At 42.4% G+C, this 72,089-nt stretch overlaps 1 protein-coding gene across 1 annotated transcript; it reads right to left on the minus strand.

Moving 5' to 3' along the window:
- Window positions 1–26,348: 26,348 nt before the first annotated feature.
- Window positions 26,349–38,104, minus strand: LOC148035336 (protein trichome birefringence-like 11). Its single transcript, XM_087680336.1, has 4 exons — window positions 37,043–38,104; window positions 35,985–36,374; window positions 35,222–35,380; window positions 26,349–26,958 (listed from the first exon to the last, which is right to left on the minus strand). Exons 1-4 carry the CDS (start codon window positions 37,759–37,761, stop codon window positions 26,589–26,591), a joined length of 1,638 nt encoding a protein of 545 aa, XP_087536462.1. The 5' UTR covers window positions 37,762–38,104; the 3' UTR covers window positions 26,349–26,588.
- Window positions 38,105–72,089: the final 33,985 nt, after the last annotated feature.

The raw sequence follows: 72,089 nt of genomic DNA on the forward strand, positions 1-72,089 counted from the left end.
CAACACCTATAAATTTTTGGATTTTTTTTTTCCAATAGAATATTTTCGCTTGCAAACTTGCAATATTAAAAAATTATGATTTTTATGCAAAAGCATACACTTTTATACACTTTTCACATCAACGCATTTACATATGCATGTAAACTTTACAAAGACGTAAGTAAAATCCATAACTAAATATCATATGCAAACAACCCTTAATGGTTTAAAACTTAAGGTTTTTAAGGTAGAACTAGTTTAGTTCTTGTTTCATTATTTCATTTCACACTCTCTCTTTATCTCTTTATATCCACCACATCCCTTCTACTTGCTATGATGGATGCTCATGCACACTTTGATGAGTGGATCCATGAGACTATCTTTGCCAACCAAGGTGATGAGATATTCCAGGTTTTGTCTAAAAAATTCAACCTTGAAAGCGTGCTCTCATCGCTGGATCCCCCCCTTCAAGTTTTGGAAGACTTTGTGAGCACCATTGTTACATGCACATACTCTATTGAGGGATCTGACATGACTTAGATGTCTCTAGAACAGCTCATGGTATTTTAGGCATGGAAGAATTACCAAAAAGTGGTGAATAGGTGTCTGGCCCATGCAGATCCTTTGCACAAAGTATGCATTGTTTCCATGGGAAGTGCACCAGGTACATCACCTTTGGATCTCATGGAGTGTGATTGCGCATTGGCAATTTATCTCCTTGCATTGGATACACCCCTAGAGGAGGAGAGCGATGAAGATACAACTCCATAGGCTATTGCTATCACATACACAGGATAAGAACCAATTGAAGAGCTCATAAATGTTGAAGAGAAACATCGGGTGGTAGCAGAGCAAGGGTTGGTTCTCATGGTGCCATCTTCTTTAGAACAGCCACAAGTCGACAAACCTAGCCTTGCCTCCTTGACGCCCATTGAACTAGATGGTATACAATACTTGCTTCTATCAAATGTGTTGCAATACTTGGAAATGAAGGAAGAAGAGTTGTTTTCCATCCTAGTCAGGGATTCGATGGAAGACCTGATCGATTATGATTACATGGATGTGCATTCGAAGATACGATGGCACAAGCTTAGATACTGTGAGTGCCATCATAGCAGCACAGGATCATATTACCTCAATTGAAAAAGATTACCTTGTGCCGGATGCTGAATTTGAAGCATACATCATGACTTGTTCGGACCAAGGCCCCACCTTCCTACCAAGGAGTTTGTAGATCCCTCTGCCCAAAGAGGTGTCTCCCTGACACACGAGGAAATGAAGATACAAGATGATCTAGAGAAGGTGAGATTTCTAACTACCATATATTTTTATGCAATGAAACTTGACGATAGGGTGCTTCGGGTTCCTTGGAGTCCACCGGTGAAATCTTGGCCAAAAATGATGCATGCACCTGCCCTGTCTGAAGTTTGGTGTCTGGCATCTTCGGATAGTCTTCAGATAGGGCAGCTACATGCATCATTTTTTGCCAGACGCCAGACTTTGGACAGAGCGGCTGCAGGCATCATTTTTTGCTAAGATTTCACCGGTGGACTCCAAGGGACTCGACGCACCCTACCGTCAAGTTTCATTGATTTCTAATAACTCTAGATTAGTCCCTAAATATATTGTTTGATTTGACTTTGTCATTCAAGACGTACTATATATAGATGAGTTTGCATCAAGGCAAGGAGGATCTCGACATGCAGATTGACAAAAGGATTCAACTCTAAAGGAGTACATTGGCAACCTTGTTGCAGATTTGGTGGTCTTCCATAAGAAGTGCTCACCACGAGGGTAAGAAATAATAATGAAAATCCAAGCTTGGACCTTTTTGAGTGATACCTATGACATCTAGCTTGGAGAAGGTGGTGCTAATCAAGCAGTCAAAGCTTCTTTACTTGTTTGACCAAACGCATGGTGGAGCAATGTGTGTGCTTGCTACATTAGGTGACCTTGCTAAAGTGTCAGATTCGCTTCTCCTGGAGAAAGAGCTGAAGGGGGAGCGCATCATTTTTGAAGCAAAGAAGAAACTTATATTTTCATCGGAAGCTGGCCCCTCCTCTCCACCGATGAAAAAGCCAAGGAACAATTGAGAGTTCTTGTTGGCTATCGGCTTTTTGTATCTACCATCAGTAGCAGCCATCACATTTATTTTTCTTGATGAATATAAGATACTTTACTTTGTCCCTATAAATAAATATTTATTAATTAAATTGTGGTTCGTATAAGTGTGACGATAATGTGTGGTACGTGAATGACACATTTGTATACGTTAACATAATTCAACGTGTAGTATTGCACTTGTGATTGTGTCAGTGTGATGATAATATGTGGTACATGAATGACGCATCCGCTTACATTAACATAATTCAATGCATATTACTTGCAATTGTGTATAAGCAATAACATTACTTGTATCCGTATGTATTACTACTTTCGATGCGTTCTTACGTTAAACAAAATTAAGAGTCATGCATTTCAAGAAACAAAACAAAACAACTTTACTCAATTATTTGAATTCAGTACACATCGCATGAGATATTATGTATATATAAATAAATATTTCAATGTGACATAGTATACACAATTTTTTGGCCTTCTAAGATGCTATGGTGCTATAACACTCATTACAAACCTTGTGTCTTTATCTATGATTGTGGCACGCTTTGCATGGATGGCCGCAAGCTGTGTATCATCGAACAAGTTGATGAGAAACCCCTCTGTAGGTGTTTATAGGGTCTCCATAGCTGCAGCAATCCACCTTTCTGCTGGTGGGCCATCCCACACTAGTGCCCAAAATCTTTCCATCCCTTTCAGCTCTAAGTCTTGCATGACTTCCCAAACAACCTTATGAAAAGAACTTTTCGGGATGAGAAGCTCGTATCCGCGTTGGATTCTCCTTATCTCTCGAAGGGCGACAGTGCCCAGTTTTAATCTCCTCTTCTTCTTTGATGGTCCTTGTGCTCTATGGGGAGCACTTGTTGCTATACTGGAGGAGGCTCCAACTTGTGCTCCAGGTGGTGGGCCTTGGCGTGAGGTCTTCCCGAGGCCAAAACGACCACATGTTTGCTTGGTGCGTGCCATGCAAGCTCGAGGAGGGCAAGACGGAGAAGAGACAAAGGTTGGGGATGTAAAAATTGAGGAAGCAAAGAAAGCAAGATGTGAAAATAAGAAGAAGAATAATGAACTTTTAACCCATTTAAATCCCAAAACAAGGTTGATGCAGCTTCATATGCATTATTCATGTGATCATAAATCCATAACCTTTTATCAAAATGTGATGAAAATTCACATGCGCACTTGTTAGATGGCCAAGAGCCCTTTTTCTTTGAAAAAAAACACATGCAGACCCCTGATCCGAAGTCTGGCATCTGGAGTCACTTTGTTGTTTTTTTTTCTTGAAAAAAAATACCTATAGATCCATGGTCTGAAGTTTGGCGTCTGAAGCCACTTTCCTAAATAATTTGGGCTCTTTGCTACTATCGAGTGCGCTTGTGAATTTTCGTCGCATTCCAATACAGTTTAATATTTAAAAAATTATCCCACACCAAAATTATGGATAGATTGATAATTGAGAAATCAACATCGCAACTACTAGCCCTTAGAAACTTTGCACCACATAGACTATACAGAGGCATCAGGAGTAAAGTCTGCAACAAGAAATGACAAATTTTTGCATGTTTTTCCTATTGAAATTGATAGTGCTAACAAAAACTGTAAGTAAGAATTGAAAATACAGCGAAGATGCACAATCAAAGTTGAGAGCGAAGGACAAATGTAAAATTTTAATTCATATTTTAAGACCGCATACAATAATTTTGCACTGGGACATAGTCATATGTCCAATGCACGATGATAACACTATGCCGAAAAAGATAACATTACAAATTGTGTTCATTCCATTTGAATGAATGCATCCTTCACTGCTTGAAGATTTCTTACAAGTTGGAAGTCCTTGGGAGTTACAGTGATGTGCTTTGCATATATTGCACAACGCTGAGCGCATCAGTCATCAAGTCAACTAAAAAGACCTCTATAACACACTATAGAGCATGAAGAAATTCTTTTGTGAAGTGATCAGGTCTATCCTGATCTTGTGCCAAAAACCACCTCATGCTTTCTGTGTCGTAGAGGTCTTACACAATCTCGCGAACAAGTCTCGAGAAGCTCACCTTCGGAATGATGAGATCAAAAGAGCGTTGATAGCTCCTAATTTCTCTCAAGGCCACTGTACCTAGCTTCCACTTGCGTTTCTTGTGGGGATGCTAAGGGAGGACCCTTGTGAGGGCTGCTTGAGGAAGGTGGGTTAGGTGGAGAAGGGTGCATCTGAGCTAGTAGATGCTCCAAGGGGCTGAATACGATATGGGGCTCTGAGCAGAAGCTTATTTGCAACTACCTTAGACCTAGCCATCTTTCGTGCACAAGAGATGTGAGAACTCAATGAATAAGATAGAAAGTGAAACCCTCTTTTATATAACCCTAAATGGTAAGACTCATTTACATAGATGCACACTCTCTCTTTCTTTCTTAAACTATCAATTGCATTCGCACTGAACACATTGTTCATCTTACTATCTTAGCTCTCTTCGAACCCATTTGCTGCCTTGTCGAAGCCTTGTCTCTAGCCACTTGGCATGGTTTTCTTTGGCACTTGAGGCTTCATAACACACTCTTTTAGTATCACGACGTGATTCCATCATGTCTGCAATCAATTCATCAGCACTTTCATTTGCTCTCTTTTGCGAGAGTTTAGCTTCATCCGCTACTATAATCCTATACCACCAAGATAGCAATTGGATCATTGGTTTGCTACCATTCACCCCTCCACCATGATCAGTTTTTCTTTGGTATACACACCACGCACTATCCAATGTGAATTTTCCATCCCTTGTGTGGACCAAATTTCGATGCTTCCCTTTTCTGCAAAGTATGGCCCATGTGCCTCAAGGATATGCTACAAAGACACATATCACACATGAATAAAACTATGCTCAATATTTTATACAATTCATACAATTTTTAAATATTAACTTAGTACGCACCATGTAATGTGTGATAGAGCTTTTGCTCCATTCTTCCACAATGCTTTCGTAGAAGCTATTCACAGCATTGATAAATTCTAGCTTATCTTCATTGTTAAATACCATCTTGTGAAGTAAGGGAGCCAATTTATTAAGACTTATCCAAACCTTAGCTTTGGCCAATCTTTTTTTCCTCCAATACTTCGATCAGAACTGCAAAATGTAACTTTTTCCACCCATCATAGTCCTGCGGCCTACGAACCATGACATTCCCTTCCTCATTGATGGGTGTTGAGAGAAAATTTCTAGCCTTTGCTTCTCCAAAGAAAGGCTTTTTTGGCAAGTTATCAAATTTTCCTGATCTCTTCTCATCTTTTTCGATCGTCACTTGATGCTTGTGTAGCCCAATTTCTGATAGCACTCACTCCACATTCCTATACGTTGCAATGGCTTCTTTTTTTGGTTGCATCCTATAAGCAAAGCAAATGTATTCATATACAAGTTGCTCCATGATTCTGACAAAAGCATGCAATGAAAAAATGTGAATACGATCCAATGGAATGTTAAAGATGGACTTCCAAGTGGGATCTTCTCTATTTCGCGTCAGTGCAGCACTTGTCACCCTTTGCCAGTTCTTCTTTCCGTCCTTTCTTTCCACCCTCTTTATCAAGCAATATAGGCATGGATTCTTTGTATTTGCACCATTGGAGATTCCACACATGCATTTTAAAGTTTTCAAGTCTCCTGCAAGATGCCATTCAACCAAGTATTGACCACACCCTTCAACCGAGAGCATCTCACCATGTTCCTAACGATCAATGATACTTGGAATGCTTGTGTGCATAAAGAACAGCTGTAACACCTCAAATTTTTCCTTAGGAACTTCAAATGTAGTGAGCCACCAGACATGGTGCTCAAATTGAACACTAAAGTTCCCTGGGTTGTTCTTGTCGAACTGTAAAGCTCTATTCATCAAAGTTACACTATCTCTTTCAAGCTTTACTCCTTTGACGACCTCACTTTCATCTAATTTTATAACAATCTGCAATTTACCATTACATTCCTCAACAGACATATTGTAGTACATTATAATTGCCGACTTCACCTTGTACAAATCTAAATAGTAATTGTTGAGTTATGTGAACTTCACCTCATATGCATTTTTTATCCCAACCTTTAGTGTTTCCACACATTGAACATGCATGAGATCTCCTATCAGCTCCAAAACCTTTGTATTAAGTTGTCGTCCGGCCTCTATTAACTTTGAAGGTTGAGGAAGAGGCATGATTCCATCTCTCTTCAGTACACGACCAAACCCAGTCTTCACACCTTTAAATATCTTTGAGTAAGTCGTTGTGCTAATACTGGCCCTATCACAAATAGATTGTGCATCCACAGTTGAGAACTCATTTGACGCATCTTTTAATGTGCACTCAATCACCTTTTCCTTCACAGGCTTAAACTTAGGATTTCTCAAAGCATTTTCCAATGTACTTGCCTTCAGTAATCTACTAATACATGATCCAACCTCACCCTCACCTAGGTTCTATTTCTGAGCTACCTTACATGCTTTGATACTTCGCTTCCATTGGCCGCTATTCACAATTAACTCATCGATTGGCTTCTTCTTTCATTTGCACTCCTATGTTAGCTTGATGTTGATCTTTCTCAAGTCGTCTAATTGTGCCTTTGCCTCCTCATATGAGATACCAATGTCATGGGTAGTGTCCTGCATTGAAATAATTTGATTGTTTTGTGAAATTATAGTGTCATTCAGCTATACCACTTGCCCTATGAGTTGTTGTATATGAAGTTTATGTGCAACGATCACATCATGGAAATTTTTTATGGTTGCTTGGCAAGTTGTAAATACTTTGAATGCCTAATCATTGAGCCGGCTAGTATAATCGAGTAACCCATTTTCACCCTCGCACACATACTTCAACAAATTTGTGATTCTTGAGAAAGTTGGAGGTTTATTGTTTAAGGGGTCAATTGGGTAGATTCCCCCATCAACCCACAAATCCACGTATTTCAATCCCATTTGCCTATAACTCTGCAAAACCTGAGGGTTGACACTGGTATGCTGGGTTCTTTTGAATAATGGGGCATATTCAATCTCTACCTCAATATGCAGCTCCTTCTTTCTTGTATTCATTTTACTATTAATAGAAAAGGGGAGCCTACTTGGTTGTCACAGGAGGTAGAGTGGAGATGCATAGAGAGGCACACAAAGGTGCCAAGGGAAAGGAGGGTGTAAGTAATTCACTCTGTTAATGAAGGTTGCATAAACACAGAGAAGAGGTCACAATAGATCCATGAGAGAGTATATATATGGGGGAAAATAGCTCAGACAGTAGGGATATCCAAGACTTTTCATATTTTAGATATTTCTATTTTGCCTCCAAAAATATCTCCAAAAAACACAAAATTTGGCCTGTTTGTTTGTTTTTTGACCAAAAGATAGAATATAAAAAATCCCCAAAATATCTTTAAAAGAACTTTCAAAATTTTATTTTCCTTGTTCTCAATTAAAAAATCAATTACCTCGTATCTACTAATCATTTTACATTGAAAACAAAGCATCACACTCCCGTAACTGACTCCTTTTTTAATATAAAATTTAGTTGAAAAAGACTTCTTGAATGAGGAGAGAGAAGGAATCTAAGTATATCTTTGTAGATGATATAAAAAAGGCAAAACAAGATTGCAAAAGTGGAGAGAGAAGAGGATTATTTTACTATTCTTCTCTCCTCCTTTCCTTGTTTTAAGGAAGAGAGAGGGGGGACTAAAAGGCCCATTTGTGAGTTCATTTTTTTCCTAATGAATGTATTGGCATTACCATCCCTAAACCTCAACTTTTGTAAAAGAGCTATTGATCTATCTAGGTGTATCCACACTTCTGCCTTCGCAATCCTCGTTCATCCCCCATTGCTCCAATCCGGAACAATAAGGTGAAACTTTTTCCATGCTTTATACTTCTCTAGTTTTTTTAAAAGTATATTTCCTTTCTCATCTCAAGGTGGAGATATAAACTTCCTAGCCTTGGGTCCACCAAAGCATGGTTTACAAGGGATATTTCCACTCTTGCCCGTTCTCGTCCTTTTTTAATTACTACTTGGCCCCCATACAATCCAACTTCAGAAAGGACTTGTTCTACCTTCTCACATGTAGAATCAAATTTTGACATAGGTTGCATCTTGTATGCAAAGGATATATATTCATATACTAGATTCTTAATTATTCTAACAAAAAAATGCAATGTGCAAAATTGAGCCCTTGTTAGTGGTATTTCCAAAATAGAGTGCTAGTTTGGATCCACTAGAACTAACATTCCATTTCTCATAACTTTTTGATCACGTGTTGGAGCACCTTGTTGTCTTGCCTTGACAAGCCATTATTTCCTTCCATATTTCCCTTTCTTCCTAGTTTGCATATAGTATATGCAATGAAATTTTGCATTTGTTGCATTTGATAAACCAAACATACACTTCAATGTTTTTAAATCACTAGTAAGATGCCATTCAACTTGATAGTCCCCAAACCCCTCGATGTGTAAAATTGCTCCATTATTTTGCTATTGAATAAAACTGGGTATATTAGTTAGATTTAAAAAAACTTTAAGTACTTCATGGTTCTCCTTTAGTACTTCAAGTGTTGCAAGTCACCATATTTCATTCTCTGATTATACACTGAAGTATAAAGAATGATTTTCATCGATGTTGGGATCCAAGGCTCGATTCATAAGTATTATACTCACATGTTCAAGTTTTTGCCCTTTAATAATCTCACTCTCATCAAGTTTGAGGACAAACTTAAGTTTGCCTCTACATTCTTCCATAGACATATTATAGAACTTGACCATAGCAATATGAACCCTACGTATATCCAATACAAAGTTGTTGAATGCATTCAATACAAATGCAACTTCTTTGGAACCATACTTCAATATGTGTGTGTTTTCCAGATGTGTTGGCTCACCAATTGGTTCTAAAACTTTCTCATTTAGTTGTTTTCTAGTCTTCTTCGCACAAAATGGTTTTGGCATAGGCATTACTCACTTAATTTTGAAGACTTACTTAAAACCTCTATCACATTGTTGATAAAGCATACTGTATGACTTAGAACTCATTCTCACCTTATCACATAATCCCTGAGCAGCTGTAGCAATAAACAAGTTGCTCACATGCCTAAGTTGTTTACTTGCAACACCATCTACAATGTCCCTCAATTTACAAATTTCCAATGCATTTTTTACCATAACCTTGCTTAGAACTTTGACAATAGTACCATTCTCTGCATGTGAGGGAACATATTTCTCATTATAGCATATTGAGCATATATCCATCTATGATATTGTCCACTTTCTTTGAAATCACGAATTTTTTAATATATATTTTTATTTTTATTTTGGGTTTTTTTAATTTGGCTAGTCCTCCACTTTTTGGCTATGCCTGGGAGGTCCCCAACCAACCATCTGACCAGTCAAAGGGGTCAAGTCAGGAAAATAAGGAGTCATTTGTAGAGTGCCATTTTTATTGGCACTCTATTGGCCCTACCCTAGAGAGTGAGAAACTTTTGGATACACTCACCACATTGTCACTTTGATGATGTGGGATGCATGGGCAAACCATCATGGCTACATAGGGAGAATCAAAAGTATTTGAGAGATGCTACATAAGTAAAGATAGTAAAAAGTAACTTAAGCATGAGTGGCAATGACATTGACATCTCAGCTGGGGAGTAGCGAAAGGAGGTCATTCAAGATACATATTGTACATTATATTATCTTTTTGCAACTCTTTGATTTATTGATTACTTTGTAATTTCTTTGCTTTATTAATTGTTTCAATGTCAAGAAGGGTCAATTAGTAAGGATTGGACTACTTTAAAGAGTTATATGGGAGGAGAATCAAGTTGGCCATGCTTGTGGATAATTTGTTGAAGGGAGAAGCCCAAGTGGAAGCACGAGCAAGTAGAAGTAAGAGAGGCATGAGCTATGGTGGATGGAGCAAGAGAGCAAGAAAGGGAGACTCAAGATGTGGAAACTCCAATGGTCACAATATGTAACTAGCCTTCCCTTTATTCAAATGTCACCAAAACAATAAAGAATGAAGTAATAGTGATGGGCAACCACTGCTTGCAGTGTGCAAGTGCGGGTACATGGGTGGCTAGGCATATATGTCTTTACCCCCAAAAGACCTCCCACTTAAAGGTGAATTCGCCTCGAGTGAGGATGGAACAAGAAAAGAGTGACACCGTACAATGTGTACATAAAGTACAATAGGATAAGGAATAGAGGTCATCTCATCCAACTCCCATCAACTTCCTAAGAAAGAAAAAACGCTCTGCTAAGAGACTTTTTGTGAGCAGATCTGTAGGATTTTGGTCAGTTGAGATCTTAACAAGATCAATATAATTGTCCTCAAAACAACCTCTCTGATAAAGTGGTATCGCACCTCAATGTGCTTCATCTTCCCATGGAAGATCAGATTCTTGGCTAACTGGATAGCACTTTTAGAATCTAAATGCCGTGTAGGAACCACGTTAGTCATACCAAGGTCTACCACTAGACGAGGCCTAACCAAGGTCTTCTACCAGGATGGCCTAACCAAAGAGCCTCCTTGCAAGCCTCAGTAGGCTGCAATATACTTGACCTATATAGTAGAGAGATTTGTACATTTTTTCACCCTAGGCATCCAAGAAATAGCACTCCCAACAAAGATAAACACATAGCCAAAGGTAGATTTCCTACTGTCTACATATCCTGCATAATCAGAGTCAGTGTATCCCATGACTCCTATATCCTGGCCACCATAACATATACGCATATCTGTTGTGTCCTTCAGGTACCTCATGATACCCTTGACGACACCCCAATGCCGCCTACCATAGGTGTAGCCATACAGCATGCCACAACTCCCACTGCAAAAGATGTGTTATGATGAGTGACTATCATGGCATATATCAAACTCCCCACTATAGATGCATAAGGGATCTTGGCCATCTTGAACTTTTTCTCATTAAATTGTGGACAATCCACTTGGATCACCTTCACATGAGAAAACAAAGGACAACCAATATGCTTAACATACTACATATGAAACAACTGAAGGACCTTCTGGATATACTCCTTTTGTGACAAGTAAAGGGGCCCTTGAGAGCAATCACACATAATGCACATCCCAAGAATATGTGAGACCTATCCCATGTCTTTAATATCAAAACTCTTCTTAAGCTGACTTTTAAAAGCATTCAACTCATCAGGAGCTCTCCAAGCAATCAACATGTCATCCACATAGAGTGCCAAAATCAAAAGGTTGCCATCATTAGCCTTCTTTGTGTATAAACATAGATCCATATCACTGCATATATAGCTTGTAAATGTATAAAAGCATCAAAGTTGTGGTACCATTTCCTAGATGCCAACTTAAGGCCATAAAGGCTCTTTCTCAATCTGCATAGTAAGGCCTACTTTTTTCCTCAAAGCCATTAGGCTACTACATATAAATCTCCTCATGCAAGTCCCCATGTAAGAAAGCCATCTTAACATCCATTTGATAAAGGTCCAAATCTAACTGAACAACCAATATTAGTACCAGACATAGGGTAGTCATCTTGACTACATGAGAAAAGGCTTCCTCAAAGTCAACACCATTCTCCTGTTTAAAACCCTTAGCAACCAATCTGGCCTTATAGGCAAGCTTGGCACATCCATGGGGTACTCTTCAACTTATACACCCACTTACATGGCAATGCGCACTTTCCACTAGGGAACCAACTCCCATGTATGATTTTTTTGTAAAGAGTCAAACTCTCACTGCATGGCCCTCTTGCAAGAGTGACTATCACCATAGTGAATGGCCTCATCATAAGTGAGAGCACCACTCTCTGTGAGGGGTCACATGAAAGGAAGCCCCTAAATCATTCAACCAACACTGAGTAAAACCAAACGAGGCATTAGTCAGTTGTGACTCATCTAAAGAAAAAGCTACAAGTATGTAATCATCATTAGAGTCAGGTTGTTACACTACATTGACCACTTAGATCGTAACACTGGAGGGACAATACTGCGATCATTAGACTTGTCTTGAACTTTTCCTTTTTCCTTTTCCTTATGCTTATCATTGTGTATTTTATGGCACTATGACTTGATATGTCCTACTTTTTCACAATAATGGCATGTCAAATCATACTTACATCCATGGACTTACTACGAGATTGTCCATGGGACTTAGAATGAGACTTTTGCCATTCTCTACCATGATGATCATTCTCACACTTACCATCATGGCGACCCCAAAGAGTCAACACATGAGAAGTATGAGAAGCATCCACATTCTTCCTACATATCTCCTTTGTCAGAGTGCATCCTCTACATTAGACAATTTCAACCCATTCTCGGGCATGTTTACACACATAGTAATACGGAATGTATCCCAAGAATCAAGCAGTGTGACCAACAAGAATAAAGGTGGAAGACTGTCTTTAAAGTCAATACCTTGCAATGACAGCTCACCAATGATAGCATGAAACTCACTCAAATGCTGAGAAACGTTGGCACCCTCCTCCATACAAAGGTCCATAAGTTGCTTTAGCCAATACATTTGAGAAGTAGGGATCTACTTATCATAGAGATTATGGATTTTCTCCCAAAGATCCCATGTAGATTGCCCATTTGTGACAACATTATAATAAGCCTGCTTGTTGAGGGACTGGATAACTGTGGGCCTGCAAAGCTCATCTAAGTCATCCCATACATCCCGATCTTTGTTAGAAGTTGCGCATAGAAACCCACTGTAAGCAAGGGAGTATAAGGGGAGATGAGTGTGAATAGCCCTAGGGGCAGGGGAAACCCTAACCCTAGCTAGCAAAGGGCTATATAAATAGCCTATGGGTCACTATCATTTGTGAGAGAGTGTACCCAAGTTGTACTCTAAGCAACTTAGTAAGCAAGATTTCATTCTTGTACTTTGAGCTCTCTTCTCCCTCTTGTGCACACATTCTACTGCTGCAAACTCTGATTCTTAACACGGTATTAGAGCCATCTCTGATCTCCTCAGCTTCCCTCAGCATCAGTTATCACTAAGTGCACATGAGCTATCATTTTCTTCATCTTATCCTTCTTTCCTCCATAGCTGCTTGCAACCTACCTCCATTGGAGGACTTGGGGAGGACAAAGGAGGCCATATCAGCTCTTGGTTTCTTCTGAGGAACTCTTCCACATCTCAAGGCGTAGCTGTCTATTACCATGGACCGTGAAATAAGGCGCGCAGAAGGACGACATTACGTTCTGAGTCAAAACAGCGCAGTTTTGGGCAGGCCACTACATCATGCTGAAACGCGGGCTGTAGAAGGTGCATTAATGGTGGCTACCATAGGGCTTTTGTATCCCCCCTAGTGGGCCATCTACCCCTAAGAGGGATCTGAGAAATTCAACCTCTGCTAGCTACTACAAGCCAAACCCTAACTGTGTTTTTTTGGGCAGCCATAGCCAACAAGCTCCAAGCTTGACATTTTGTCATTTTTACACTCTGAGCTTCATTAAAAGTGATTCTAATCACTGAAGCAGAGTCTTTGAACCCTGTTCCAGATTCTAAAGCTCTTGGGCATGCTCAACGGACATCACCAAGCATCGGGAAGCCGACTTCCAACCGGGTTCCATTCAAGCACTTCACTAAGCTTGACAATAGTGTTTTTTTTAAACACTAATCATAAATCATCATGTTAATTGCTTGATGGGCATCCATTAAAACCCAGTGAGTTTTTTATTCCTCTTCATATATTGTTGTAAGGTTATGTGTAAAATTAACACATAGACCATTATGCACAAGAAGTGTAGTGCATACAGTGAGTGACTTTGTCTCAAGTACATTGGTCAGTGAAATAAATAGCATGAGTGTCATCGTACTCTCCTCAGAATCATCAGCACAACAAGCATTGAGATCATAGACAAACCATGTCCAACACAAGCTTCATCCACTAAGCCGTACCACAAGGAGGAGCCTGAAGTCCAGTCTAGGTTTACTTCATTAAAACCTAAAAGACTATTAAACCTTGAAAGAAGCTACCACCAAAGTCATACTTTGAAATATTACACTTATATGATTTTCAACATTTCTCTTCATTGCAACTTTGACTTCACTTTGTCTAATTTGCTTCTGCGTTCAGTGAAAATTTTGTAAGGGACTAGACACTGCCCTTGTCCTAACAAGTGGTAAGACCTTCCCAATGACCACAACATATGCTGATGTCTGTCCTCAAATTCGAAAGTTTGATGGTAAGGATTTCCACCCATGGCAAGTACTTATAAAATACAAAATGATGGAGAGAGGGTATTGGCCTCTTATTCAAGGCAGTAGAGCTGTAAACTCTGCAAATATGATTGATATAGAGGATGACCAACATGCTCAAGAAATCATAATGCTACACTTAGATGAATCCCTGATTCATCATGTTGATCAACTAAACACTGTTAAAGAAAAATGGGATGAGCTTGAAAAGCTCTATGGAGCCACTCTCAAAAATACTAAAATCTTCCTTAAAATTGAATTCTTTAGCTTGGAATATCGTTCAGGAGAAGATTTGGGAAAATTCATTTCTCATATGAAGGGTCTTATGGCACAGCTTGCTTCTGTACAAGCTCCAATACATGAAGAAGATGCTATTGCTATTCTCCTAAAAGCTGTAAAATATGTGTTTCCTACTCTTGTAACCACTCTCACCAACATTCCAGATCCTACTTTGGCAAGTACCATTCAATCCTATTTGGATGAAGAAAAGAGGAACCACAAAGAAAGCAACAATAGTCAGGCAACTTCAAATTCTCGTGAACAAGTATTGGTTCATACAGTTCTCACTAAATGTTCTTTCTGTAAGAAAAAATGACATCTTGTAAACAACTGGTGGAAGAAGTATCCCGAGAAGATGAAATGTAACAAATGCAAGAAGACAGGGCATATCACTAGTAAATGCCCCAACACTCCTGAAATACCCAAAGAATTGGTGGCCAACTATGTCTCCAATTCATCTGAAGATCGACTGTTTTGACTATTTAAATCATCTACCTAAAACAACCTTGTAAGCCTGATTTATAAAGGCATCCCAAAAAGGGAGGGAATCTCTTACATGCCTTGTAATCCAATGCCACCTTGGCATTGAGGGGGGGTGTTAGAAGACAGGTATAGAAACCCATTGTAAGCAAGGGAGTATAAGGGGAGATGAGTGTGAATAGCCCTAGGGGCAGGGGAAACCCTAACCCTAGCTAGCAAAGGGCTATATAAATAGCCTATGGGTCACTATCATTTGTGAGAGAGTGTACCCAAGTTGTACTCTAAGCAACTTAGTAAGCAAGATTTCATTCTTGTACTTTGAGCTCTCTTCTCCCTCTTGTGCACACATTCTACTGCTGCAAACTCTAATTCTCAACAATCTTGGCCTTCAGGCTTAATATTCTTGCATTTGATTGGCCTAATCTGATATTTATCTTATATTTCTACACCAAAACCTGTCAAATTTGGGTCTTCCAATAGCCATAATTACTATCATCCAACTTTTCAATGTTGAAGATGGCATTGTCATTTGAATGATCAATCGTACTGTAGGAAAAAGAGGCATAGTATATACCAAACTGGATGTTGAAATACCCACAAACAACCCCAAAACCACTGCCAAAACAAGCTTAAAACAAGAGATACATACCAAATAATGAGCATCCAGAAACTATGACCAAAATAGCATCAAATGGAGGGGACTGCTCTCATAAATAACACAATAGTATGCAATTACAACATGTTGAAAATGAGCTACAACAATAAGAAAGTAACGCCAAACAGGGGCAACCACTAATACAAAACAACCTACAATATGCGAGCAGAAGTTGAAGTAGCTCAAGCTTAACTGCAAATAAACTCCAAAGTTCAATGTAACATCCAAGTGTCAAGTAAGTGGTTTCCATTAGAATAAAAGTCAAATGCTAGATGAGCAAACAAAGCTTAAATCCTCGTGTGAGTGGCAACCAAGCATCCAAGATACATCAAGTACAAAGTCGAGAGTATAAGACCCAATGAAAGATTCAAGCTCGTAAGATCATGGACCTCTAAAGTATCCAATGAAGTAATTGACAACCAATGTCAAATGTCCTAAGCTCAAATCAAAGCTCAAATGCATTCAATAGTATATGAAGCACAGAGCTCCAATTTCATGTACCAATACATCCGATAGAATGCCCAAATAACATGAAAGAGCATTAAGCATAGACTGTCCCTATTAAAAGCTTGATATGCATTGTATGCATAACAATAAAATGATAGTCAAGACTGAGCAAAAGTGAGCTCAATCGAAGCCCAAAAGGATGCTGGGAGCATAGCCAAGCATGTGGCATCAACCATAGACATCAAAGTATCATCCCATGTAGTCGGAACAAGAAATAGGCATATGCTTTAGCTAATAAAATAGCCTTCAGCCCTGCTTATTACAACAATAAGAATGACAATAAAAATGAGTCAAATATGGGCTCAAATTAGTCCAAAAGCATTTCAATACATTGGCTAAACATTCCTCAAGTGTCCAACATCAAATGAGCATCTCAGGAGCATCACATAAGCCAAGAGCATGGCGTTTCGCAAATAAATAGCATTTAGCCTTGCTATGACAACTATGAGAAAATTGAGCTAAAAGAGTGCTCAAATCAGTCCAATAGCATCTCAAACCAATGGCATGTAATCCCCCAAGCATTCAGCAACAAAATATAGGTACATAGACGTTTCAAAAAGCATATATGAGCTCCAAACATTAAAAATATGGTTATTTCTATTTTATGACTGCATGCTGCCCTATTTGCATAGTTAATAGCTAAAGCTCAATTACTCAAAACCAATGCTCAATGTTAACAATCAATGCCGCAAGGAGTGGTAAAAAATGCTAAAGCCTTTGTCCAATGCCGAGGAGTGGTTGAGCAAGCACAAGTGCTTGAAAATGGCCACAGTTGAAAAACCATTTTGGTATTTTCTAGCCTTGAATACTAAGTTGAATACTCCCTAAAATAAGCTTAATATAGTCTCATTAAGGATAGCTTGAGATGGCCCCAACAGGTCTAAGAATTCCTAGAGCAATGAGAGCTCAATATGAATCTCAAGAGGTGAAGCTATGGCTGCCAATGGTGAAACCATGTTGTAGGTAGCTCGAATGAGAGCTGAAGCAATGCTAGATTGAGCTCGAGCTCATGGAGAAGAAGGCTCTCATATTAGTTGAAGGGAGAAGCCCAAGTGGAAGCATGAGCAAGCAGAAGCAAGAGAGGTATGAGCTATGGCGGATGGATCAAGAGACTAAGTGAGAGAGACTCAAGATGTAGGAACTCCAACAGTCACAATGTGTGGCTAACCTTCCCTTTATTCAAATGTCACTGAAATAATAAAGAATGAAGTGACAGTGATGGGCGCCTGCTGCTGCCTGTAATGTGCATATGTGGGTATTGTCACTGTAGTAACACACGGGTAGCTAGGCACAAATGCCTTTACCCCCAACATTTGTGGGATCATGCAGGTGAGACACGTTATCATCTTAATGAATTGGCATTACTTATTTAGTATATTGAAGTCCAAAAAATAACTTGTTTTGTATTTTCTTTTGTGGTGCAAGATAAAGGTAGGAAACTACTATGGGAGGAGACCTCAAATTAGAGATTCCCATTGTTTTCTTGGCATTTTAGTACTTATTGCATTTCTCTGTCTATCAAATTTCTCATGAGATTTGTAAATATATTTCATGCAATATAAGTTTTTCAAGAAACATGCATACCTTGCTTACTACAATGTGTATTCCATTTTTTACAATATATATGTCATTTGCTGCAATGTGTATTTCTTATTGAGGCTATGGATTAATTAATGGTAGTATCTATGTTGTTAATTAATTCAATCTAACTTGACGCCAGATTCATGTCAAATGGGCAGCAATATGGGCTATTCCAAACTTTTATGATGTTAATATTGATGGATTCATTTGTGAACATGTGTAAAAGTGATGTCATTCTTTTCACTAACAAGGACCAAAAATTTTGGATCACAACAATGTGTATTAGAGTTATGATAAATGTGTGTGCGTGTGTGCATGTGTGTGTATGTGTGTGCACACGCATGTACACATGTGTGTGCACCACGCACACAATAGAGTGATGCACACACTAGATCAATGATCATCAAAAAAGTGTATGGAGATCAATGACTAGTCATCAAAAGATGCAGAGTGGGAGAAGAGCATGGGGAGATTGAGGAATAATTGTTAGAACATGTGGAGAGGAGTGAGGCTAAGGATGGGGTTGTGCTACTTGAATAGAATATAGTAACTCTTATAGTCTTAATAGTTCATGCTACTTGAAGAGAATTTCGCTAAGCCTAAGGATACTTTAGGATCATTAACTTATATAGTAACTCTTATAGTCTTAATAGTTCATGCTACTTGAAGAGAATTTCGCTAAGCCTAAGGATACTTTAGGATCATTAACTTATATAGTAACTCTTATAGTCTTAATAGTTCATGCTCATTTGTGCCAATGGCACCTTGAAGTGGATTGTATATGAACCTTGAGTTTATCATTCTATCTTATGCACCTTTGAGGTATCTCAGAGGGTCTCTCTCTCTCTCTCTCTCTCTCTCTCTCTCTCTCTCTCTCTCTCTCTCTCTCTCTCTCTCTCTCTCTCTCTCTCTCTCTCTCTCTCTCTCTCTCTCTCTCTCTCTCTCTCTCTCTCTCTCTCTCTCTCTCTCTCTCTCTCTCTCTCTCAAAACTTAAGCAACCCTCTATCACTATGGCTATTAGTGAGCGTGCACTCCTCCACATTGTCCTAGAACTACCACCATTGTGCTTATAGGAAGAACCACTCCTATTGTAGTATAATCATTTTTATCATCATTGCAAAACAAGAAGGGTATTCATATAAGCTAAGTATAAATATGTCAATGACATAATTATGCAATTCTTTGATTTATTTATTCTTGGGATGGACGATTCATCAAGAAAGCTTTGTCTAAATGTGCATAGATGAAAGCTCCATCTAAATCTACAAAATCTCTTGAACCTCACTTGTGCAAGGTAAAGATAGTTGTCATTTATATTATATATAGCTCTATTTACGTTATGTATACCCCTAAAGAAAAATGAGCTTCTTCAAGTAAAAGATAAAGCTACATTGGCTAGAAATATTAATCGTGATGCCTTGTGTGCTAGTTTTCTTACTAATTAGTACTAATAATCACATTGATTATTGTTGAAAGCTACAGGTGGAAGCCTTGCAATATATGTTGCAAGTTTAAGCCTTCAATTTTCATATTGCTTTACTAGACTTTGAGTTTCATGTGAGATATGCTAGGAGCTTCAATCCCTTCTAATATTAGAAAGATAGAAATTTTTGTTTATGAGTGAACTTGTCCATGACCCCTAGCTTACATTCCTTTGTCATGTATAGTCATAATCTCAGTGTGATCAAAGATTTATGCCATCTAACTCCATCAAGTACAACTTTACAACACCTTCGATATGTATCATTAACATAGCGCACTTCATCACCAAAGTTTGAACTATTGTTGTTTAAAACTTGCTTCATGGTACTAAAGTGTTTGCTTACCTCCACAGAAAAGCCTTCATGAATAAGTGTACAAGTATAGAGAAACTTGCAAATCAATTCTACCAAGTTGATCTCAATTCTTGACGTGAAGTAGTTCAAGGCTTTCTTGCCAGGCCCATGAAGTCAAATAAGGTTTTTTTTGCTATGTGTATAAGAGACCTCCTATTTTATAATATAGCATCTCAAGGAGGTTCAATTTTTGGAGCTTGAAGTAGCAACTAACAATTTTTAATTAAAAAATGTTCTAGTTGAGGGTGGATTGAGTTTCATTTATAGGGGGGTCTAAAGATACTGAGCCATTGCCATCGATTAACAAAACCTTCCAAGCTCTCGAGAAAACAAATAGTTTCATTCAAAAGTCTATGATCTTTTAGGTTGTGCTCAACATCACAATTTGGTTATGCTACTAGATTATTGTGAGATAAAAAAGGTTATTCAATGTTTCTCTATAAACATAATCCTTTAGATTGGCATATTTAATGGAATATCTTGCTTTTTTCTATCTACACTTTGTAGCTATGTAGTGAACCATTATACAAAAATAGAATTTGTGTTTCAATCAATTGCAATAAAAAAGCCTAGTATGTTTGACAAGGTTTTTTCAGCTAAAAATTGATATTCAACCTTCAAAAGCATTGTGATATATGTATGAAGAATATATGTAGGATGGATAGATATTGAGATCTGCACAATATCACAAAACACGGATGTAGAGCCTAATAGGAACTTACGATTTTCACTGGCAAGTTTTTTAGCACCTCGAATGGTTTCACTCTCATACCATTTGCTAGTGTGACATTAAACTTAGCAGTCTCAACAAGTGGGTTTGCCCAAGTCTGAAGCACTACGTGGCTAAGAACACTAACCCCAACTCCCATGTCTACAATCCCCTTTCTCATTGTGTCGCCTAGGGCTAGGACCAGTAAGACTGCATGCATCTCAGTGCCCTCCTATAAGGCATTAACATGCAAGGACTTTAGCACAGAGTGCAGCGTCAGAGTCGGTGTTTGTGTCTCTGCATCATGGTCACGTAGATCAGCATCTTGCTCTCGTGATCCTTCAACCCAATATCTCAGGTCTTACCATAAGATGGGATGATGCTTAAGCAAGTCTCCCAGACTTAGCGTCACAGGTGTGGTCACTAGCATGGTAAGGAGGTCGTTGGTTGCTCGTCTCTCTCTTGATCCAGATTGTCCTGGCCAATGGCCGTGATGACTGATTTGCGAGCCTGCAGTATCAAGACTTGGCCTAAGCGGTACTTCTTGTGGTGTGATCACATCCCTCGACTTTGGTCCGAGGGGGTGAGACTGGCATACTTATGCTGAAGAGATCATTGATCTCGTCCTCTAGGATGGGCTCAACATCCCTTAGGTGCTCTTGGGTCTCTTTCACCCATTCCTTCACTTTCTCTATGGCCTCTAGTTGGCACTTCGAATGTGGGTATTCCCCTATCTTAGCACTTCCCTTTTTGACCGTGTTAGGGGCTAAAGCTTGTGCCTTTGCATCAGTGACCTTCTTTCCAGCAGGGAGAGTAGTAGCACTCTTAGTTTTCAGTGTAACCTTAGCTTCAAGCCTCTTCTTTCTCTGCCTACAGCTCTTCTTCCCTATCGATGCTGCATCGAGGTTGCTAGGCCCTGGCAATGATATGCCTGCCTGCTTTGTCTGGGCACGAGTCATGACCCGCAATGGGATAGATGTGGCCTCCCCATCGAGGTTCTCGACACTAAACAACCCCAATGGGACATATGGCACGTTGGCTAAACTCGAAGATGGTTTTCGCTCAACGAAGAGATGTGTGATCCTGCACTCAATGCACTTAGGTCAACTTTGTCTTTGTTCTATTGCTCCCTCTCAGGGTAGTGTGATGAGACATGCCCTGGGTGACCACAAGTCCAACAAGTGATTGGATCCTACGTATGCCCTCCTAGGCCTCTACCTCGTCCTCTTCCTAATTCCATCACTCGTATTGGCTAATAGTCCATAAGGACTGTGTTGCCCTCGTCATCGTGCCAGACATAAGGGTATACGTAAGTCTCTTCCTCGTTTGGCTCTTCCACATAGTGGACTGGAGCGTCACTCAGTGGATGGGTCACATAGGGACCAGGCAGTTTAGATATGCTTGTAGGATTTATGTCCATCCTAGGAACAGATGGCTTAATGTCGTTAGGCATAGGAAGGGCCAATGGGGCTTCTCTTCCGAAGAATGGCTACAGCCTATTCGCTAGGTAGGGCTAACCGTATGGTTGCGAGTACGGAAGCCTTCTTGGTAATCTACAATGCGCGACATCGTGACCGAATCTACTGCAGTTAGTGCAAAGCTCTTAACCTAGGGTCTTCACACTCAGCTGCTGGCAAGTGGTTTCCGTCACAGTACACGCATTGGACGTGTGGGCGTGTTGGTCATTTCAGCATGTCTTGCAGCTTGGCTATCTCCATCTTAACATCACCCAAGTCCTGGTTTGTCTCAATGGCTTTCCCCTTATCTTAGATAGTTAGGCCTGATTGTTCGCTAGAGGTTGAAACTCTCTCTGAGCTTCGCGAGTTGGTTTCTTCTGAGTTTAAGCTCCTAGAGCTTCTCTCTTTTAGCTGGTGGCCAACTCTGATGGCTTCCTCAAAAACCCTAGCTAGCGCGTCTCGCTGCAAACTTGAGTTGCCTGCCAAAGCCTTATACAGTTCTCCATTTCAAATTCTGCTGATGAATATAGTTGACACTGCCTTTCAGTTGGTTGTTCGCCCGTAGGGATTCTCTTAAAGAGACTCCTCATGTGGGTTATGTAATCGTGAATGTCCTCCTTCTCCTTCTGCTTGACATTTATCAATCGCACTAGCAAATTGTCGGAGTATCCAGGCTCGACAAATCTCTTGATGAAGAGATTCTTGAGGCCGTTAAAGTTGGTTCGCTTTGCAGCATCTAAACTCGTATACCAAGTCCTACCCTTGTCACCTAAGCAGAGCCCGAACGCTTGGGAGCGCTAAGTCAGGTCGGTGAGGCCGTTGGCTTCACAGACTTGCTCGAATTGCTCTATGCAACAGTATGGATCATCATCATGGGACTGGTACTTGTCGAGCTGCTTTGCAACGATTGGGATTTTGGACTAGCTCTTGGAGCCTTGGTTTGCTCCTAATCCTGCTAGTAGTGATGTCGCTAGTGTTGCGACACTTTGCTCTACTGTTGTGTTGTCTAGCAAGCACTTCATGAGAAGCTCTCTCAGCGTTAAGTCTCCTTCCACGGCTCTCTCATGATCAGTTCGGTTTCTACCGGCTAGGTTCAGCACCCGTTGGACCTCGCGCAACTCTGTGCTTTGCCTTTGGCTCCTAGCCTGCTAGTCTTTGTTGTACTCTACTATGCTTTGTAGTGCCTTGTGGGCTAGCTTCCTCTCCTCTTCTAAGTCTGCGATGATAGCATCTATTATCCTGCCGCGGTGCTCATATTGGGAGTGCGTATCGTAGCTACTAACTAGCTGCTGAATCGCCTCTGGGAAGACTCCTAAGTCAAGTTCCTCATTCGGCCTGCAGTCTAGGTTTTCTTTTGCCATCGTCGTATTCTTGTGCTCCACCAAGCTATTGATCAGGTTGAGTAAGTTTGTCAAATCCACCTCTTTGGCGCCGCTTGCTTGGTCCTACTCCGTGCGTCGATAGTTTGTTTGTCTTTGGGTCTTCTCCTATTTGTGGGTTCCTTGACTTGTTTGTCTGAGTGAGTTTCTTGACTTATTAAATACAATCCTCAATTTATCTCCTCTTAGTGTGTGTGTTCCTTCCCGTACATTTGTGCTCAATCAGGCTTTCAGTTTTCCTTAAGTATACTTCAAGTGCAAAAATTCAAGGTGAGTGTGGCAAACAATATCTAAGCGACTTATGCACCCTTGCTTCGTTTTGGGCCTGGTAGGCTTGTCGATCAATTCTCTAGCCGTCTTGACAAGGTTTTGGGTTTTCCTGCCATGTTGCCTTGCTCGGTCTTGGTCCAATTAGGGTTTATGGCTCAGCGGGTTGTCTCTAAGACTCTAGATCTCGTGACAGCCTACCCAAGTTGCTAAGCAGCTGCGCCTTACGATTTTGCCTATTCCTTGTGCTAGAATCAACTTCTGAGCGTTAGGAGGACTCACGACAGGTTGTGCAGCTAAGCTCTAGCTAGGTCTGGTCAAATTTCTGGAAATTTTGAAAAAGTTCATACTCGACTCAACTTGTCCGAATTGCAAGGGCCAAGCAGGTGACTCGGACGGGCCGAGGCGCACAGGCCAAGGGCCGAATGGACGACTCGAAAAGGTCCATTCGGACGGGGTCACTCGGACGAACCGAGGAAGTCTACTCGGACGATCGAGGCACATGGACTGAGGGCCGAATCAGGCTTGTCCAAGGGCCAAATTTTTCCCGGCGAATTTTTCCCAGGCCGAGGGCCGAGCGGGATGGTTGGCCGAGGGCCGAGTTTGTAAGTGGAATCGAGTGATGCTAGTTGGACGAGCCGAGTAGGGTTTTAGACCGGGTCGGCCGAAAGACAAGGGCTAAGGGCCGAATCTGGGACTCAGTCTAGAAACCGGCCACTCGGATGGACCGAATTGCACGCGATGAGGCAGCGTCAAGGCTATTTTAATTGAAACTAACGATTTAGCTAATCATTTCACACACAACGTTCCAGATCACAACTAAGGCGCAAGGGAAAGTAATTGATATATCTAAAGCGATCAGTAGGCTCTCCGGCAACAAGATCGAATCGATTCTCCGCAGGCTCTCTCTTTCTCTCTCTCTCTCACTCCATTGCAAGGATTGCAAATGAGCTCTCTCTTGGCCTCTTGGCTCTTAAACCCCTTCCCGAGTAAGGTTTGGATACTCGCAACCACTCACTTGCCGACATTAAGCATCTCAAGCAATCTTTTTGCCATTTTTTGTATGATTTGTGCTCTGTTTTGCCCTGTTTTGCAATAGTAAACCTACCCTTTTCCGATTTGATTTCCTAATCCTAACCTACGCTAAATGCAATAAGAATCGAAAGCAAAAAACTAAAATGATTTCTCCATGTTTTCCAATCATCAAACTAACAAAATAACCCAAAATACTTACTTGCTTCGAAGATTAAAAACCCAACTTCCTACCTATCTCAAGCTCCGGTTCAGGGATGAATCCCTTACTTCGATGCTCGATATGAGGCGCACAAGTGCTCAAGCTTGAATCCGTTGGTCCCGGCACGGAATCAAAATGTGAGAGCTTTCACTCAAACGCCAAGACCCACTGAATGCTTATTGTTTCAAGCGTTTCAAGCGAGCTCTAATGGCTATCTCTTACCTGGCCGACGCGCTGTCGATCCTACAAGTGTAGTGAGCTTACCTCGATGCCGAAATGAGTTGCCTCCTCTCTCGCACACGTTGGTAGCTCCACGATCCTAGATGCTAGCTCAAGCATCCTCAAGCCTCCACCTCCAAGCTCCATCCACCATAACTGCACGCGCGAGAAAAGAGAAGAGAAGACAAGACAAGAAGAGAAGAGGAGATGGTGAAGAGCTTCACCCTCTTGATCCCTCACTCCCACACACACTCACTCCCTCACACTCTCACACACTCTCTCTCAAGAGCACACACAAGCAAAGAGAAGAGAAGAAGAGAAGAGGAAGAGAACTCTTGTTAGCCACACCCCAAAAGAATGAGCTCTCATTCACTTTTTGAACTTTATATACAAACCCTAAATTCCCATGGACACCCATCATTTTCTTACATGACCGACCATTGTGGCAAGGTCCTTTCTCTATTTCCCTCTTCTAGCCTTATGCCTCTAACCTACACCCATCTAATATTTTACAATTGGCACAAGATGAAGCTTTGCACTTTTTTACAAGAGTTTTTAGAGCTTTTTGAGGCGCCTTTCAATTAAAATTGCGGTTTTTACCCCACTTTAGCTTTAGAGGCCGCCTGCATGTCTTTGCTCTTTTTTCATCTTTTTCTGCCTTTTCCTTCATTTCTCCGCCATCTCGACTTGGGGTTAACAAGCATTAACAAATTGGTGATATTATGGGTAGCAAGGAAGTTGTCAAAGGACCATGCAAATATACGGAAAGAGGTGGGATTTGAGGTTTTGTATGGGTGCTACAAGACAAGGTGACAAAAAATAAGAGCTCTCTCTCTCTCTCAAGTGCAACACGAATTGTGTGAGACCACAATAACAAAATATGATGCATTCCATGTTCTGATACAAACCTTTAACCCTCCACTTGGTGGGTGTATAGCCTTGTTTGGTACACATGTTTAGTCCACTTCCATTGTACTCAAGTGACATATATCTTGGTGCTTGTAATAGTAACCCTTGAATAATTGGGTGACAAATAGGCTACTATGACTAACATAGATGTTTCGTATGCTTGGCTTGCAATACCTTTTGAGCTTCAATATCTTTGTTTTCCCTCCCTTGATTGGAAGTGTGGCTTTGAGCAACTTTACATTTGAGGGGGGGGGGGGGGGTTCACTTTTTGTTATTTTGCAAACATGTTGATAAAATTTGGACTTTAGTTGATGCCAAAGTTCGGGCAGGGATAAATCAAAAGCAAGCTTGGCAAGAGTGAGCTAAGGGAGATGGAGAGCTGCTAACCTCCGAAACACAAAGAACCCCAAAGGAGGACCGTCGATTAGCACGATGGAAACTGGAATGACGTCGACATTTTCTCTATCTGTACTAGTGTTCAAAATAAATGTGTGAGAAGAATTTATGATCAGCGACACCGTACACGTTACAACTCGCAGTTAACTCATTATGAGACAGACTTTCCGGTCGTTCTTTCAAGCCGTTGCTATACAAGTGGGTCAAAGTCTGGTAATAAATGAGGGGGAAAAATGGATATGGGGAGTGTTACAAGGGTAACTGTAAAGGTTGTAAAGAAAAAATTATAATGGTGGGTAAGGATCTGCGGGTCCCAGGGCCAAACGTAGATTTGAAGGCTGCATGCGGGGCCCACTGTCTATGATGTTGAGAGAGAGAGAGAGAGAGATTATTCCAGTCTGGCAGGTGATGTGGCCAGCTGAGACTGGCCCTGCAGCAGGCTGGCAAAGAGCAGCTCGTTCCACGTGTCCGGGAGGCCCGGCAGGCACCAGTGGCTGCAGTCCTGGCGGTGCATGGGTCGCGGCTCGTCGCTGCCGACGTGGTAGATGGAGGAGTGGGCGTCGCGGCGGTAGTTCGACAGGTGCGTGATGTCCAGCAGCCGCACGCGCCCCTTCCGACCCACTCGCCCCACCTCCCTCGCCACCACGGGGTTGGTCCAGGGCTTCTCCAGCTCCTCTTCTTCTTCAAAGGGAGGTCCGCCCGTGGAAAACGGCTCCGTCACCTGGTGGCACGTCCCGCCCGTCTTCCAAGTCCCTCCGCTGTCAAAACAAAGTTTTACCTTGTTAGGGCTCATCCTCATCTACTCTTTGTTTACTTTCTCCTTTCTGTTATAAATTCCAAGTGCCTGGTTGGAACAAGGACTAAATGTGACAACTTGTCGCGATGTCCAATATTTCATGTGACAGCTGAGTCAAACTATGTACAAATTTTAGGTGTGTTATGTATAATGTCACAATTGATAGACAATATTTTTAACCACGCACTTTGTTTGACAAACACACCCCCAAAAGGAAAAAAAAAACTTCGTTTGATGGGAATTATAGCCTAAAGCAAGGTTTTGGAAAAAAAAATTTGAGAAAGAGGAAGTAAATCCTTTGCATCCTCATCTGATTAGGAAGTATCCCCTATTGAGACAGCATCAAAGTAGGTATGAGAGCCATCAAATTTGGTCCTTGGTTGTAACATCGCTCTCTCTATCTATTTGCTTAAGTCCTTGACAATTGACCCTCTTTAAGCCTTGGACTATTGCCTAATTCTACTTATGTGACAAAAGTTGGATTTACAAAACCCAAAGCAAAATAGATCAAATGTCATATAATTGCTAATGGAACATATGACATCACTATAAGAACTTGATCTTATAAGACTTGGGTCTCTTAAGAGCACCTTTGGAAGTACTCAAGACTGGCATTTAATGTGATAATACTACTAGAACACTTTGACCTATCTCGTGATCGTTTTTCTTTATTTTTTTTGTAATGTGGTGCCTTTTTCGTATATTTTATTAAGGTGTGGGGATGCTGCCGACCTTCTAGGACGCAGGCAACGCAAGCCAACCATGTGAGTTGCCGCTTGTTGATTGATCTTGTGATCCTGGCTGGATATGCAATCTTCTCTTAAACAAGACATAATAAGATTTTGTAATCTTACTAAGGTCGTGGTGACTTCTATAGCACATGCAAAAATAATGATCCGTTCATAGTGCTGCTGAACTAACCAATCCCCCCTCCCAAAATAAAAAGAAGGGATGTACATTTGAGTGATATAACTCCGTACTCATCTAGTGATGCTTGTGGCGGAGAAGCTTTACCTTTTGTGTTACTTTTATTCGGTAGGGGGGAGGCTGGAGGGATAGATCATTGGGGGGGGGGGGCGGGGGGCGCAAAGCAGGTAGTGCGAGACTACAGACTGGAGTAATCACTGCAAGCACTAAAGTTAAAAGTTGGAAGTGGAATGGAAAAGGCTGGTTGCTTGCTTCTTGAGGAACAAATGGCATATGGTAGAGCCCCTAGCAAGCAACAATGCTAACAGCGGAGGGATGTAACCTCTGCTTTCAATCACGTGAACGCTGGAGAGAAACGGATTCCAAGAGCGATGCTTTCTCCGCTAGCCTCCTTCCGATGGAGGGTTGGGTCTTCCTTCGCCTCATAAATCTCCCACTTATCCCCAAAGATACGAGAAGGCTGTAAATTAGTGGAAGGAGGAATCATGGGAGATTCTCCTGTCTTTTCCATCGAGAGCTTCGAAGGGAGACGTGCTTGCATTCTGAAGCAAAGCCTTGGCGTGCGAGAAAAGGAAAGGCGGGTGTGAACTTTGAAGAGGTGTTGGTTACCACGATCATCACCCAACACAACACCCAAAACAGAACGAAGAAAAAGGCATCGTCCCAAGGTTCTACTAGAAAATTTAAACGTGACGTGGACATGGGTGATGTCATGTCCAAGAGGAGGATGAGGACAATGTATGTACACATGCACAAATATTTAATAGAGGTGTAGTACCACTCATGTCATGACAAAAATGACCTCATGGAAGTTAAATACCAAAATATTTTAGATTGCACCAAAATTGGCAAGCTTAGGCAAACAAGGCTGAGGGTACTTTTTAAAAAAAACTAAATGTGAATATGGTTAATAAACATAACAAAAAGCCCTTGAGCAATACCTTTCGAGACTCCACACTAGACATAGGGTACTACATGTGTCATTATGGACATACTTGTAAAGATCAACTTTTGTAGTGCTATGGGAATATAATCATATTTGTAGAGATCAACTTTTTTATTTGGATGTTACTACGATTTGGGCTTGTAAACCAAAAGTGCGCAGGAGCATGCATTTAGATAAACTTTTGGCCCATGCCTTGTCTACTTCCTAGAAGGTCACTAACATCAATAGAGTTTCCTTTTAATAGGCTTTTGTTAGTAGATTAAACTACATGCAAGGTGAATGTTAAGGGAAACCATCAAGCTACAAGAAACCCTCTTAACACAATGAAAACATCTCGATAACAAGTCAATTTACACACACTAGCCTATCTCCTTCATTAGCCCTCCTTCTCCATTTGATCAACTTGCTAACACAACGAAAATATCCTACTAACAAGTCAATTTACACACACTAGCTTGTCTCCTTAGTTAGGCCTCTTTCTACTAGTAGCAAATGTTAGATATGATCAATGCCCCACCCTCATTAGGTGCTACCAATGATCCATGGTGCTCAAAGTTGTAAGGCCCCCATTATGAGGAGAAGCCAAATGTGAGCCCGGACATTGGTGGAGTCCTGACTTGTATATCAGATGAGGTCTATGTGACCGGATGGCAAAAAGGTGACTGTTGTGGGTCTAATCTTTGGGTTAGACGGAGTGGTTAAGCTGGTAGCAACTCGAGGCACATTGCATTGAGTTGCGTGGTAAGGGAGTTAAAAGGGGCCCCTATTGTGGGGTCCGGGGGCCGCGGAAGCGGCCCCTGGCTGGGGGGTCCCAGGGGGGCCAGCGGCCCCCCTGGCGGGGGTCCGGGGGCAGCGCCCCCGGCCCGATGGTAAAGGGAATATTCCCTGGAATATTCCCTGGCCGACTAGTGGAGGTTCATATGGTAGGTCGGTCAGCAGGCCGACCTAACGACCTACGCGGGCTATAAAAGCTAAACCCCTTCGCAGCCATCTCACACTCATCTTTCACCCAGTCAAAGTTGTTGTTCCAGCTAGCCTTAAGCTCTTCGCCTATCTTCTGTCTAGATCGCCATCTAAGCTTCACTCAGTGGAAGCGCACGGGTGGACAGAGCCATCTTTGTATCAGTTGTTTGGAGTTAAAGAATTTTACTGATTCTCCTCTTATCTGTTGTGTACTCTCTATCTCTTTCTCAGATTCTGTTCGCTGCGCTGTGTAATATTTTACATGGTATCAGAGCCCAGGGGGCTCTAGAGATCGGAGAGAGTGCAAGAGGCAAAGGCTTCAACAGCAAAGAGAAACGATGTCGACTCCGGGAAGCAGTTCTGGCGCATCAGGAAGCGGTGCAGGAGGTGGTGCTGCTGTACCGGCTATTCAAACACTGAGGATTCGTCCACCAACCTTCAGCGAAGGCAAGTTAGATGGTACAAACTACACCTTGTGGAAGTTCAAAATTACTACTATCCTTGATTCTTATGAGCTTCTGGAGACTGTGCTGGGGACTGACGCAGAACCACAGCCTACCCCCGACCCATCAAATCCTAGTGTGATGATTCCTCCGAATGCAGATCTTCTACGAGCTTGGAAACGAAGGAATGCAGATGCATTGTGTGCCTTAGTTACAAGCTGTTCTGACAGTGTTTTGACTCTGATTCAGCATACAACCAAAGCGTCAGAGGCTTGGAATGTACTAAGGAGTCAGTATGAAACACGAAACCAAACAAGGATTCAAAACTTGGAGAATCAACTAGCAGCGGAGAAGTTTGCTGAAGGAGAGACGGTTGAAGCATTCATCACTCGGATTAAGAATCTGCGCGACCAGATGGCTGGCGCTGGGATACAAAAGACTAGCGAAGAGCTAGCTCGGAGGTGTCTTCGGATTTGTCCACAAAAGTTTGATGGACTAGTAACTGCCCTTAATACTCAGGTGAGACCTCAAGCTTTGACTTTTGAGGAGTTTTGTGCATTATTAATGGAGGAGGAGTTGAGGCTGAAAGCCCGAGAAGGAAGCAACAATGGAGATGCTGCATTCTCTGCCAATGCAAAAGGCAAAGGTGTTTCCTCCACCAAAAATGATGGTGACAAAAAGAAGAAGGGCGGCAAGAAGAAGTTTCAAGGAGAGTGCTTCTACTGTAAGAAGAAAGGACATGCAATTGCAGATTGTCGTGTCAAGAAGGCAGATGAAAAGAATGGTACCCTTAAAAGTAAAGGGAAAGAGACAGCCAATACGGCTGAAGCAGAGTTGGAATTATTCATGGCGACCATTGAGGAAGTGTGCTCCTCGGCGCAAGAAGAATCTACCACTGACTCTTGGGTGTTGGATAGTGGGGCCTCCCGTCACATGACCAACAAGAAAGGTCTATACAGTTCTATGCAGCCTCTACAAGAATCCATCACTGTGACGGTTGGAAATGATGCTAAATGCCCTGCTGCGGGCACAGGTACTATTTCTTTTGTTGCTGCAAATGGTGAAGTAAAAAAGCTTTCAAATGTGTTGTATGTTCCCGAAATCAGGAGAAATCTCTTATCAGTTGCTGCCATAACTGATCTTGGTCATGAAGTGAGGTTCAAGAAGACAGGTGCAGAAATTATTGATAGTGCTGGCACAATTGTTGGCAAAGGAGAAAGGAGGAACAACCTGTATGAGCTAAGTGCTCTTACAGCCACCGCTGGAGTGGGCACAAGTAAGCTTTGGCATGAAAGGTTTGGACACATCGGATTTGCAGTATTGAAGGAGATGCAAAAGCAAGGTATGGTTGCTCACCTACCTACAATAACTGAATTGAAGGAACCATGTGAAGCTTGTATGATGGGCAAGCAACAGAGAAAGGCATTTCCACAAGAAAGCAAGAATAGAGCACATGCTCCTCTAGAGTTGGTGCATGCTGACTTGTGTGGTAAGATGCCTACACAGGCCTTGGGGGGATCTTCTTATTTTATGTTGATTGTCGACGACTACAGTAGGAAGATGTGGGTGTACTTCCTTCGTGATAAGGCTCAAGCTTTTGGTAAGTTTAAAGAATGGCTAATACTTGTTGAGAATGAAACAGGGAAAAGTGTGAAGAAATTTAGAACAGATGGTGGTGGTGAGTTCAACTCAAAGGAGTTTGAAGGCTTTTGCAAGAGCAAAGGGATCAAGCGTCAATTGACGACGCCTCACACACCTCAGCAGAATGGTGTTGTGGAACGCAGGAATCGTACCATTGTGGAGATGGCAAGATGCATGCTAAAGGGCAAGGGATTGCCTAACCATTTTTGGGCTGAAGCTGTTAATACTGCAGTCTACATTCTAAATCGGAGCTACACAAAGGCTCTCAAGGGAAAAACACCTCATGAGGCTTACACTGGTAAGAAACCATCTGTTTCACATTTCAGAATTTTTGGATGTGAATGTTATGCACATGTTCCAGATGAGAAGAGAAACAAGTTACAACCAAAAAGCAGAAAATGTATCTTCTTGGGTTATAGTGATGAGCAGAAGGCTTACAAGTTATATGACCAAGAGGCAAAGAAGATCATCGCGAGCCGTGATGTGGTGTTCAAGGAGGAGCCGCATACAGTGGAGGAGGAGAAGGCAAGGTCTTCCACTTTATCATCAAGCGAAGAAGTAGTCCACTATGAACCTGTCCCGAGAGCTATCCCTATCCTTAAGGAGGAGGAAGCATCATCTTCAGATGATGAGGAAAAAGTTCACCAACCTGACATCACCCCACCGGAAAAGCCATTGCCGCGCTGGGTGAAGCAGCTCTATGACCACAATAATCCTATGCCTGCATCTGTTGAGGAGAAGGCAGACGGACCAAGGAGGTCTCAGAGAATAGAGGAGCAAAGGAGGGCTTCTGCTCACATAGTCAACATGGCCTTGATGGTTGAGATTATGAGAGAAGTAAAGGAGCCAACTGACTTAGAAGAAGCACTTGCAGATCCATCATGGAAGGCTGCTATGCAGGCGGAGTATGACAGCATAATGAAGAATGACACTTGGGAGCTAGTGGATCGGCCAGCAAAGCGGAAGATTATTGGCACCAAGTGGATCTGGAAGGTAAAGTACAAGGCTGATGGTACCTTAGAAAAGTACAAAGCTAGACTGGTTGCCCAAGGATTTTCACAAGTTGAAGGGTTTGATTTTCAAGAGTCATTTGCCCCAACTGCCAGAATGACCACTATTCGCACGGTACTTGCAGTGGCTGCCCACAAGAAGTGGCCAGTGTACCAAATGGATGTTAAGTCAGCGTTCTTAAATGGTGACCTCAAGGAGGAGGTGTACGTGGCTCAGCCACCAGGGTTTGAGGCCCCCCATTCTGAGAACAAAGTGTGTAAACTGAAGAAGGCATTGTATGGGCTGAAACAAGCCCCTAGAGCATGGTACCAGCGGATAGATAGGTTCTTTTTAAACCTAAACTTCAAAAGATGTGCCTCAGATGCTAACTTGTATGTTTACAGGGATGGTAAAAAGTCTGTAGTGATTGTCCTATATGTGGACGACCTTCTTATTACAGGTGACTATGAAGATATGATCAACCAAACTCGAAAGGCTTTGAGTTTTGAGTTTGAAATGACAGACTTGGGCTTGCTGCACTATTGTTTGGGGATTGAAGTCTGGCAAGAGCCAGGAAAGATCTTCATCTCTCAGAAGAAGTATGCATGGGAGATCTTGAAGGCATTTGGCATGACCGAGTGCAAGGAGATAGCTACACCTATGGAGGTGAATGCAAAGTTATCCGTCGAGGATACATCAGCATTAGCAGACATTGGGAGGTATAGGAGGTTGGTCGGCAGTCTGATCTACTTGTGTAACACCAGACCAGATATCAGTTTTGCTGTTGGTGTTTTGAGCAGGTTCTCAAACAAACCTCATGAGAGTCATTGGAAGGCTGGGATGCGGGTGCTCAGATACTTGAAGAAAACTCTTGACTATGGTATCACATACAGTTTCGGAACTTCTCTTGTGGGGAACTGTGACTCAGATTGGGCAGGAGACATTGATTCCAGGAAGTCAGTTTCTGGTTATTGTTTCTCTTTGGGTTCAGGAATTTTCTCTTGGATTAGTAAGAAGCAACCAACAGTGGCATTGTCTTCTACCGAAGCAGAGTACAAGGCAGCTTGTTTTGCTGCATGTGAGGCCGTATGGTTGAGAAGGATTCTATGGCATATGGGAGTGCAGGATGAAGAACCAACTGTGCTGAGATGTGACAATCAGAGTTGCATCGCCATTGCCAAAAATCCAGTGTTTCATGCACGCACCAAACATATAGAGATCCAGTATCACTATGTGCGTGATTTGATGGAGGATGGGATAGTGGAATTGGTCTACTGTCCAACAGAGGAGAATGGAGCAGATATCTTCACCAAAGCACTTACGAAGGATCTGCTTCAAGTTCATCTTCAGAGACTCGGCATTGGGCCGAGGAGATAGTTCACCTATGGGTGGACATTGAGGGGGGGTGTTAGATATGATCAATGCCCCACCCTCATTAGGTGCTACCAATGATCCATGGTGCTCAAAGTTGTAAGGCCCCCATTATGAGGAGAAGCCAAATGTGAGCCCGGACATTGGTGGAGTCCTGACTTGTATATCAGATGAGGTCTATGTGACCGGATGGCAAAAAGGTGACTGTTGTGGGTCTAATCTTTGGGTTAGACGGAGTGGTTAAGCTGGTAGCAACTCGAGGCACATTGCATTGAGTTGCGTGGTAAGGGAGTTAAAAGGGGCCCCTATTGTGGGGTCCGGGGGCCGCGGAAGCGGCCCCTGGCTGGGGGGTCCCAGGGGGGCCAGCGGCCCCCCTGGCGGGGGTCCGGGGGCAGCGCCCCCGGCCCGATGGTAAAGGGAATATTCCCTGGAATATTCCCTGGCCGACTAGTGGAGGTTCATATGGTAGGTCGGTCAGCAGGCCGACCTAACGACCTACGCGGGCTATAAAAGCTAAACCCCTTCGCAGCCATCTCACACTCATCTTTCACCCAGTCAAAGTTGTTGTTCCAGCTAGCCTTAAGCTCTTCGCCTATCTTCTGTCTAGATCGCCATCTAAGCTTCACTCAGTGGAAGCGCACGGGTGGACAGAGCCATCTTTGTATCAGTTGTTTGGAGTTAAAGAATTTTACTGATTCTCCTCTTATCTGTTGTGTACTCTCTATCTCTTTCTCAGATTCTGTTCGCTGCGCTGTGTAATATTTTACAGCAAATACTAGAGCAAATACCACAACTAACTACCCATAGAACCTCATAACCCTAAATGCAAAGCTAAGAAGAGAAACTTAAGGAGGATTTCCTAGGCCCATCATAGTTGCTTAAATGCATTGCTTCTTACACTTCCACTATATTCATGTTTAAGAAATCATAGTGCTCATCCGTACCTGAAGTGAGCAGGTGCGTAAGTCCTAAAGAAAACCATTGTTTTCGCTAGGTTAACTTTGTGGGCCACCCATTCCCTCCAAGTTCTTATGGCACGCTTGAAACCTGCTTTAACACCCATACTCATGTTCACACCGCTTCCCACTTGAAAGTAGCAACCCCTGAAATGGTTGAAGTGTTAGAGTCAAAAATAGACTATTAACTACTCATTTAATTAAGAATGATCCCACAACTTTTGACGGCAATCCAATTAGATGGCCAAAACTATAATGTCACATACATGCAAAAAGGTACGGAGGTTGAGGACACTCAAACCACCACACTGTTAGAAATAGTGCTATTTTTCACTCGCATGAAATGTTTTGCTATTACACAAGGCAACGCCGCCCAGGCCAACTAGTATGTCAACTGACCATGCCCGAAAAGGATGGTGTAATTGATTCGTGAGGGTTGACTCTCTAAACTAAGGGAGAAATGGAAGCTGATGGTGTAAGAAGGCGCGGCGCTCCCTTTCTCTCTCTCTCTCTCTCTCTCTCAGCTCTCCCTCTCCTCCCCCCGAAGAAAAAGAAACGGCGGCGACTCCATTGAAAATTGACAATTGAGATCAAATTGACAATTGAGATCATATTTAATTTGGCACGCAAGGTCTTGATTCTGAACCGTTCAGAGGCTACTGTATCTCTAAACACCGGATGCGAGAGACTTTTTCATAGGCGTCCCAATTCCGTTGTGAGCAACCAGTTGAACAAGCAAAAGCAATAATACCCTCGCATGATCTTCTCGTAGCTCCACCAATGGCCCGTGTTGAAGATGAGGACGTCGGCGTCAGCCCAGTGCGGGGAGGCCCAGTCCATGGAGTCCACCCGGAGGACGCAAGAGACGTTGCGTGGAGAGTGGGACGGCGGGCGGGTCTGCGGGACCAGAAACGGGGACCTGTAGTACTCCACGGTGAGGTTGTGGTCCTCGAAGAGGAAAGACAGGAAGCCCGTGTGCTTCGTGATGGGCTGCCCATTCACTTCCCGAATGCGGTCTTTGTTGGGCGCCCCGCCCGCCAGCATGCACAGCATCGACTCCCATTGGTTGCGCCCGATAGAGTCCCCCACGAACACCACCCGAGAGCCTCTCAGCCGCTCCAGCATTGCCTTGGCATCCAACCTGTCCACACAAATTTCTTTCAAAACAAAATAAGCCAGCCAAAAAAAAAACCCAAATTTAAAACAGAAAAGCAGCGGAAATTTGCTCTTCTTGCGTCCATGAATGTGCACAGTGCGAGTGAGGATCCTCATTCATTTATATCCACTGTACGGAAAACAACCCCTTATCTTCTCTGGTCTTATTCCCAACAGAATCTGACACAGGTGTCAATCGAGATCTCGTAAGCTCGAGAGACGAGAGGCAACCGAAGTTGTAGAGAGCTATATCGATAACATAACCACACGCAATAGGCATCGGAACGTAGCAGGTAAGGCCAGGGGCATGGCAGGAGGCTGGAGCTCAGGATCTTGATTGGCACTACTACTACAGGCTAGGTATTTGATAGGTCTCTTGCAGAGGGCTCATCATGATCTTGGATTGACCCAACTGCCGTTAATTGCCCAGGAATGATCGACATGGCAATTCCCGGACATAACTTCGTGTCAGCATTTCCCCGGATCAGGATGTAGCTAATAATAATAAGGAAGCTGTTAATAATGGGACAGTTAGTTTTCTCGGGGGTTGGAGGAGAGGAGAGGGCCCGGAGAGGAATGGGTCAGTTAGTTTCCTCGGGGTTAGAGAAGAGGGGAGGGGGGTAAGTTGTAATTTGTAAGGGCCGCAGTGCGCACCTGGGCAGGTCGCATCCTGTCGGCTGCCATCTCCACTTCATGTACCCGACGTCAGGCCGACCGTTTTCTTGGCACCGAAACCCTGGATCGAGGAAGGGACAATCCTGGGATTCATAGAGGGGATACGAATCGTCGCGCATCCAGCGGCCGGCAAACAAATCGCATTGCTGGATCTCTTGAGCTGGACTGGTAACCCTCTCGGCCAAATTGCTATCGGTCGTGGGGGGCTGCTGCTTCTTGGACAATGGCCCGGATGCATTTGGAAGAGAGCTACTCGTGGGATTGATGATGATGTGGGAGGAGTAATTCACATCCGGATGGGATCGGATGATGGGAGACGGAGCTGTACTGTTGAATGGAATGCGAGCGGGCGAGGTGGAGCTGTCAGTGTTAGTAGTGGGGGATGGTGGTGGAATTGGTTCTTGTGGGGGGATGACATTGTTATTGAGGGGGAGGTGATCGGCGTTGAGGTGAGGGAGGGGCCGGCGGGCGGCCGGGTTGAGGACGAGGAGGGCGCCGCCGGAGCTCCAGAGATACTCTCGGATGAGGTCAAAGTAGGCCACGCACACCACCAGCGCCAGCGCCGACGACAGCAGCACGCCGCAAGGGCAGCAGCCCAGTACCAGGCGCAGCCTCACGGCCTGCTGCTGATACGGCTTCATCACCGCCACCGCTCTCTGCCGGAACAAGGCCCTCCTTTGGTTGAGCTTATGCTCCATCTCCCCCCCAAATCCAATTCCCCCTCTCTCTTCATCTCTCTCGCTCTGGCATCTCTCTCTCTCTCTCTCTCTCTCTCTCCCCCCACTAGGCTACCGATCCCTTTCGTAGGTACTGGCTTCTATATTTTCATGGTGGACCTGTTTCTTGGTCCCTTTTTTTTCCTTGCCCCGCTTAGCATGTGGTCACACCTTACTATCGACCTCTCCTCGATCACCTTGCTTTGTGTGCTCGTATGTCTTTCTTGCTTTGCCCTCGCCCCCCGCCACCCACGTCCACAGCCTTAGTATCCAGGCCATCATACACCGAGCAACATCTCATCTTCATGGCATAGAGAACCTTACTCATCTCAATAACTTCCCACTCGTAACACAACTATGAATAATATAGCAAATGCTCATGTAATCGAGTTACTCCTTTCATAATGATATTGCAACACCATCTTATGCATTGCATATGAGGGCAAAGTCACACTAAGGAAAAAAAATAGGGTTGCGCATGGGCTATGGATATACCTTGCGTATACACTTTTCAATAAATGCACAAATGCTTAAGCAAACTTTTGAGTACCCCACCAAAAAGTCATTGATGTCTTGACACCGGCCTAACTATAGGCTTTGTAAATTGTATATACCCCCCATTTTTTTTCAAGATTGATAATATCATTCTACCAATACATTATTTTTTTTAAAAAGTCACTGATGTGCAATAGTCTTACACCTAATATTCTTATATTCTTATATTTCTAAGCTCAAAACTAGTAATTTGGAAGCTCAATGACCAAACTCTCAACAAATAACACATGGCATACACACATATAATCGATACATATCACCTTGCCATTGCAACACATTTTTTAAACACTATTAACAAGAGTTCAAGGCCCTAGGTCAAGCACACAAAACTATATAAACATTGAAGCACATGTCTCTAATGCTGTGAATGAAAATTCATTGCCCTATGTCAAGCACACAAACATGTTTTGTGTCCACAATATAGCTTCTATTGGACAACTCTGAGAGAATTGTTAGTTTGGCAAGAACCTCCATAGCCATTTGCTCTCTCTCCCTTCATGTACATGCATGCATGTAAGGGAAAAGGGTTGGAGATGGTCCCTAGGGCTCGACGACGTTAGGAGCCAAATCACTTTGAATGGATGATGGGATAGAAATGAAGATAGAGAGACCTATGTTCTACAATCTCAAGATAAGGTTATTGATGTTGAAACCATTTGAGGGCCCTGTATGCAAACATGCTGAAGATTAATGGTGCCAAAAAGGAAGCCATTGAGGCTTAGGGCAAAGAAGTACACAAGACAAACATACCCTTATCTATGGAGGTGATTTGCACTATGTATTAGGATTATTCAACTATTCATGTTTTCTTTTGCTTCATGGGTAAGGCGCCCGTCGAAAAAGAATTCAGTAGGTGGTTTATTTCAACTTACTAAACTCACAGCTCACACTATGCTATTACAAGTTTATTGAAAAATGGTTTTACCAACCCTTGCTTGGAACTCGAAGGAGCAAGGCCGAATACTCACTTGTGCACTTAGATATAGGGGTAAATTGGTGCATACACTCTTATGGTTGACAACCTTTTCCCTTGAAGAAATTCTATTGTCAAAATGCACAATGTGGATCCATTTCCCCAACTTGCACCCAACCTTTGAAATGAAGGTCAAAAGCCTCACTTCAGCATTCGAAAAGATATTGTATATCCCACTCCTCTCCATTCATTTTGTGGGATTGGAGAATGAAGCCCCCAAAGTTTCTAGAAGTTTGTGATAAGCAAAGGATTTGAAATCATATGTGAGGTTAGATTTTTGCAGTTTCTAGATGCGTGATACCATGGCCAAGAATCTAGCCATTTTGCACACAACTATCCTAAAAAGACAAGGAAAGAAGAGAAGAAGGATGGTACTATCCAAATTGTATTGCCTCTAGGGGTGGTTGTCTTAATGAAATAGAGGTTTGAACGGATCTTAGCTAAGTTTAGGTCTAAACTTCAGCAAAGAAGCAATCTATACCTAGGTTTAGCAAGAAGATTAACTATGCTCAAATCAATTTAAACCCTCATGTCCTATATTTAATGCATCAATTTTTCAATTTAGTAAGTTTAGCTAGAGAGTTATGGAGGTTATAATTAGGAAATTTTGTTGGTCCTATGATAGAGGCGCAAGGGCATGCGTGCAATATTATGGAACCAAATGATTTGCCCAAAGAGTTAGGGAGACCTTGGGTTGAAATATATGAATTTTAAGTCTCTTGGGCTCACTTGGCCTTAGGGTGGGATGACGAAGCATTCCATCTGCAAATCACGCTCCTTGGGGAATTTTGGGTTGACTCAATGCTTAGAATTTATTCTTTGCAATGGTGTCAATATAGAAATCAAAGTTTCACAAGTAGCTTAGAAATTGGTTGATGCATGGTAGATGATTTTGAAATCACTACATTGGGCAAGTGACCTAGTCCATAAGTTTGATCCTTGATGAAACCAAGTGATCTCATTTTAGCCTACGACATTTCATAATTAAATTTCTCCTATTAAAGAAGAGCCAAATCCAAATGGCTCTTTGGTAAAGGCATCAAGTGATGTAGTGATATGTGGAATCCCCATAGGCTTGATTGGTATAGCATAGATGTAGTTGGACATAGAGACAATTTGAATGAAGACGAGTGAGGCTAGTTAATTGAGCTATTGCAATGGGTGAAAGATGATCGGCCTAGAGTGACACATCTAAATAGGGCCCCCCCTCCTCTTAGGTACCTCCAAAATGCAAAAGAGAAGACATCTAACACACTAAAGATACATAAGGAATTTAATAAGGTCTCTAGCTACTAGATAGGCACAACTAAAGAGAGTCTGAAGAAGTATGAGTCAAGAGAAGTACTCAAGACTTGGTAGAGAGTGTGGTCAACAACACCTTCATTCATGCTAAATCTTATGTTATGGAGAGTTATTGCAACAAAGATCCCCACAAAAAACAAAGTCAATTTTTTGAATGTTGCCCTTTGTCTATCTACTTTGTGAAAGGAAAGATGAAACTATAAAGCACTTGTTTTGGGACTATAGAGAAACTAAAAAAAAGCTAGATATATGCCATGAGCCTTATGGATAAGGCTCGTCTTTATAGTTTAGTTAGCTAGAAGCAAGCTTTCCTTGGAGACAAAGGGTGGCTTAGTGATGCTAACTACCAACTTTGGGTTGTATTTAGAGCCATAGTCATTAGATCCATTTGGCTTTGCAAAACTGCTACTCTCTTTGGAAGAACCAACAATGTTGGTGTTTTGGATTTTCTTAAAGAGAAGCTATATCGCTAACATAGTACTTGTTTTTGGTCAATTAGATAGGAAAACTACCACTTTTAGAGTGGCTAGAGCATTGCTCAAGAAGTTGACCTTACTCACATAACACATTACTACTCATGCAGTTCTTAAAAGGTGTCCACATCCATGATCCATGGGATAGACTCTTATACATGTTTCGTGAGTGCTTGAATCCTAGGCGTTTTCAAGAGTGCTTGAATCCTAGGCACTTGCAAAAGCGACATGAATTCGGCACATCTACTTTCTTTTGCGATGCATTCTATTATAGCTTGGGGATTAATAGCACCAACCTTGTTGCTAATAGTTTCACAATTCTCGAAGTGAGAGTGTGATGACACATGCATTGGTTTGTTACATTCAATTACGAGGGTTATCCTTATAGATGTTGCAAATAGACATTTTTGAGCCACAGCAGGATACATCATGGTCCCACTTCAAAGGAAAGGGTGTAATGTGAATTTCGATGTTGGTAATTTCCGTGCGATATATAAACTTGCAAGGGACGTGGGGTTGGGTTTTGGTTACCCGAGTGGGGAGGGACGCATAGCCCGTGCCGTGCGTTGGAGGCCCCGATCAACATTTGACATGCTGGCGGAACGCCTAAAAGAAGCGGTGCTGAGTGCACAACAATACACGCACGTGAATGGAGGGCGGAAATGGTCAAATAGCACCACAGATCAAATGGCGGAGAGTCGAGACAGAGCAGTGCTCCCCACGTCTCACGTCTCTCTCACATTCCGTAACAATCTCCTCCTCCGACGCCTTACACGTCACTCTTCACGCTGCCGAGAATCTTCCGGGCTGTTGTTTCTCTAATCTTTTGAGCAGATTATCTGCTTTAAAGCTATTTTCTCTGAATCCTGGTGTTAATCTTTACATGTATTATATAATGTACTTTATTTTCATATGATTAACTACTTTCGCTCGTTTTGGCATCTCTTCCTGATGGGGACGTTAGTCGTCTTATATGAATGGCATCCCACCCTCCACACTAGAGACACTCCAAGGAGAACATCACAAACCATTTTCAAAACCTCACCTTGGAGAGCTAAGGGATATTTTATTGGAAAATTATAACGAGAGAATTATTGAATTCTTAAATTTTGTGGACCCCCCTTCGATCATGATAAGATTCATCTCGTTTACAATCTTTTCCACTAAGATGTAAGCAAGTCTCGAGGATTCACACACATGCTATCTATCAAGTCTAGTTAAATTGTGTTCTTCGATGACATTGTTGTGTTGTACTCTCGAATAGCTGAGGTACATTGTAGTTCATGGTTGTTCTCATGCATCGTGCGCATGATACTTAACACTAGCAGACTTGGCTAACACCATACTTCACGTGGTGGTTGGTATCATTGCAAAGCTCGCAGGTCTATGCCTTGCTTGCTTTGCCTTTACAGTTGCTTCCCTTTTCTCATAAAACAAAAAACACAATTTGCACGTAGCAAACAATACTTGTTTTTGAAGCTGTGGTGCAAAGTCTTAGATATTGAATGTAGCTTGTATGTGAGTCAAACAAATCATACCTTTAATATCTATTTTTGGAAAACCTTCAAACAATGCATCCTTTAGTGTCACTCAATTGTTAATTAAGATTTATAGTAATTGCATCATTGTGAAGCTCACAAAGTTGTGCATTAATAACTTCATGTTTTTTGCATGGCAGTAAACTTCCCTTTCCTCGCAAATTATGAAAGGGTGTGCATCATGTCGCATTTTGCATGGGCTAGATATTTAAATATCTAGCGACTTAAGATTTAGTTTCTTTATTGATAAGACATATGTGTGCATAGCCATGTACATGCATCCATAAAAGATTGCCCATTATGTACAACATGGATGAGAAATGAAAAGAGGGCATTTCCTACTAGATTTGGGAGGCGGGTGTGTTTCCTACCACATGGAAGAGAGAGAGAGAGAGAGAGAGAGAGAGAGAGAGAGAGAGAGAGAGAGAGAGAGCATTCCCTACTAGTACTATCGTATCACAAAGCCTTAATGTTTCCATGCTTTGACATATTTGCCATACAAATATCAATTTCATCACAATATTTATATAGTTTGCATGCCTCAAAACTATGACTTATATTTTTCAAATGTAAAAGCTCTTTATTGGTGATTTAATTGTTTACATATCAAACATATTATATAAATTTTTGTTTGTAACATGGATATTCTCCTGCTTGGACCTTGTAGTATCTAGATTACATTAAGAAAAATTTGAGGTCAAAATATAGCATTGTAAGGGATTTTGACCAAAATGTTCCCTAAAAAAAGGGAGTACAGTAAAATTTTCGCAAATGAACTCCAAACTTGTTGGAGATTGCATTTTTAGAACCTACTCTTTAAGAGCTTTCCATTGATATATGGGCTTTTAGGATTTGGAAGTGGCATAACGAAGCTATACCAAAGATTTCTTTTTGCCTATGACAATTTTTCCTAATGAATAATACATATACGTCTGTATGTGTATGTATGTGTGTGTGTGTGTGTAGATGTGCTCTTGTGTATTTATAATATTATGGTTTAGAAAAGATTACTCTACACATGTAAGGATTGTGGGGTTTGGTAGTATGGGTATTTTGGCGTGTGGATGTATAGGTGTGGATATTCAAGTATGCCTCAAAGCATGCACAAAATGTACATATGTAGATCATGACTGAATACAAATCGATATATATGTAGAGTTGACTCATGATTTTTTTGCGAGTGCGTGTGAAATAAAAGCTGATAAAAGATATTATAAAATACGACATGAAGATAAGCCTATCCTTTTTGAAAGTTGGGAGGTATTTAAATATTCTCTTTGGTGCCCATTCTAGTTTCATTAGTTTCATTGACTTTTTCTTTGAGCTCATCGACCTTTTCTCTCTGAGTTTCTTTCTTTGCACATTATATGCACTCCCATTTTCACATGGTATCCACAAGGCATTCTTCTCATTTGATAAACTCTTGCACCATCTTTAACAAAAGTATAGATGGAAAGTGAGAGCCTAAAACAATCACTATACAAGATCGGGTTACTATGGTGCCATCTTACAAGGGATCTCACAAGATAAAGAAAATGAAACGAGAGGATATCAAATATCACTAGAAGGGATGTATAATTGATTTCAAAACCTTTGTGGCATCCCAATGTTTCTTGCCAGGTGTCACCATATAATGAGCCAAGACTCCGAGTGCAAATGCTATGTCAGATCTAGTGACTATCATGGCATACATCAAGTTGCCCACTTACAGATGCATACAGAACCTTGGCCATCTTGGCCTTCTCATCATCTGATTGAGGACAATCTGCCTAATTGACCTTCACATGAGAAGGTAATGAGCAACCAATCGGCTTAATGCCCTACATATGGAATTGCTCAAGGACATTATCTATGTGATCCTTTTATGATAGGTAGAGGAGTCCTTTAGAGAGTTTGCATGTAGAATGCATACCAAGTATGTGAGAGGTATACCCCATGTCGTTCATCTCAAAGCTCTTCTTGAGGCTAGTCTTCAAAGCATCTAGCCCATCATGAACACTCCCAAGAATCATCATGTAAACATATAGTACCAAAATAATAAGGCTACCATCACAAGCCTTCTTCAGTAAAGACGCAGATTCATATCACCTCATATAGAAATAATCCTATGAATGCATAAAGATATCAAAATTATGATACCATTCCATAGGTGCGTGTTTAAGTCAATAAAGACTCTTTCTCAACTTGGAGACTAGGTATTCCTTGCCCTTTTCCTCAAAGCGCTTAAGCTGTTGCATATAAGTGTCCTCATTCAAGTCCCTATGAAGGAAACATATTTTCATATCCATCTAGTATAAGTCTAGATCTATCTACACAACCAAGGCCAATACCAAGCATAGGATAGTCATCTTGACTACAAGAGAGAATATCCTATGAAAATCAACTCATTTCTCATGCTTAAAGTCCTTAGCAACCAATTTGGCCTTGTATGGTAGCTTAGGGCAATCAGGGGTTCTCTTCAACTTGTATGCCCACTTGCATGGCAATGCACATTTCCTATTTAGAAAATGAATTAAATCCCATGTATAGTTTTTTTGTAGTGAATCATACTCAGACTGCATGGCCCTCTTCGAAGAGTGACTATCACCTTTGCACATAGCCTCCTTATAAGTAAGGGGCTCACTAGAATTTGTCACCATGACATAATGCATATGTCAAGAATTGCATGGTAGAGGGACTTGCTTAAGCTCCTGCGCCAAACACACACTATATACACAAGAGGAAGCTCACTCAAGAACAGAAGAAGAGAGATGGAGGCCAAAACGTTTTCTTAATGATTTCTTCTTCTTCTTCCACACACTATACAATGTTCACAAAGTATAGATAAGATACAACATAAAGGAAAGTGGCCTACTAAGTTAAACACTGCATAACAGACTACACTAATCGACTGACACTATATCTTTGCTAAATGTAGGTAAGTGTAACAAACTAAATATAATAAGTGATAAGTCAGTGGCCATGTGAGTATCATTATGACCACCAACGTGCTAAGTGTAGACATGAGGAGCCATCTAGCTAGGCAATCCACAATCAATGTTCGCACGTGTTGAGCTTTCCATCTCAACAATCCCCCTCAAGCTCAACTCTATCTCTGCAACTCCAAGTAAGCTTCGAAACTTTCAAAGCTTCTCTGCACCCAATGCCTTTGTGAAAATGTCAGCTATTTGATCATGTGTGCTGACATATACCAAGTCAATCTCTCCTGCAAGTACCTTCTCTCTCACAAAGTGGTAGTGCATCTCAATGTGTTTTGTCCTAACATGGAACACTAGATTTCTAGCTAGCTGTATGATATTCATGTTGTCACAATGAATGAAAACTGTACATCCAAATCACCTAATAACTTTTGTAGCCATACCACCTCACACGCTACCATAGCAGCACCTTTATACTCGATAAAGCAACTGTAGGTTGCTTTTTGCTGCTCCATGTAATTGCTGCACTACCAAGGAAACACATGAATCCACTAGTAGATATTCTGTTTGCAGCCCAATCTGCATCTGTGTATCCAAATACTTTTACACCCTTACTTGCCTCATAAAAAAGTCCATAATGTAAAGTGAACTTCACATACCTCAATATACGTCTAACTGCATCCAAATGAGGCTTTTTAGGCATCTACATAAATTAACTAACAAGACCAACAACCTAGCTCAAGTCTGGCCTTTTGATAGTCATGTAAATCAAACTCGCTACTATCCTGCTGAACATAATAGGGTCTTTTATCTCATCCCCAATGTCAACACTCAACTTCACATTTTGCTCCAATGGTACTAAAAGAGGCTTACATGCTATCATACCATACTTGGATAACATATCCAAGCCATACTGACTTTGGAATAGCCATATACTATCATCACATTTGATCGCCTCAATACCAAGAAAGTATCTCAACTCATCCAGATCCTTCATCTCAAACTTCTTCTTCAAGAAGTTCTTAACTTCAGCAATTTCATTGTCACTATCACTTATAATAATCAAGTCATCCACATAAATGACTATGATGACCAAACCTGCATCTCTCTTTCTCACATAAAGTGAGCGATCAATATCGAAAATACAAAATCCAATATTGACAAGATACTCTCCAATCTTGTCAGACCATGCTCTAGGTGCTTGTTTCAATCCATAGAGTGCATTCTTTAACCTGCACACATATGTGAGATACTCTAAATCCTCATAACTTGCTAGCTCCTCCATTACACTTCTTTTTGCAATTCACCATGCAAGAAGACATTCTTAACATCCATTTTCTCCAAACTTCAACCTTTGGCTATTGCCAAGGTAGTCACACATCTAACAGTTTCCATCCTAGCAACTGGACTGAATGTCTCTTCATAATATATGCCATTGCATGTGAAGTTTTTGCATTCTTGATATGTCCCAACATAGTATTATCAATGACTGCAAATAGCCAGTACATCACCTTTTTATCTTTTGCATTCCATTCTTTCCATGCCTTTAATTCATCTGCAGTCGGAGGGGTACCCATCTCTGGCTCCTTTTCTTCACCTGAAACAAACTCATAAAGACCCTTTCCAATGAGAAAGTTTGTCACACGAAACTTCCATAAAGGGTAGTTGTTATTGTCAAGCTTCTCAATAGTCGGATTTCCACTGTTCTCTGCCATTATCACAAAAAAGGATACAACACAGTAAGAAATTCTTCTGCAATCTTTCACAACAAGTGCACAGCAATATACCAAGCAATCTTTTTCACTAATTGCTCAATAGTACATGTAACCAACAATCTTTTTGCAGATAAACCTTATGTTTGCTTCTTGACAAACACCTAAAAAATTACAGATTCAAAACCTAACCTGCGAACCCACTTTAAATCAATACTTATTTGAGAAATATATAGTACTCTGCTCACACACCAAATCTCACAACAATATGAGATTTTTACTCTACCCTGCTTTCGGTGCCTCCACAAGTACTATCCAAGTGAAAGAGTGGAAGAATGGGAGAGCTTCTTACCCGTTTCTTGCTTACTCGAACCTTGCTTCTTTTCCTTCACTTTAGCCTTCAAAACCAGCCTCTCTCAGTGGTGCGGATATGATACCATGTCAAGAATTACGTGGTTGGAGGGACTTGCTTGAGCTGTTATGCCAAACACACACTGTACACAAAAGAGAAAGCTCACTCAAGAACACAAGAAGAGAGATGGAGACCAAAACATTTTCTTGCTGATTTCTTCTTTTTCTTCCACACTATACAATGTTCACAAAATATAGATAAGATACGACATAAAGGAAAGTGGCATACTAAGTCAAACAGTGCATAACAGATTACACTAATTGACTCTAGCACTATATCTTTGCTGGTTATAGGTAGGCACTACAAGGATTTAAACCTATAGCGATGGCGAGTAGCGACACAGGTAAAAAAAACAGGACAAAACCTAGCGCGGGTTCATTTCGTGCATTTTCGTCGATTGTTTTGAGAGGGAGAGTGAGAGAGAGAGCGACCGTCGTGAGAGAGGGAGAGGAAGAAGGCTTGCCGCCGTCGCCGTCGCCACCGCCGTCGTTCGTGAAGAAGAGGAGGAGCCTTCATCACGAAGAGGAGCCGCCAAACCCTCACCATATCTCATCGGTGAGTCCATTCTCTCCTTCTTTTACTTGTTTAGGGTTTAATTCTCTTTCTCTTTTGCTTGTTTAGGAGAGGAAATGAGAGAGAAAGAGAGGGAGAGGGAGAGGGAGGGAGAGAAAGAGAAAGAGAAAGAGAGGGAGAGGGAGGGGGAGGAAATGAGAGAGGGAGAGAAAGAGAAAGAGAGGGAGAGGAAGAGGGAGAGGGAGGGAGAGTGCATTCTCTCTCTCCCTCTCCCTTTTGCTTTTATAATTTGTGTATATATATTGAGAGAGAGAGAGAGGAAATGTGAGAGAAAGAGAGGGAGAGGGAGGGAGAGTGAGGAAATGGAAGAGGGAGGGGGATGAAATGAGAGAACGAGAGAGAGGGAGAAAGAGAAAGAGAAAGAGAAAGAGAAAGAAAAAGAGAGGGAGAGGGAGGGGGGAGGAAATGAGAGAGGGAGAGAAAGAGAAAGAGAGGGAGAGGGAGAGAAAGAGAAAGAGAAAGAGAGGGAGAGTGCATTTTCTCTCTCCCTCTGCCTTTTGCTTTTATAATTTGTGTATATATATTGAGAGAGGGAGAGAAAATGAGAGAGAAAGAGAAGGAGAGGGAGGAAATGGGGGAGGGAGGGAGAGGGGGGGAGGAAGGGAGAGTGAGAGGGAGGAAATGAAAGAGGGAGGGGGATGAAATGAGAGAACGAGAGAGAGGGAGAGTGTATTCTCTCTCTTATTTATTTAATTTTTGTATAATTTGTATATAATGTGAGAGGGAGAAGAAATGAGGGAGAGGGAGAGGGAGAGGGAGAAAGAGAGTGAAATTAAAGAGAGGGAGAGGGAGAAAATGGGAGAGGGAGGGGGAGGAAATGAGAGAGAAAGAGAGGAAGAGAGAGAGGAAATGAGAGAGGGAGAGAGGGAATGAGAGAGGGAGAGTGTATTCTCTCTCTTTTTTATTTATTTTTTGTATAATTTGTATGTAATGAGAGAGGGAGAAGAAATGAGGGAGAGTGAGAGGGAGAAAGAGAGGGAAATTAAAGAGAGGGAGAGGGAGGGGGAGAGGAAATGAGAGAGGGAGGGGGAGGAAAAGAGAGAAAATGAGAGAGGGAGAGGGAATGAAAGAGGGAGAGGGAGAGGGGGGAGAGACGAAAACATAATAGGGAAATGAGAGAGGGAGAGGGAGGGAGAAGAAATGAGAAAAGGAGAGGAAGAGAGCCAAAGGAAATGAGAGAGGGAGAGGAGAGAGAAAAAAAGAGAGAATGAGAGGAGAGAGAAAAAGAGATAAGATGTTAAACATAATAGGCAAATAGAGCAAGAGAGGGTATGGGTGAGGATGAGGGCGAGGGCGAGGGAGAGAGAGGAAATGAGAGAGGGAGAGAAAGAGAGAAAAAGATGAGAGAAGGAGAGGAGAGAGAAAAAGAGAAAAAATTATTAAAAATAATAGAGAAAGAGAAAAAGAGAGGGTCAGGGTGAAGAAGGGACAGGAAATGAGAGAGGGAGAGAAAGAGGGAAAGGTAAATGAGAGAGGGAGAGGAGAGAGACAAAGGAGAGAGAAAAAGAGAGAAGGTAGCATTAAACCTAATAGGAAAAGAGAGATAGAAAGAGAGGGTGAGGGCGAGAGAGGGAGAGGAAGAGAGAAAACGAAATGAGAGAGAGAGGAGAGAGAAAAATGAGAGAGAGAGAGAGGAGAGAGAAAAAAGAATGAGAGAGGGCAAGGGAGGGAGAGGAGAGAGAAAAGAAAACGAGAGAGGGAGAGGAGAGAGAAAAAGGAATGAGAGAGAGAGGAGAGAGAAAATGGAATGAGAGAGGGCAAGGGAGGGAGAGGAATGAGAGAGAGAGGAGAGAGAAAAGAGAGAGGGAGGAAGAGGAATGAGAGGGAGAGTAGAGAGAGAAAAGGAAATGAGAGAGAGAGAGGAGAGAAAAAGATAAATATCATTATACCTAATAGGGAAAGAGAGAAAGAGAGGGTGAGGGCGAGGGAGGGAGAGGAAATGAGAGAGGGAGAGGAGAGAGAAAAAGAGAATGAGAGAGACAGGAGAGAGAAAAAGAAATGAGAGAGGGCAAGGGAGGGAGAGGAATGAGAGAGAGAGGAGAGAGAAAAAGAGAGAGGGAGGGAGAGGAATGAGAGGGAGAGGAGAGAGAAAAGGAAATGAGAGAGAGAGAGGAGAGAGAAAAAGAGAAATATCATTAAACCTAATAGGAAAAGAGAGAAAGAGAGGGTGAGGGTGAGGGCGAGGGAGGGAGAGGAAATGAGAGAGGGAGAGGAGAGAGAAAAGGAAATGAGAGAGAGAGAGAGGAGAGATAAAAAGAGAAATATCATTAAACCTAATAGGGAAAGAGAGAAAGAGAGGGTGAGGGCGAGGGAGGGAGAGGAAATGAGAGAGGGAGAGGAAGAGAGAAAACGAAATATTATGTGCTAGGTAATGAGTACTAGATACTAAATACTAGTGTTCTATGATACTATATGCTAAGTCATAGAAAAAGAGAGAGATGGAAGGAGAGGATAACAATCTAAGAAAAGAAAAGAATGATAACAAAAACAAATTGTTTGTTATAACGTAGACAAGATGGAAAATGAAGAAGGTCCTGTTGTTCAAGATCGCGAGGCGTATCTTAATAAGCATGTTCCATGTCCTTGCTCTCAATGCAAGTTAGCAATTAGATGAAAACGCCGATTGTCTATAGAACATGTACGACGATTTGGCGAGTTTCAATTTGAGATCATTGATTAGGCGATTGCGGATTTTCAGCAAACGGTAATTTGAAGTTAATATCAATCATGCATTGTACTCACAAGCTAATTGAATACCATATACAATAAGATTGGGTCTTGTTGGCAAATTTTCTATCCAGGGAGGTGATGTCTCGTCCCAAGCGGGAGTGCACCCTTTGCGGCCAATTAGAAGAGTACGTGGGTGTGCGATGGATGGAGTGCAGGAGCCAATCCACCACTCACAAGGCCAATTTATACCTCAATGCCAGAGGAGACATGCAACCTTCCAGACCTACCTACAATCTTGGAGCCTGAGATGGAGGCAATGATCGATGCATTGATTCCCATGGATGTCGAGACTTCTGATCCGCTTAGAGAGGAAGCATCCATACCATTATATGATGGGTGCCGAGTATCTCAGCTAAAGACACTTCTTGCACTCTTAAGTGTGCAAGCAAAATACGGGTGGAGCGATACGAGTGTGACCGAGTATCTGTTCAGATACCTTGTACATACGCTTGATTGATTTTTTTTTTCGGCACTATTATTACAAACATTTTTGCATTTTTAAGGTGTTTTATGATTTTTTTCAAGTTATTAAAATATCATATATTACCACCTGCAAATACCATGCCTGAGTCTCGTGATGATGCACGACATATTTTACAGAAGCTTGGCATGGTCTATAATAATATCCATGCATGTATCAACGATTGTTGTTTGTTTTGAGGAGAATACAAGACTATGGAGACATGTCCAAAGTGTGGTGCTCACAGGTATCGACAGGACTTGCAAGGGCAAACCATCCCTCAAAAAGTTCTCAGACACTTTTTACTTATCCCCCGCATAAACCACATGTTTCATACATCCAGCATGGCGAGCTTGACAACGTGGCATGTGCAGAATAGGTCCACGGATGGAGTTCAACGAATATCAGCAGATTCGCACGCATGGAGCCACATTGACTCTACCTTCCCAAGCTTTGCCCGAGAGCCAAGGAATCTTCGGCTCGGTCTTGCAATGGATGGCGTGAACCCATTTGATTTGCGCTCAACTTCTTACAGTGTGTGGCCTATAGTCCTTGTCAACTACAATATCCCTCCATGGCTTTTTACGAAGAAAGGACATCTCATCCTTAGCTTGCTCGTCCCAGGCCGCTACAAAGTAAAAAATATGGACGTGTATCTTCATCCATTAGTCGATGAGCTTAAGATTTTGTGGGAGGAGGGGATCATTGTGCAAGATATGAGTAGGCGTGATGGTCGGCGGTTAGCCAATATTCGAGCCATTCTCATGTGGACGATGCATGACTTTCTGGGATTGGGAGAGTGCTCAGGTGAGTAGGCCTCCGTTCTCGGTGGTAATATCTATATTTTATCTCGTTCAATCAAGTATTTACTAGGTTGTGGTGTTGGAACAGGTCTGGTTACCTCAGGTTATCATGCATGTCCATTGTGCGGGCCACAGTTAGACTCCCGAAAGTCACGAACCATGAAGAAGATAGTATATCAAGGACACGTTGCTTTCTTGCCGGAGGATCATGAACTTAGGGAAGGTTTCCTTGGACGACCTCCAACACGTATGAACGTCGCAAGCTGGTATGAGCTGAAAATGGTCCACGCGGAATCACATCCAAATGGAATGCGGCGGTTCTCAGTTTTCTACTAGTTGCCATATTCGATCCACTTACAGGTTAACCACTTGTTGGATCCTATGCATATTTTCAAGAATGTGGGCAGCTTATTATGGGACCACATCACAGGAAAGAGAGACACTATAGGGGCACGAATGGATTTGAAGGAGGTAGGTAAGATGGAGGCGCTTTGGCCGCAGTCGAGTGCTGATGGTCGCGTGCAGCTTCCTCACGCTCCTTGGGTTTTGTCCACTAAAGAAGAGCGCATTGTGAAGCAAGTAATCAAGTCTATCCGCACTCTGACGGGTATGATGCGTTCTCTTAGGTCTGCATATTCTAAAGATGACCAATTATCAGGGCTAAAATCCCATGACTAGCATAAGATATATCAGATTTGTACTACGAATGGATTGTAATTAGCGTGGGTATTTTACTATTTAGAATGTAGCCATTATTCATAATGCTTTCTCATTTGTGGCAGTTTGTACTACCGATCGCGATCGCAGGATGTCTTACTCTAGATTTACGCGAGGCCATTTACAAGTTGTCGACTTTGGTACAATGGATCTCACGGAAGGAGATTAAGACGTCCTCTATTGAATCCGCGAGGCGGGGAGCAGTAGAGATGGTCTGTCTCTTTGAGAAATACCTACCCACCAGCATGCTCACGATACAAATCCACCTTCTTGTGCATCTTGTGGATGAAGTGGAGATTGCTGGACCTATCCATACGCGATGGATGTTCTTCCTGGAGCGCTTCATGAAAACCCTAAAAGGCTTTGTGCGACAATGATCTTGGCTAGACGGTAGCATGGCCGAAGGTTGGTTGGTGTCTGAGGCACTAGTGCATATTTCACAATGGCTACCAAGGGTGGAACCAAACAATGAAATGCTATGGTCGCTGAAGGATGATGATAGACTGACTGGAGATGTGGTGGTTGGAAATGGGGTAGAAAAAAGAATGGATGCCTCAATGGAAGAGAAGGTGAATCGCTTTTGTATGTTGCACCATGCCTCTATGGAGACATGGCTTGCTAAGTACCAGATCGCTAGGCAAGATCGAGAGGAAGCGCGAGCTGAATTTCGACGTAGTACGCGTCATCAACCGATTCGATATCCCGAAGGCATGGAGGCGATGCCGCGGTTTATGTCAATGCGATGGTTGCATGGAGCTTTGATTGCAGCGTCTTGCGAAGGGACAGAGGTCTCAATGGAGGAGTGGAAATTCTCGAGGGGATGTAGTCCAAAGGTGATGAGGGGTTTAGAATCTGTCATATCTAAATTTTATATGCGACATCTAATTTGAGTGTTTCAATATACAGTACAAAATATATAGTGCAGCGTGGTCGCGCGGACGGCATTTTCGCATGGAGCTCCACAATGGACTGTGGTATCATGGCAAGGTTCGAGAAAGAGAGCCGGTGACGAGAAACGGATCCAAACACGGTTGTGGATGAGATGGAGTATTTTGGAAACTTGCAAAGTATTGTTACGGTGGATTTCCATAGCTTCTCCATGATACTATTCGATGTGCAGTGGTTCAAAGTGGTACTTGGAGGAGTTGGAGCAACAATTTGACGAGGTCCATCTGGATTTCTCGAAATAGATTCCGAAAAAAATGGACGTATTTGTGCAACACCTTTGTGTTGCCGGCCCATTGTGAACAGGTGCATGGACTCATTTTCTTGCTAATTGTATTACGACATGGTTTATGTCACAATGGTTTGAACTCTCTTATACGTGTTTGTGAATAGGTAATATTCTATCCAAATCCCCGACAACCTCAATGGTGGTATGTTATACCTTCAACTCCCCGAAGTGCGAGAGTATATGATCAAAGCGATGTTCGGAGCATAGATAAAGATAATATGCAAATAGAGGGGTCGATATTGCAAGGGGTGGAGGCCGTCGAAAGCTTGGAGCCAGCATCGGCTAACAATGATGGAAATATAGGAGTCCAAGAATTCTTTGAAACGAGGCGGACTCATTCTTTTGTTGTGACATGTCTATCGACCTTCCAGTGTATGCGGAGTTGTGTCAAGAGATTAACATGGGGCCATAGGATACTTCATACTTGGAGCATCCACTTACTCAATTCATTGACCAATCGCTTATAAGGTACATAAGATATGCATTTTAAGTGAGTTTTTTTTAAAATGATTTATATTACTGTGCTTTGTATGATTTAAATTGATTATTCTAACATCATTTTTTCTCTGTGTAGGTGACATTTTCAGGATGAGTCGAGGGATGAGCGATGAGGAGTTACATGACATCTTCGCATGTATATCTCCAAACCAGATCGCCAGATTCAGAGAGATGGCAGACCAAGAGCTGTCTCGGTCTCCGTCAGGGCGCTTTGCTAGATCTGCTTTAGCGCGATCGGATGCTTCGGCTTGGAGCAGACGAGCTCGACGCTCACGACTCGGGCCAAAGGGAGGGAGTGCATCGAGATCAAGGGGATGCTGCAGAGATACAGAGGCAGTGATCTCGCGGTCTTCAGGGAGCGTACCTCAGGCTCAGGTGGATGTTGTGGAGACATGGAGGTGGTGTCTCCGTCTCGTCGTTCAGATGGAGCTACGTCACCTCCAGGATTTGTCACACCTGTGGGGACGTCTACTCCAGTTACTCCAGCTTTTGCACAGCCGTCAGCAGGTGGCACCCCTGTGGGTGCCACTCCGAGAGATATTATCCCCGTTGATACATCGGATGCACAGGGGTCTCCTAGATATGCCTAGGAGCATAGACGCAGATGGGAGAGGACCCATCTTAGGCAGACTCTAGGGGGTTATGGATATCTAGTCAATAGTAGGTCAAGAGTCATCATCATGAATGATGAGGGGAGGAGGGTGATGGCTCACATGAGAGAGTTGTGCCAACAAGTTTTTCGACACAACGTCTTGGATCATTGGAAGAATATACCGGAGGGGAGCAAGGACTACATAGTAGCATCCTTACATGAGGAGTTTCCGATGCCAGTTGTAGTAGATAGATTCTTTATAGGCTGGATGATGGATTGCATGCGTGTATACATGTCACATAGACGATCCGACATACGCAAGGCAATCAAGAGTGGGGCTGCAAAGCCCGAGTGATTAGATGCAGACGACTGGCGCCGACTGAGGGAGGAGGCTACAGGTTCTCCAGGATATTGGAGTCAGTAGCGCAAGGCGGCGAGGGCACGACTCGAGGCCGGAGTGGTCCATCATCTTGGGAGTGGCGGCCACAGGACATATTTGGAGGACTTTGTAAGTTTTTCTTTTGTTTTGCTTGTTTATTTTTTTGAAATATTCTTTGTACTGACAATCATGTTTCTAACAGTTAGCATTTTGTTTTTTTTGCAGCACTCCATTACAAATCATGATCCGACTAGCCTTGAGACTCGATATGCAGAGAGGCACGGTCTCACTGCATTGATCGACCGATTGTATAGATGCGGCAACCCTGTAAGTCACTCATCTTTCTTGTCCGTACTTACCATGAGATATTTGAATTATTGTGTGGTTGGTTGATGTAATGTTTCTTTTTCTGCAGAGTCCGTTTGATGCTCCTTTGCGGGCAGGACAAGCTTTCGGGGGATGAGGATTTGTAGCTCACCCTTGGATCCCTGGAGCTCACACACCTTTATTTTTGAGTTACCTGATCTATGTAGATATTTTCTATGTATTAGTGATATCCTGTCATGATTGTACCAATCGCTTTTTATGCGATCATGTATTTATTTCATGTATCAGTTTTATGATTTCAATATACATTGTTTTTGTTTGCAAGCGCATTGTACATACTAGTGTAGAAACTATTTTGTATGGCTCTCATAAAGCACATAGGCTGCCCTGCCACAATTTTTTTTTTCGTTGTTACCATCGCTATTAGCGTCGCAAATTTTACTGCTCGCGTCATTATGCACGTCGCGAACCGTCGCTATCAGCATCGGTATTGGCATCGATATCAGCGACACTGATACCGACACTGATAGCGATGCCAATACCGACTGTTTTATGGCATCGCCAATAATGACGCTTTTTACGACGACGGGGGCAAATTTTGTTATTTGCATTTTCGTCGCTTTAAATGTCGGTATAAGGCCTATATCTTGTAGTGAGGTGTAACTTGTGCACAAATTGGATGTCGTATGTGTACGTAGCGAGTGTCGGAAGGTCCGCAAGAACAAAGAACTCTACTTTTTGCTCAAAAACCAAGAGAGTAGACTTGCACGACATGAAATAAGAAGACCAATTGGGTACAATCTCCCCCCATGTCTTGTGTGAGCGTTCCACAAAGCATGTATTTCATATATTATTCATCTGTAAGCTCAAAAATAGCCAAATTTACAATTAACATGCTTTAGCTTTTGTGTTTGCTTTTGTCCAGATAAAGAATAAAGCGGTTGGGCGGCCCAAGAGTTGGACTGTGCCCAAATACAATGTCCAATAATGAATATTTAAATCGTGTGCCCATGCACATACAAAATAATAAATATATATCAAGCGCTTTAATAAATAAGCACGTCAAAATAAATATTGGTGCCATGTCTAAGATGCGCACCCATAAAAAATGATAATTTCTTCTAAATAACTTGAATACACGCTATCACCCAGTGCTTCCTAGAACCACTGCTACCTGCTCTACACATCAATTGAAGCGTTCACAATTGTTAGAAAATAATAAAATTAAATCGACAAACGTAAATACCTAGCAGTCTTCAACTACAAAATAAATAAATAGGTTGAAACTATGTCCTAACCTTAATTTAATACGAGTGCGCACTCTAAAATCGTAAACATCCATTAATTTAAATATGTATTTTGCGAAATCACCCGATATGGAATCACCCACTTGCACAATAAATTAACGAGACGCCCGAAAAGAATAGGAGTCCCCATCAACTTTTCGCACAAGGAATCCACCTTGTGTACGAGCTTCGATAAATAAATATAATTTTACAGAATCCACTGCAAAACCTTAGGAAATCCACCGTGGAATATGCCTCCCAACATCATACCCCTGGGGTGGGATAATAATTGTCCTCAATTGCTATTAGCTCAATGTAGAGTGAGTAGTGAGGGGTAAGCACTTAGGTCACGAGCGTGCATCCATTGGGCCTCTTCAACATGATGATTTTTAAATTTTACCAAATATCTAGAATATCTACGGTCGGTTCTAGTGGTCATAAAGTCAGTATCTAGAATAGTGATCTCAAGATCAAGGATTTCAATTTCTTCTTCTAACAAGGAGGATTTTCATAAATAGGGTGGTCAGGTAATTGGCCTTTGAAAGGTCATAAGAAACTGATATGAAAAGTGTTGTGGATTTTCCAGTGTTGGGGTGGTTCTAATTTAAAGGCATTGTCGTTGAATTTGTGAATGATTTTGAAAGGTCCATAAAATCTAGGAGCTAACTTTACAACAGGGTGTTTGTCAACACTTTGTAGTCTTCGCTTTTCAATTCGTAACCAGACATAATCATCAACTGTGAAATTCATAGCTTTTCTTTTCTTGTTTGCTTGTTTAGTATATGATTGCTGGGCTTTCACAATCATATCTTTAACTTCATCGAAAATAGTAGCATGCATGTGGGCAATATCATCAGCAGCTTTAACTTTGTTTGACAATGAAGTAAGCGGTATAGGCAATTTATGTCCATAAATGATTTCGAAAGGCGCTTTTTGTGTAGTTGTATGTGGTGTGTTATTATATGCAAACTGAAGTAAATGCAAGTGTGTATCCCAGGTGTGTGGTTTTGAAATTGTGTATGCACATAAAAGAGCTAAGATTGTATTGTTTGTAACTTCTGTTTGCCCATTTGTCTCAGGATGAAATGCAGATGAAAAATCAATCTTTGTTCCTAAGTTAGCAAATAAAGTAGTCCAAAAATTATTGCAGAATCTAGAATCATGATCAGAAATAATTGTTAGATATGCTCAATGCCCCACCCTCATAAGATGCCACCAATGATCCATGGTGCTCAAAGTTGTAAGGCCCCCATTATGAGGAGAAGCCATATGTGAGCCCGGACATTGGTTGAGTCCTGACTTGTATGTCAGATGAGATCTATGTGATCAGATGGCAAAAAGATGACCGTTGTGGGTCTAATATTTGGGTTAGACAGAGTAGTTAAGCTAGTAGCAACTCGAGGCACATTGCATCGATTGTGGGGTAAGAGAGTTATCAGGGGCCCTAGCCAATGGTAAAGGGAATATTCCCTTGCCAACTAGTGGAGGTGCACATGGAAGGTCAATATACACATGGGCACATAGAAGGTTAACAAACACATGTGCATATGGAAGGTCAACAAACACATGTGCATATGGAAGGTCAACAGACACATGGGCACATGGAAGGTCAACAAACACAAGTGCATATGGAAGGTCATCCATCATGACCCCCTTCACAAGCTATAAAAGCTAAACCCCTTCACAGCCATCAATTATCCATCTTTCACCCAGTCAGAGTTGCTCTTCACCTATATTCTGTCTAGATCGCCATCTAAGCTTCACAGTGGAAGCACACGGGTGGATAGATCCATCTTTGTATCAGTTGTTTGGAGATAAAGAAATTTTGTTATTCTCCTCTTATCTATTGTGTACTCTCTATCTCTTTCTCAGATTCTGTTCGCTGCTCCATATAATTTTTACATGGTATCAGAGCCCAAGGGGCTCTAGGGATTGAAGAGTGTGCAAGAGGCAAAGGCTTCAACAACAAAGAGGCAGTTTTGGCGCATCAGGAAGTGGTGCAGGAGGTGGTGCTGTTGTACTAGCTATTCAAACATTGAGGATTCGTCCACCAACCTTCAACGAAGGCAAGTTAGATTGTACAAACTACACCTTGTGGAAGCTCAACAATACAACTATCCTTGATTCTTATGGCTTTTGGAGACTGTGTTGGGGATTGATGCAGAACCACAGCCTACCCCCAACCCATCAAATTCTAGTGTGATGATTCCTCCGAATGTAGATCTTCTACGAGCTTGGAAACAAAGGAATGCAGATGCATTGTGTGCCTTAGTTACAAGCTGTTCTGGCAATGTTTTGACTTTGATTCAACATACAACCAAAGCATTAAAGGCTTGGAATGTACCGAGGAGTCAATATGAAACACGAAACCAAACAAGGATTCAAAACTTGCAAAATCAACTAGTAGCGGAGAAGTTTGCTGAAGGAGAGAAGGTTGAAGCATTCATCACTTGGATTAAGAATCTACACGATCAGATGGCTGGCGCTGGGATACAAAAGACTAGCGAAGAGCTAGCTCGAAGGTGTCTTCAGATTTCTCCACAAAAGTTTAATGGACTAGTAACTGCCCTTAATACTCAGGTGAGACCTCAAGCTTTGACTTTTGAGGAGTTTTGTGCATTATTGATGGAGGAGGAGTTGAGGCTGAAAGCCTGAGAAGGAAGCAACAATGGAGATGCTACCTTTTCTACCAATGCAAAAGGCAAAGGTGATTCCTCCACCAAAAATGACGGGGATAAAAAGAAGAAGGGCGGTAAGAAGAAGTTTCAAGGAGAGTGCTTCTACTGCAAGAAGAAAGGACATGCAATCGCAAATTGTCGTGTCAAGAAGGCAGATGAAAAGAATGGTACCCTTAAAAGTAAAGGGAAAGAGACATCCAATACGACTGAAGCAGAGTTGGAGTTATTCATGGCGACCATTGAGAAAGTGTGCTCCTCAATGCAAGAAGAATCTATCACTGACTCATGGGTGTTGGATAGTGGGGCCTCTCATCACATGACCAACAAGAAAGGTCTATATAGTTCTATGTAGTCTTTACAAGAATCCATCACTGTGACGGTTGGAAATGATGCAAAATGCCCTGCTGCGGGCATAGGTACTATTTCTTTTGTTGCTGCAAATGGTGAAGTTAGAAAGCTTTCAGATGTGTTGTATGTTCCTGAAATTAGAAGATATCTTTTATCAGTTTTGCTGCCATAACTGATCTTGGTCATGAAGTGAGGTTCAAGAAGACAGGTGCAGAAATTCTTGACAGTGCTGGCAAAATTGTTGGCAAAGGAGAAAGAAAGAACAACCTGTATGAGCTAAGTGCTCTTACATCCACCACTGGAGTGGGCACAAGTAAGCTTTGGCATGAAAGGTTTGGACACATCGGATTTGCAGTGTTGAAGGAGATGCAAAAGCAAGGTATGGTTGCTCACCTACCTACAGTGATGACTGAATTGAAGAAACCATGTGAAGCTTGTATGATGGGCAAGCAACAAAGAAAGGCATTTCCGCAGGAAATCAAGAATAGAGCACATGCTCCTCTAGAGTTGGTGCATGCTAACTTGTGTGGTAAGATGCCTACACAGGCCTTGGGGGGATCTTCTTATTTTATGTTGATTGTCGACGATTACAGTAGGAAGATATAGGTGTACTTCCTTTGTGATAAGGCTCAAGCTTTTGGTAAGTTTAAAGAATGGCTAAAACTTGTTGAGAATGAAACAGGAAAAAGTGTGAAGAAATTTAGAACAGATGATGGTGGTGAGTTCAACTCAAAGGAGTTTGAAGACTTTTGCAAGAGCAAAGGGATCAAGCATCAATTGACGACGCCTCACACACCTCAGTAGAATGGTGTTGTGGAATGCAGGAATCGCACCATTGTGGAGATGGCAAGATGCATGCTAAAGGGCAAGGGATTGCATAACCATTTTTGAGCTGAAGCTGTTAATACTGCAGTCTACATTCTAAATCGGAGCTACACAAAGGCTCTCAAGGAAAAAACACCTCATGAGGCTTACACTGGTAAGAAACCATATGGCTCATATTTTTGAATTTTTGGATATGAATGTTATGCACATGTTCTAGATGAGAAGAGAAACAAGTGAAAACCAAAAAGCAGAAAATATATCTTCTTGGGTTATAGTGATGAGCAAAAGGCTTACAAATTATATGACCAAGAGGCAAAGAAGATCATCGCGAGCTGTGATGTGGTGTTCAAGGAGGAGCCGCATACAGTGGAGGAGAAGAATGCAAGTTCTTCCACTTCATCATCAAGCGAAGAAGTAGTCCACTATGAACCTGTCCCAAGAGCTATCCCTATCCTTAAGGAGAAGGAAGCATCATCTTCAGATGATGAGGAAAAAGTTCACCAACCTGACATCACTCCATCGAAAAATCCATTACCGCATTGGGTAAAGCAGCTCTATGACCACAATAATCCTATGTCGCATCTGTTGAGGAGAAGGTAGACGGACCAAGAAGGTCTCAAAGAATAGAGGAACAAAGGAGGGCTTCTGCTCACATAGTCAATATGGCCTTGATGGCTGAGATTATGAGAGAAGTAAAGGATCCAACTAACTTGGAAGAAGCACTTGTAGATCCAGCATGGAAGGTAGCTATGCAAGCCGAGTATGACATCATAATGAAGAATGACACTTGGAAGGTAGTGGATCGGCCAGCAAAGCAGAAGGTTATTGGCACCAAGTGGATCTAGAAGGTAAAGTACAAGGCTAATGGTACCTTAGAAAAGTACAAAGCCAGACCGGTTGCCCAGGGATTTTCACAGGTTGAAGGGTTTGATTTTCAAGAGTCATTTGCCCCAACTGCTAGAATGACCACTATTCGCACAGTACTTGCAGTGGCCGCCCACAAGCAGTGGCCAGTTTACCAAATGGATGTTAAATCAACATTCTTAAGTGGTGACCTCAAGGAGGTGTATGTGGCTCAGCCACCAGGGTTTGAGGCCCCCCATTCAGAGAACAAAGTGTGCAAGCTGAAGAAGGCAGTGTATGGGCTAAAACAAGCCCCCAAAGCATGGTACCAGTGGATAGATAAGTTCTTTTTAAGCTTAAAATTCAAAAGATGTGCCTCAGATGCTAACTTATATGTTTATATGGATGGTAAAAAGTCTGTAGTGATTGTCCTATATGTGGACGACCTTCTTATTACAGGTGACTATGAAGATATGATCAACCAAACTCGAAAGGCTTTGAGTTTTGAGTTTGAAATAATAGACTTAGGCTTGTTGCACTATTGTTTGGGGATTGAAGTCTGGCAAGAGCTAGGAAGGATCTTCATAAGAAGTATGCATGGGAGATCTTGAAGGCATTTGGCATGAGTGCAAGGAGATAGCTACACCTATGGAGGTGAATGCAAAGTTATCCATTGAGGATACATTAACACTAGTAGACATTGGGAGGTACAAGAGGTTGCAGTCTGATCTACTTGTGTAACACCAAACCAGATATCAGTTTTGTTGTTGGTTTTTTGAGTAGGTTCTCAAACAAACCTCATGAGAGTCATTGGAAAGCTAGGATGCGGGTGCTCAGATACTTGAATAAAACTCTTGACTATGGTATCACATACAGTTCCAAAACTTCTCTTGTAGGGAATTGTGACTCAGATTGGGCAAGAGACAGTGATTCCAGGAAGTCTGTTTTTGGTTATTATTTCTCTTTAGGTTCATGAATTTTCTCTTGGATTAGTAAGAAGCAGCCAACAGCGGCATTGTCTTCTATCGAAGCAGAGTACAAGGATACTTGTTTTGATGCATGTGAAGCAGTATGATTGAGAAGGATTCTATGGCATATGGGAGTGCAGGATGAAGAACCAACTGTGCTGAGATGTGACAATGAGAGTTGCATTGCCATTGCCGAAAATCGAGTGTTTCATGTGTACACCAAACATATAGAGATCCAGTATCACTATGTGCATGATTTGATCGAGGATGGGATAATGGAATTGGTCTACTATTCAACAGAGGAGAATGGAGCAGATATCTTTACCAAAGCACTTACGAAGGATCTGCTTCAAGTTCATCTTCAGATACTTGGCATTGGGCCGAGGATATAGTTCACTTGCAGGTGGACATTGAGGGGGGGTGTTAGATATACTCAATGCCCCATCCTCATAAGGTGCTACCAATGATCCATGCTGCTCAAAGTTGTAAGGCCCCCATTATGAGGAGAAGCCATATATGAGCCCATACATTGGTTGAGTCCTGACTTGTATGTCAGATGAGGTCTATGTGAGCGGATGGCAAAAAGGTGACCGTTGTGGGTCTAATCTTTGGGTTAGACAGAGTAGTTAAGCTTGTAGCAAATCGAGGCACATTGCATCGAGTTGCGGGGTAAGAGAGTTATCACGGGCCCTAGCCAATGGTAAAGAGAATATTCCCTGGCTAACTAGTGGAGGTGCACATGGAAGGTCAATAGACACATGGGCACATGGAAGGTCAACAGACGCATGTGCATATGGAAGGTCAACAGACACGTGGGTACATGGAAGGTCAACAGACACATGTGCATATGGAAGGTCATCCATCATGACCCCCTTCACAAGCTATAAAAGCTAAACCCCTTCACAACCATCAATTATCCATCTTTCACCCAGTCAAAGTTGCTCTTCACCTATTTTCTGTCTAGATCGCCATCTAAGCTTCATAGTGGAAGCGCATGGGTGGACAGAGCCATCTTTCTATCAGTTGTTTGGAGATTAAGAATTTTTTTTATTCTCCTCTTATCTATTGTGTACTCTCTATCTCTTTCTCAGATTCTGTTCGTTGCGCCGTGTAATTTTTATAATAATAACTTTTGGTAAACCATGGTTAGTGAAAACAGTTTTCAGAAACAATTGAGCAGCTTGAGATGCAGTTAATGTTTTCTTGTATGGAATGAAATATATGCCTGTTTGCTAGATCGATCTACAATAGTCCATATCATATGGTGATTAGCTTGAGTGTTAGGTAGACCAGTAATAAAATCCATTGAAATATGCTCCCATGGTCTTTCAGGGATTGGTAAAGGCATTAGCAAACCATATTGCTTACCATGGTGTCGCTTAACTCTTTGACAAATTAAACACTCAGATACAAAGTTAGAAACATAAGCTTTTCTCATAAAACATAAATCCATCAGCATAAGACAATGAATCAATTGGAATCCAGTTATTGTTAATTAATTTATTACAATCAACTTGAAAACTAAGGTCTTGGTCATAGATATCTTTCATAGGAATTAGAGAATCAAAATATATCACAGAGATATTATGAATAGTTGGTCTTTAACTCAAGGCATCGGCAACAACATTTTCTTTTTCGGGTTGATATTGGATAAGTGGATGAAAACTTTGAATAAAAGCAGTCCATTTAATGTGACGGTTAGATATTTGTGGTTGACTAAGGAGATGTTTAATACTTTGTTGGTCACTTTCTAATCATGAATTCAGATCCTATTAAATAGTGTTTCCATTGATGTAAAGCTTGTACTACAACTAGCGATTCTTTATCGTAGATAGAACACTTGAGTTTAGAGGATTTAAGCTTGTAGCTGGAGTAGCGAAAGCAGCATGTCCTTGATATACTATCTTCTTCATGGTTCGTGACCTTCGGGAGTCTAACTGTAGCCCTCACAATGGACATGCATGATAACCTGAGGTAACCAGACCTGTTCCAACACCACGACTTAGTGAATACTTGATTGAACGAGATAAAATATAGATATTACCAGCGAGAATGGAGGCCTGCTCACCTGAGCACTCTCCCAATCCCGGAAAGTCATGCATCGTCCACATGAGAATGGCTCGAATATTGGCTGACCGCCGACCATCGCGCCTGCTCATATCTTGCACAGTGACCCCCTCCTCCCATAAAATCTTAAGCTCATCGACTAATGGACGAAGATACACGTTCATATTTTTTACTTTGTTGCGGCTTGGGATGAGCAAGCTAGGGATGAGATGTCATTTCTTCGTAGAAAGCCATGAAGGGATATTGTAGTTGACAAGGACTATAGGCCACACACTGTAAGAAGTTGAGCGTAGACCGAATGGGTTCACGTCGTCCATTACAAGACCGAGCCAAAGATTCCTTGGCTCTCGAGCAAAGCTTGGGAAGGTAGAGTCAATGTGGCTCCATGCGCGCGAATCCGCTAATATTCGTTGAACTCCATCTGTGGACCTATTCTGTGCATGCCACGTTGTCAAGCTCTCCATGTCGGACGTACGAAACATGTGGTTTATGCGGGGGATAAGCGAAAAGTGTCTGAGAACTTTTTGAGGGATGGTTTGCCCTTGCAAGTCCTGTCGATACCTGTGAGTACCACACTTTGGACATGTCTCAATAGTCTTGTATTCTCCTCGAAACAGACAGCAATCATTGATACATGCATGGATGTTATTGTAGTCCATGCCAAGCTTCTGTAAAACATGTCGTGCATCATCACGAGACTCAGGCATGGTATTTGTAGGTGGTAATATATGATATTTCAATAACCTGAAAAAAATCATAAAACACCTTGAAAAAGCATAAATATTTGTAATAATAGTGTCGAAAAAAATAATCAATGAAGCGTATGTACAAGGTACTTGAACAACTCGGTCACACTCGTATCACTCCACCTGTATTTTGCTTGCACACTTAAGAGTGCAAGCAGTGTCTTCAGCCGAGATACTCGGCACCCATCATATAATGGTATAGATGCTTCCTCTCTAAGTGGATCAGAAGTCTCGACATCCATGGGAATCAATGCATCAATCATTGCCTCCATCTCAGGCTCCAAGATTGTAGGTAGGTCTGGAAGGTTGCCTGTCTCCTCTGGCATTGACGGTATAGATTGGCCTTACGAGTGGTGGATTGGCTCCTGCACTCCATCCATCGCACGCCCACGTACTCTTCTAATTGGCCGCAAAGGGTGCACTCCCCCTTGGGACGAGACATCACCTCCGTGGATAGAAAATTTGCCAGCAAGACCCAATCTTATTGTATATGGTATTCAATTAGCTTGCGAGTACAATGCATGATTGATATTAACTTCAAATTACCGTTTGCTGAAAATCCGAAATCGCCTGATCAATGATCTCAGATTGAAACTTGCCAAATCGTCATACGTGTTCTATAGACAATCGGCGTTTTCGTCTAATTGCCAACTTGCATTGAGAGCAAGGACATGTGATCATGCTGATTAAGATACGCCTCGCGATCTTGAACAACAGGACCTTCTTCGTTTTCCATCTTGTCTACGTTACAACAAACAATTTATTTTTGTTATCATATTAAGTGATAAACCTTAGCAAGAAAACGGCGGTTCCTTCTTAAAAAATTAAATTACCAATTATTAGGTTAAAACGGTGCGTTAATTCGAATCCCGGACTTCGATACCCAGACTGGGTCTCTAAATGCAAGTTCATTGATTACAAATTAAGGTGATGTGGAGCGTTTTTTTGCCAGCGCGTGCTCTTGTGACGGCTGGTTAATTTTAATTAAAAATTAAAGTGTCTCTTTAGCGCACTTAGCGCGTGCGAAGTGAACGGCGGGTTTATTTTTATTAAAAAATATAGTGTGTTTAGCGCGAATGCGCGTACCATGGTGGTGTTTAGGTTTCATTTATTTTAATTATTTGGGTGTTTGTATGTTTGTTTTTTGTTTTTTTTTTCTCTTTGTTATTTTTTATTTTTATATTAACTGTGGGTTTTGGGGTAGCTAAAAAAATAACAAATAAAAAGGAAAATACCTGGTAGCGGGTGTATGGAAATGCAAAGAATGCGCTCTCCTCAATCCAAAAATATCTGGATGTTTTTTCTAGATGTTTAGTTCATGTTGGATGAAAAATGTTTTTTTGTTTTGTTATTGATTTGTTTTTTTTATTTTTAAGGAATTTAGGTGTGAAATGAAATATTATGACAGCTTTGAAAAATATGCCAAAAATAGGTAAAAATGTTAAGGAGTGTTAGGATTTTTTCAAAAATTAATTTGGATTTTTTTAGCATTTTTAAAGAAAATTTTCAAAATTTTCGGGTATTTTTTTAAAAAGATTTTGGAATTTTAAAATGGGCAGAAATATTTTTTCTGAAATTTACAAGCTGAGAAAAATATGGCCATGGGTTGCAGAAAGAGTAGGAAAGTTTCCTAGATTTTTCTGTAATTTTTTCAGAATTTTAAGTGCTTTTTAATGATTTTTTTGTATTTTTCAATGTTTTTGTTTTTATTTTTTTAATTTTAAAAGGGTTTGCGGGTGTGTGAATTAAAAATCTGGGAAAATACCCAGAAATAAGCTGCGAGGCAGCTGCGTGTCAGCAACCGACAATCAAAGTCTCGCACCCGCGCACGATCAATCACACGATCAACCGCAAGCTCCCACGCGCGCGTACACACCGACGCATGGGTCGATGCCACGAGGGTGTCGACAGGTGGGACGGGGGTTGATGGAGCGAATCGCGGTGATGCAGCCGGGCAGCGGGGCTGCAGCGTGGGACAGGGGGCTTACAGGGGTTTTCTGCAGTGCAGCGGTTCCGCGGGTTGCGTGGAGGGGAAAGGGGATTAGTGGGGGGGTAGGGTGGGTTAGTGGTGGGTGGGAATAGGGGCTAGATATGAGGTGGGTGTGCGTTCTGGGGTGTGAACAGGGGCTAGGTAGGAGGTGGGTGTGCTTAGTGGGGGTGTGTGTGGTTGCTGTGGGAATGAGGGCTAAGGAGGAGGTGGAGTGGGTGTGAATGTGCTGGGGGGAATGGGGGTTTAGGTAGAGGTGGGAGGGTGGGAATGTGCTGGGGGGAATGGGGTTTAGTAGGGGGGGGTGGGGTAAGTGGGAATGTGCTGGGGTGTGAAAGGGGTTTAGTGGGGGGTTGGGTTATGGGGGTGGGAACAGGGAGTAGTGGGGGGGTGGGGGGAAAAGGGAGTTTGAATAGGGTGGGAAGGTGGGAGGCGGCGGGGAGAGGCTGAAGGCAGCAGGAGGCGGCCGCAGTGGCAGCGTCGGCGGCGGGTGAAGGCGACGTCACGGCCACTAGCGGCAGTGGCAGATGGCGGCAAAGGCCACAGGCGCCACGGCGGGGAGGAACACCCAGCGGGCGCAGGCACGGGGCCGTGGGGCACGCGACAGCACGACGGCAGGGGGCGGGCGGCTAGGCGATCGGCGCTGGAGCAGCGGCGAATGGCGGCGATGGCGAGGGCAGAGGTGGGCGTTGCGACGACTTGGCCGCGGCGTCAGGAGGCGGGCGCTGCGACGGGCGTCCAGGAGGCGGAGCTGCGACGGCTGGCCGGGCGGCGCTGCAGGGCGACGCCAAGGAGGACGAGGGGAAGAGGGAGAGGAAGGAGGGGAAGGAGAGGGGAGGAGCTGCAGGGCGGGAGAGGAAGAAGGGAGAAGAAAGAGGGGAGGGAAAATGGCGGGGAGGAAGGAGGAGAAGAAGAGGAGGGGAGAAGAAGGGAAAGAGAGGGAGAAGAAGAAGAAGGGGAGGAGGATGGAACAGCGGAGGAGGAGGGGAGAGAAGGAGATGGAGATGGAGGGAGAGAGGGGGGACAAAGCAGAAGGAGCGGGACAGGGAGAAAGGGAGGGAAGGCAGTTGGGGTAGGGAGGGGTCGGGGAGAGAGAAGGTGGGGAGGGTAAGGGGATAGGGAAGGGTGGGAAAGGGCAGGGCCCATGGGGGGTGCCCATAGGGGGATGGGGGTAAGGGTTAGTGGGCAGGATGCCCACAAAGGACGTGTACCCCCTCGTCCCGCGTGCGTACGCGGGGCGGGGGTAAAAAAATTTGCCGTGACAGGATTGAAAGGGCGCCCGAGTACGGGGACGAGGCACACGGATGCGACCGGGGTGTGTTAAGACGCGTAACATCGAAAACGGGCGCGTTCACGTGCGGGACGGGCGCGTAAAAACTCATAAAAATAAAGCAAAATTAATAACTCCCAATTCGGATGTCAAAACAAAATGTTGTAAAAACAAAAAGTGGGCAGGACGGCAGGGGGAAGACAGGGAAAATATGCGACGGAGGTTCCGGGAGGGGTAAAGGGCGGTCACGTGCAAAAAATCACAAAAAACGTATCAAAAAACACAATTAAAAATTAATATCAGAAAATCCGTGCATCGAAACGAGGTGCAGGGAAAAGAAAAACTGTGCAGAAAGACGTGCCCGGCAATCCTATCACATCAGAACATAGTTCCGACTGAGATAAGACGTGTTCACATGGGAAAAACCCAAAAAACAGACTCGAAAATGGAATCGAAAATTAATATTGGCCGAACCATTCACCGGAATGACATGCAGTAAGAAGGAAAAATCTCTCAGGAAGGAGTGGCACAGGGTTGTCACATTAAACCGCAGTTCTGGTGGAAGTAGGAGGGGTTCACATGCGAAAAACACCAAAAATACACCCAAAAACTCATTTAAAAATTAATAAGTAAAAATCCAGAAGGCGAAAGAGGGTGGAGAAAAAAGGAGAAAGGTGGGGGAAGGCACAGGGGACATGGCTATCAAATCAAATTGGGATTCCGATGCAAAAAGGGCAGGTTCACATGGAAAAATATCAAAAAGACGCACGAAAAAGTCTTAAAAAATCGAAAAATTAATTTTGGACAAACCGTGCATCGGAATGACTCGGATAAAAAGGAAAAATATCAGAGGAAAAATGGTTGTCAGGGCTATGATGTCAGATCACGGTTCTGAATCAAGAAAAGCGCGTTCATATGGCAAACCGACTAATTTGCGCAAAATGCTTCAAAAATTAATAACTCAAAAACTGTGCACCAGAACAGGGGTAAGTAAAAAGAAAAAATGGTCAGTTCAAAGGGGGGAACAGGGCTATAAGGTTGGATTTGGACTTCGGTGAATGTAGGGTGCGTTCACATGGTAGGACCTCAAAATTAGGGAATGAAGGAAAACTACAAGGGAACAGCCCCAAGAGTGGGTGAAAAATGAACGAATGGGTGGGAAGGGACCCCATCAGGGTAAAAGCAAGTCATGGCATAGAGGCATTAGCAGGTTGAGGCATATGCAGAGGGGTGTGCAATGTAGACGTGCAAGGACGCGTTCTCACACTTAAGACCTTAACAGATAGGGTTAACCGAACAACAGGGACCTAGGACCACGCCACAGACTATCCACTAACGTCCCCACACTTAAAACATAAACGTCATTGAGAAACAAAAGTTGTAGGGTTAGAAAAACTTGCCCCATTTTGTCAAGAATCAAGGTTGATTGTCAATAACACTTCCTGTATTGTTGTCGACTGCTCGAGGTACCAAGGCATATTCTCGGCACACGTCTGTCATGGCAGGGACCACGCAGCAGTTCCTAGGGAGGTAGCTGATTGAAGGAATCATAGGAAATTTATCGATGATGAGGGATATGACACTCAACTCACAATCACTCAAATGAAATGAAAGAATTATCACTCGCCCCATAACTAATATCACTCGAGGAAGAATAATTGAAACCCATATCTCATACCCAGGTTAGGAATCAACAGGGAATGGTGCAGAGGGAGTATGCCAGGGTGCACAGTTGATGGTATATTAGTGTGTCCAACCCGTCTGGCATAGGTGCAAGGAGGAAGGCAAGGGAGCCTTACAGTGCAGTGTACAGAACAGGGTGATGTGTCCTGTGATGACGGTAGAGACCCATCCCGTGGGTGCATAGGGAAACAGGAACATACCTTACTCCAAATGTCGTAACGTTCCTCAATCTCACCTCTCGGTAATTGATTGAAGAAACTCCAGTCACACTCAGCCCACCCTCTGTCTCACGCTCTGTTGATAGATACAGGAGGGTAACTATGTCCTGAAACCCATTGATGTAATCCTCACAGTCACTTGTGCAAAGGTTGTATGCCTTGTGCACATTCAATGGTGCAACTGTGCATCCCGCCCTGTGCCGGCATACGGTGCGAGAAGGAAGGCCAGGGAGCCTTATGGTGCAGTGCACAGAAACAAATTGTGCTTTGTGCATTGAGAGGCCCATCCCGTGCATGCAACACTTCATTCACACTACTCACCTCTCATTTGATTTGAAGGGAAAAACTGGTCTCTCGCCCCACTCTCTGTCTCACTCGTGGTTGATAGTTACAGAGGGCAATCCATACTCACTTTCCCATCCGGTTAGGATGAAAGCTCACATCACTCGATTATTTGTCGATGAAGATCGCGTCGTCAGTTTGCTGAAGAGGCGTACCCAGGGAGGTAGCCATCAAATCGAACGTTGTGTTGGATAGGACATGTCGTCTGCTAGAGGACAGTTAGACACTCTGCAGAGAGACCCAGGACACAGCGTACCAAGGGAGGCAGCTTCGGAATTGGATCCTGGAAACTTCAATGGATGAATCCACTTTCTGGACTGCTGGGTGTTGCCACCTTTTCCATAGCCAGCTTCTCGCCCAAGGGTGTTTGCCACCTTTTCTTGGAACGAGGCCTGCTATGACCTATGACAGGGAATTGCTTCCTTTTCTCCCATAATAGATTTGTTTTTTTAATCTTTTTTTTTTATTTTCCTTTTTTTTTCCCCTTTTTCCGAGGGTGTTTCCACCTTTTTTCGAAGAATAGGTCGGCATGACAGGGACCTAAGTCCTTTTCTCCCATGACCGATATGTATATTTTTTTCTTTCTTTTTTTGTTTTTCTTTTTTTTTTCCTCCTCGAATTAAGCAAGGGAATGGTAGAAAGACCATGTATCAGAACCAACCTTGCCACTGTCGCTGGTGGAAAATAGAGGATAAGAGATCAAGGCTGAAAGATAGGGTTGAGGGGACAGAGGGTTGCGTCCACCTCATCAAGAGTGGCTGAAGAACGGCTATTAGAAGTAGCATCATAAGAATGATAGTGCCGCGCCAACGAGGAAAAGGATCAAGTGACCGTAATTGTGAAGATCCCCAAG

The sequence above is a fragment of the Lygodium microphyllum genome, chromosome 6 (genome assembly GCF_053477565.2).
Source record: "Lygodium microphyllum isolate KBCC chromosome 6, Lygodium_microphyllum_v1.1.10, whole genome shotgun sequence".
Lineage (NCBI taxonomy): Eukaryota > Viridiplantae > Streptophyta > Polypodiopsida > Schizaeales > Lygodiaceae > Lygodium > Lygodium microphyllum.

Bases quoted from the DNA above. Each gene is read 5' to 3' on its own strand.
- LOC148035336 (XM_087680336.1), bottom strand. From the start codon at position 37,761: ATGGAGCATAAGCTCAACCAAAGGAGGGCCTTGTTCCGGCAGAGAGCG. The intron at 36,375-37,042 runs GTGCGCACTGCG...TTGTGTGGACAG, and splicing joins ACAGGATGCGACCTGCCCAG to GTTGGATGCCAAGGCAATGC. The intron at 26,959-35,221 runs GTACGGATGAGC...TTGTTTTGACAG, and splicing joins TACGCACCTGCTCACTTCAG to CGGAGGGACTTGGAAGACGG.